General features: G+C 44.4%; 1 protein-coding gene across 1 annotated transcript; it reads right to left on the minus strand.

The window, feature by feature from the left end:
• Positions 1-11,998: 11,998 nt before the first annotated feature.
• On the minus strand, positions 11,999-41,793 carry LOC120844802. The gene is made up of 5 exons (XM_040216759.1): positions 41,677-41,793; positions 30,022-30,179; positions 29,864-29,928; positions 28,002-28,097; positions 11,999-12,132 (listed from the first exon to the last, which is right to left on the minus strand). The coding sequence occupies exons 1-5, from the start codon at positions 41,791-41,793 to the stop codon at positions 11,999-12,001; spliced, it is 570 nt and encodes a 189-aa protein (XP_040072693.1).
• Between the last annotated feature and the right edge of the window lie 30,296 nt (positions 41,794-72,089).

Here is a 72,089-nt window from a genome sequence, read left to right on the forward strand (position 1 = left end):
AACTCATGTAGGGCAACAATGGCCTGGGTTCATCCCTGCCGTACCTCCAGCACAAACCGTTCGTCAAACGTATCTTAACATCCAGAAACTGTAGTGGTTCATCCGTCGGAAATTCTGTTACAAAGGCCTGCTCAGGCGCCGCGTTTCGAATGAAATCCACAAGCATCGCCAAGTCACTGCCTCTCGTCGTACAAACCAAAATGCCATCGATATAGCGTTTCACTAAAGCGTCCCCACCTGACATCGCCGTCAACACCGTTTCGACTTTCAGATCTAAAACCCTTAAGTAATGTTTTTGAGGGCAATGGAAGGAGACATAAATAAAGGGAAGGGGTGGAGTTAGGTTCTTGGGAAGGTCAGGGATAAGTAAGTAGAAAACGACCGTGTTGGTAACAGTAATTAAACGTTTTTTCGAGGTTTATGATTACGTCGGCAACTGTAAAGGGCGGTCGGGAAGGGGGTATATCCGAGTGGTGTCCTTGTGTACGATTCGACGGCGGGGGACAAGGACGCGTTGCGAGGAAGGGGGGGATTAGCAGTGGTGGCAGTGGCGGGTGATAAGTCATCAGCGTGGACGTTCTCATGGACGCTGTGGCGCCTAGCCCGTGTGCATGTATGTGCGTGCGAGGAGGGCTACTGGCGTGGACTGGACGGGAGGAAGTGGCTTGACCTTCGGGACTGTGGATGTCGGTTGGGGCACCGGGGGGGGGGGGGGGGGGGGGGGGGGGGGGGCTCGCTTTTGTAAACGAGTGTCTGACAAATGAACCTTCAGCTGTGTTTGAGACGTTGTGTTGTGTTCGTCCCCTTCTGTGTTCCTGAGTCTCGGGTTTTATTACCAAGAATCATCACCAGCTCGCTTGTTTTTTTTAAATATTATTGCAGTTACCTAGCATCTTGTACACCGCGTAAACAAAGTCCCACTTTTCGAAGGGCTCGCAGCAAACAATTACCGACGTTGACGGTGCCTTTCCCATCCTTAGTTAGATTTTCTATGCTTTGTTTAACCTCGACGTCTTGGTGTGGTGAAAGCCGATACCAGCTTCTTTTCAGGATTTGCATTGCGGTATTGAACAGAAGGCCAGCATGATCCCAAACCAGGAAACCGGACAGGGAAGCTAGCGACATGCGAGATCGCGCAACGGAGTCCTTCCACTGACGTCATGGTACACCAGGGTTGGGCAGAAAAACTCAAAAATTTATTTGGAATTACAAATACTCGGATACAATAAATTAGTAGTTGAAATACTGATACTAAAAGATATATGTAGAAATTATCGAGATACGTATCGGAAATACATTTTAAATTTAGGCAAAAAATCTTTGGAAATACAAATACAGGATTACATTTTAGGGAGGGCAGAACTGCAGGTACAGAAATACTGATAATGCAATACATTTTTTTTTAATTTGTTTGGGAGGCCAACTGAGATGAAGTTTGAAGTGGAAATTTTTGATCCCAACATTACTTTCCTGCAGGCTTGGCTCTTTACCTTGAAGGTAGTAGTTTCGGACGAAGAGGAGTCTTCAATGAACTAAAAAAAAACGTTTTGTCAAGGATTGACGGCAGTCCCTTCCATGACAACCTCTCTGTCTGTCGAGTGATGCTATAAGACCTCGAGCTTCAAATAAATTCTATGTCACCCTAAATCCCATGAAACGTCACCACGCCCCTGTTTTGAAGATAAAACTTTACCCACGCTGCTGTATAAGAGGACAATACGTACTTCCGTTGTAGGTGACCTCGTTGAAGATCTTGCGGGCAGAGTTGTTTGGAATTTTCGAGAATAGTGGACCATCTGAAGCATCCCGGAACACACGTCTTATTGTCTGTTGCGGTTAAAAAAAAAACGATATGGTGGCAGACTTGTTGTGACGGTCCTTCCTGCCGACCCTCCGCCACTGACGCATGGATTAGAGTCCTTAAGTTTCACCTACCATCACACACACAGAGACCTTGTGGTTTGCGACCTGCTATTGCCAACACAGGTGCGAGCACTCCCAGAATCAGCGCGCTCGAGCCCAGTCGCGGGTGTATGAAGCCTGGGTCGGCACAGGGAGGCCACGTCTGGCCTCCTTCCTGAATTTCATATCACCAGAGCAGCGGGTCACGTGCACGTCGACTGATGACGTGCCCTTGAGTAGTGCAATATCACGGGCGTAACCGAAGACGAATTCGAATTTGTGCTGAACTTCACTGCGTGAGTTATACTACCATTTCAAGTCAACCACCGGTCCAGGCTCGTGCTGCGACGGAGTGTGACTCAGCTTTGCCGGCTTTCTGTACTGTGTACTCTAAGGCAAGAGAGACGATTAGCAGCGGGCATTGGATGCCAGCAAACAAAGACTCATAAAATCCTTACCCCGGGACCTCCACTCCTGGCACGCCACTTGGTTCGAGTCCCCGACCACGCAACACTTCTTAGAAGAGAGAAGAAGACGCTTCGAAAAATAGGTTGGAGAATCTGAAGGTACCTTGGTCAGCATAGTAACAATGTCCCAGCATCTCCTTGACCCTAATGCCCTCAGAAGTAAAAAAAAAATGCGTTCGGACTTGTATCTTTTTTTGGAGAGGGGGGAGTATTTTTGAAGAAATTTAAAGAAATACATTTCATCCTGGTTGTATCGCGATGCCCAGAAACATTCCATATGTATTTCGACACAGAAATACAGATACGGAATGTATTTCTGAAAAACTATGACGATGCATTTGTATCGCGATACTTCCCAACCCTGTGGTACACCGAGCCAATCGGGGCGCATCGACCGCAGCGATGCTTGTGTTCAGACTCGGGGCAAGGTATATGTACATGGGTAGCGAAGCTTCGGCCAAAAAGCGGTTCAAAACAAATCGCCAGCGACATCGACCTGGAGGGTCACGTGAAGGATGCGATTGAAGCGCGACTAGGAGAGGTGGGGACAAACATTATTAAAATTAATTAGTTTGTGACTAGAAGTATAATCATCGGTATTTTTAAACAAGCTAAATATAATTATTTGATAATATCAATCATATTTAACGTGCTACAAAATTCAAAACTGTTTTTGTTTTTGCTAATATTATGCATACTTCTTATTAGCGTCCTCTGTACGCCACTTGCAAAAAGGCCAACTTGCAATAGCGATATTTGCAGTTTTTTGTAGACCTCATGGCGCGCGGAAAGGCAGTCTGCTGACGTCCGTCTGCTTGCTTGTGTTTGGGCCTCCACGTGCTCTTCGCTTTTAATTGTTTTAGCGGCAGTTAACACCGTTTCGGGAGTTTTGTTGTTTGCTCGGGCGTGATTAGCCCAGTTACCTACGCGGGAACTCGGCTGTCGTGCGCTTGGATCTTGGACGCTACTGCGCCCAAGGGGCTCAACGTCTTTTGCGATGATGAGCACAGCGCGATACGCAAAGAAACGGTGCTCCGTGGAAATGTGTGAAAGCAACACCCGCACGGCTGGCATCTCGCTGCACCGGTTTCCCCTCGACTCTCGAAGGTGAGACTTCGCTACTGTCAGTGACATGCCTGCTGTGTGATGTATGCCCCTTGTTCGGTCTCCTCTTCACTCTTGTTAATTTTACCTAAAACTATTAGGGTTGTCTGGATGTGCACAAGAAGGCGTAATATGTTATACTAGGAATGTTTTAAGTTCGAAATCACTGAGTTCGCTGCGTTGTGTGCCGTCATTATAAAAGTGCCCACAATATTAAAATTTACCTGTACCGGCCTGGCTCTGAGGAGCCTAGTGTCGTGATCATCGGCGTGGTTATCAGTGGTACAACACAGATATATAATAGCGCATCTGTGCGTAAGACTCGTGTTTTTACTCTTCATGATGTACACAGAGCAGTGATGTCATGCATTTGTTAAGGTCCTTGCACTGATTTGCTTTGGTTTGTGGACATTTTGGCTACATTTTCTTTACGTAAGTATTCATGGCACCCTCATAGCACCATGCCTTATCTGCAGGCGCGAAGCCTGGGTGCGGTTCTGCAACAACTTAAGTCTACAGGGAAAGACTCCATGGCAGCTACGAGACAGGGTAGTTTTCTCCTTACATTTCGAGGAGTCAGCTCTCATGCGCCCTGGACACCTCCTTCACAATGCGTTGCTAAGTGTGCTTCCCACAAAAAGTAAACAGACCAATACACCTTCCGTGCACTTTGTGACTAAGCATGGTTAACCCGCTCTTAGAAAAAGTGTTACCACATGGGGTTGAAATATTGCTTTTGTGGGCTCATAACATTTTTATATTATTTGCAGGGACGACACATGGCGACATTTCCAGCAAAAGCTCTCCAGGTTCAGCAGTTTTGCATGGTGAGCTTTTTCACTGAAACTAACATAAAGTGGCAGCAACTGCCAGCACCACTGCATTAACTCATTGTCTTCATGACTTGAGCATTTTGCAAAAGAACTAGGTGAGATTAGCTGGGAAAAGCTGGTTGAACATGGACAGAGGTACTACTAGAAGTTCATTTCAGCCCCGTTTATAATGACATGTTTTACTTGAGGTGACATAATCAACGTCACAGAGCATATTTTGGCTTGCCGACACCCAGTCTTCCATAATAAAGCTGCCCACGAAAGAAAGTGATTTACATTTTGTGTTAAAATAGGCGAATTCACCATAAATTTGCAGAGGTGAGTGTGACACCCTTATTGAGCTACACATGCTTCGGCAGTTCAGACTCACGGAGCTTCTGTAGTCACCCTGAAGACCAGTCTTCCGAAATGAAACTTTCGTGGGAACAAGGTGATTTTCTTTGTCGTGTGTTAGGATAGACACATAGGAAGGAACTCAACTACTATTCCATGGCCAATTTCACGCTAAATTTGCAAAGAGGATTTCGCCAGCCTCATCGAGCTGCACATACTCCGGCCACTCAGACTGGTGGAGTTCCTGTAGTCACCCTGTTGACCAGTCTTCTGAATTAAACCTGTCAAAAAAGAAGGTGAATATACTTTTTATGGATTCAAATAGGAGAATAAGGGAGGACTGTCTCTTCTCCTTTGCTAAGTTCACATTAATTTTGCAGAGCGGATTTCTGTGGCTTCATTGGACCACACATGCTCATGCACCTTACTAGAGAACAGTCGACTAGGGGCCAATAATAAGTGGTGGCCGAATATTGCTTGTTCTATCTTTTTTATTCCCCTTTCTTTGTGAGCTCGCTTTCTCAAGTGGTAGAAACAGCGCAACTTGACGTAAAACAGGAAACAAGGAGTATACAGACAGGCGCAGTAAAAGTACACGGAGAGGCACTGTTTCTGCCAGCTTAAATGAACGACCAACTCGTCTAACTTTCCACCCTGCTGAACTTGCTTTCTTACTTGCAGTTTTTACAAAAGCTTTTCTTTCGTTCTTTCTTTCTTTTTTTTTTTTTGCGGTTGATCACAGCTGCGCTCTACGTCAAAATGCTGCTCCTGCTCAAGAGTCCAGCGGGGACGTGGTTGACATGGAGATTTTGGTTTCTTCGCCGTCGCCTAGAGGCTCTCTCTCTGGCTGTGCTGCTGGGCCTTCTCACAAATGTGAGTGCTTTCTATGATGCAATTTTTTTTCTTTTACAGTTTTTTTTTTGTGAAGTTATAAAAGATCAGGCCGCAAAAATAAAAAGCCAAGGCTCGAAAAACACCAGGGGATACTAAACTTTATCTTGAGAGCAGATGACGCAAGGGGTCACATAACACCAGACCGACTATCTGGCAGCTACAAATCGAAGTTTGTTCAAAGTTCACCACATTTTTGTTTCACGGTATTGTCATTGTCAAGCACACAAAAAGACAAAAAAAATGTTCCACACGCAAGTGTTAACACCGTCAAATCAAAACAGCTGAACCGGTTTCACTGAATCATAAGTCTTCCCGCAAAACCTCACGTAAGACAGTGTTTTTTAAAGTTATCGAAAAGCTGCCGTGGTCATATGTGTGGGATGCTGAGCCTGTCATGGTCCCTTGTCCTATCTGCCAAACTTTAGTCGCCTGTTGTTGTGCGAGCGCTTCACTGTTACAATGCCATGGGCATAAGTAAGGTATGTTCAAGCTTTAAGAAAATGCATTTCACAGTTTGGATGCCTATTCTGACTTGCATGTTTCTGTGTGCGCCCTTGTCTTTTTGGGCTATCACGTCTCTGGCCAACATGAAGCGCCTAGTCGAACATAAAGATGTACTGTTGCTTTCCTAAACTTGAATTGTATGTGTAGTTTGTCAAACTTACGGTTCTTGTTTAAAGACACTTCAGATCATTGAGGAATGTTCTTGAGCGTGAATAGATTACACATTTAATAAATTGATGGCGAATGCAAGTTTTTCTTGGGGACCTAATCTGGGTCATTTGCCAAATTGCAGCACCCTGCAAAAGCCGCAGCATCGGCAACAAGAAGGTGAACGCCTGAGAGCCAAGGTGCGACAGCTTCAAGAGCGTAACAAGAGGCTGCAAAGAAGGCTGCAACGACAACGTCAGATGAGGACTGTTGCCGAAGTCGTTGAGAGTGTCCGCGTTCATGTGTCTCCTCGTGTTGCCGCACTCGTTGAAGCCCAGCTTAGAATGAGCAATGTGAGCCGGTTTGGCCCGAGATGGTGCAGCCACAACAAAGCCTTGGCTTTAGGCCTCTACTTTCATAGCCCCAAAGGCTATAAGTGTTGCAGGCGACTGCTCAGGCTGCCATCAGTAGGGTCACTGCAGCTATGGCTTCAGCGTGTGCCACTAAAGATTGGATTTTACCCTGGCATTTTCGAGCTGATAAAGAGGCGGGCAGCTTCTTTTCCTCGAGCCGATTGGGCCTGCAGCATAGTCTTTGATGAAATTCACATAAAAAAAGAGCTTTCATACAACCCCTCGTCTGACAGGTTTGAAAGACTTAAAGAACATAGTGGACAGCAAGGCAAAAAACTGGCAAATAAGGCTCTCATGTTCATGGCGAAAGGAGTCGGAACACCGTGGAAGCAGCCGCTTGGCTATTTTTTGCTCACAAAGGCACACCTTCAGATGTACTAAAAGATCTCTTCTTCCAGTGCTACAGCGCCCTTGTGGACGCTGGCCTGAAGCCGGTAGCTGTTGTATGCGATGAACGGTGCCAGAACGTGTCTCTTTTTCTAGCATCGTAACTGCCGAAAAGCCTTACGTAAAGATCAATGGCAAGCCACTTTTTTTTCCCCTTTTCGATGCTCCGCACCTTTTGAAGTGACTAAGAAACATGTTAATTAAATACAACTAAAAAGTTCGTGATTACATAGTGAAAAGTTCCTACATCAAGGGAGCTTATGAAAAGGACCGTAAACTTGAGATCGGTTCTATGCCAAAGCTGAAGGAGAAGCATTTTAATTTGACCTTCTCGTCAAAGATGTCGGTGAAACTAGCAGCTCAAATGTTTAGCAATCACTGCGCAGCTGCAATGTACGCCCTTGTTACTTCTTAGAAATTGCCAGCCAGAGCTGTTCACACAGCGAGATTCGTTGAAAGAATCGACCGTCTCTTTGACAGCCTAAATAGCTCGCAGAAATCTGCAAAGACGTCATATGCCTCTGCAATCTGTAACGGCTCTATCCATGAGGAGTTTCTGAAAGAGTGCATTTTGGTTTCTAAGAGCCTGCAAGTACTCGGATGTGGAAGGCAGCCGCACTGCATTCGTGGCTTCTGCTTAACAGTTAGGTCTCTACTGCTGCTCAGCAATCACCTCGCGGTTAATTGCGGTTTTTACCACCTTTTAAACCGCTATCTGAACCAGGACACCCTTGAAAACACTTTTGCTGTTATACGTTCAAAATCAGGTGCAAACACGAACTCCACTTTCCGTCAATTTCAGGCTGCGTTCAGGCACCTTTTGATTAGCAACCTATTCAAGCTGTCGGAAAAATCAAACTGTGCTGATGACATGTCTCTCCTTGCTACGTTCCCAGCAGGCCTTTTGGCACCTTCTCCTCGTCTTGCCTTAGGAAGCACAGTTTTTCTTACCACGGCAGACGATTCGCCTTCAAACTACCCTTTGGCAATAGGAGAGAACAACATGGTTTATTTTGCTGGGTGGCTGGCATCGAAATTCCTCAAGGTTCATTCCTGTGTAGGAACATCCCAGAAATATGAGTTGAGGACAGAAAACGCGTGTTTTTCCGAGGGAAATCAAGTGCTCTTGTAATTGAGTGTGAAAGGAACTGCCGACTCCCACTTTGGAATCCTCTCAGTTCCTTCTGCTTCTTTCATATTATTTGTTGAAGCTTGTGAGGAAGTCTTCGAGACAAGTATCAACAACCTAATTTCAAAGGAGAACGTAGGGCGGACTCTTTGTGGCCTTTTTAACCAGAAGATTTCAAAGTCTCTGACTGCATGTGACGAAAGTGTTTATGATAATTTGTTTTCTCTGGTTGCCAGAGCCATTCTGCACTGGTTCGCGCGGAAAAAAAATGCTCACTATTTGATACAGTAGCAAAGTGTAAAGCTAGGCAGCAGGTGCGCAGACTACGTATGTGAGACCACCCAGGGTACTTTTTAAAGCAGTGCAGGCATGTTCTATTCGAGCCTTTCATTTTCTTCGGTTTCTTGAGGAGTAATGTGGTCCTCTAATTTATTCACATATATGTGAATAAGTTAGTTTTGCTTCACCAGCTGTGAAGCAAAACTGGCTTATGAAGTGCAGCATACCACAGGGCTCCAAGAGGGTTTACTCCACTTGGCTTCCTTGATCTGCACCAAACAATCGCTGCGTTGCCGTGTAGCAGCACCAGCAGATGCAAGTTAAGATATTTTCAGCATTATGGTACCTTGCCCAAGGAGAGTGTAGAAAAGTGTAGCTTTTCTGTGTATTACAGTGGTGGCCTCAGTTGTCGTCGGAACACTGTGGAACCTCCGAGTTATTAGTGGCTGCCTATCAACTGCCAATGTCCTCACAACGTCCAGCCGATTGTACAATGTCTTATGTTATAACAGTGTGCCTTATGTACCGATCTATTAATTTTCTTCGACCATGACCTTTTGAAAATAGTTGATACCGATTGTATAATTCTAGTGAGTAATCTGAGTGAATGATTGTAAGTGAATAAAACAAATAAAACGCAACTGTTGAAGCGACGTTGGACTTGCATTAGAGTTACTGTTGTGTATTTCATACGCCCAACACACTCCAGCAATTTGATTCACTCTTTTTTGTAACATTACATAATTTGCTTTCAGGTTTCTCACATATTTCCCAGGAATCCTGAAGGAACAAAAAGCAAAACACTGCGGCTGGAGTTTGACCACAGTGCAAAGACACGATGGTTGTGACGAAATGAAACTGCTCTCATAGCAGGTCGGCTAACAAAGTCGGCTGCAGAAAAAAAAACATTTCGAACAAAATATAAGATCAAGGGCAAATAAGGGTGTAAACGATCCAGTATTCCCGTATAGAGTAAACACAAGGTGTAAACACCCCAAGAAAAACCCGAGACTGCAGGTAAAAAGAATGACATATACACTAAAAATTATCAAACAAAGCTCAAACATGGAGCTATGTTTGAGACTTTTTAGTGTATATGTCGTTCATTTACCTGTGATCTCTGGAATTAGTTTTGTTTAATTTTCGCGCCAAACCGCACGCACGCATGACGTCACGTTTTTTTCCGGAAGTGTCGTCATTTCCTGTTGATTTTTTGTTCCACCGGAAGTGTCCCCACGACTCATAGATGGCGCTAAAGCAGCTCCATGGGCCGCCATTTTTTCGACATGTGGGCTTCTATGGAAGCTTCGCTACCCATGTACATATACCTTGCTCGGGGTTAATAGGAGGTAGGGCGTGGCAAAAGCTGCGTCGCCAAAGAGCGTCAATAGATCCGCCACCGAGAAGAACCGCACGACGCAAAAAAAAAAAAAGAAAGATGCTGCAACCCAACAAACAAAAATTGCGATTGATTGAGATTGTAACATAATTTATATGACTGCGGTTTGGAAAATCGAGAAATTCAAATTCTCGAGACTCGATTCTTCCAACTGTTTCCTTGTTTTCAAAGGCTGGTGTGGAGTACCACATCCATGAACACCACACAAAGAGACAACTCCGCTCACACTTTTCTGCAGTTTCCTCGCGCCGGCAGACTTCGAGCTAAGTCAACACGCTAGAGGGCTCGGGATTGCCAGCGAAAAGGGGCACCGCAATCCGGTTGAACTGACCGAGGGAATCGAGTCGTACGACCGGAAATACTGTCAAGTATCTTTATTCACCTGCGTGATCACGACGAGAAAAGGAACACGCAGTTGTGCTGTCATAAGGGACTACATCTGCCATGACTCCGTTCATGCACGCTACACTGTTAGCAAGGTGCACGAGTGGCTAAACGACAATACTCCAGCGTATGCTCCTGTGACCTACGTCAGTGATGGTTGGGCAAGCCACTTTAAGAAGAAATACCAACTACACCAGCTCCAGAAAAACAAGTACACGTCACCGAAGTGGATTTTTGCGCAACTGGACATGGCAAGAGTGCCTGCGATGGAATCGGGGGTCTTCTGAAGCACCAGGCAACGTTGTACTACCTCCGAGGGCTCACCACGTCGGTGATCAAGTTGGCGTCAGAGATGGTTGCACCACTGAACACTAAACTGCCGAACTGCCGTCGAAGCTGACTTCAATGCGTTCGGGGACATGAAAGCGAAGGATTGGAACTCTGTTTCTTTTGTGCGTGGAATTCACTCCTGTTACTTGTGGCAGTGCACGCTCTCCGACTCTTCGCAACCACAGCTGTTTGTAGCAATGGCAGTCGACGCAGAAAATGTATAACTTTGAAAGTAAACTTTCCTATGCCTGCGAAAAGCAGATCAAGGTCGCGAGCTTGCGATGCCACTGAGAGAAAACAAGCAGTAATTGCTTCAGGCAAAACGGGAAATTTTTTTTCTCCTTGAAGTGCCAGGAGAGCGCCGTGACCGAGTTAGGTCAGCATCCAGCATAGAGAATGCACGCGACAAGCGCTGAATGTGCGCACAAAATCTTCATTCATTAAAATCGTTTGAATTGTACCACTTACATCAGTTGCCTCTTATCGCTGTTTATACCTCGTTGTCAGGAACCCAGCCTCCCTAAGAAGGATATGCTCCGAAATTCACTGATCTTAGAAATTGTCAAATCTGTATTTAAATTGTTGACTTGTGCTTTAATATGATGCGTAATATTTTGTGTGAATTTCTATTTTATTAACACGCACACAAGAGTCCGATGCTTTGTTACGACATTTATTATCCTGTACTGTTTACACACCTAATCATTGTATTGCAGCAAGTAAACCCAAATAATTTGCACTCCCTATGATATATTTTATTTTATGACAAACATGTTATTAAATGTGTTAAAGCTGAACACATAAAAATCGACTGTATCAGAACTCAATGCATCAAATGGAAATAAGAAACAGTAAATCTTGTTCGGGTTATTGTTTCCTGTCAACGCTTACTTTTAGAAACATGGTCCTACAATTTTTTTAAACGTTGTGTTCTCTTAGGACCGGTGTGAGTGTGGCTGCATTCACGAAAACAAATTTCCCATCAAGCCTTTCGCATTGATACAGCAATTTGAAAATAATTACAATGCTTTATATTTAAGCTGGGCGAGCAATCTTTCCCGCAATATTTGGCCACCAAAGAGAGAGGCCCAGCGTCGCATGCGCCTCGGGCTCCTGCAAGAACGACGGTCGCCTCCCGCAATGCTTGGATCGAAAAGGGCGTATCATTTCGATTCACACCATTACTAGAGACCTCCGCACTTCCCGTGCCCCGTTGTTCGGCAGCACCATGAATGGTGAGTCACTTTTACGACAGTGTGAAATTCGGGACATTTTAAAGATTTTGGAATTTCTCGCTGGACGCGGGACACGAGCCGTCAATGCGGGACAGTCCCGCGAGTCGCGGGACGGGTGGTCACCCTAGCTGCGAGGGATCATTCAGGAAATTGGTGGTCTTTCATAATGTTAAGCCAGAGAAAAAGAAAGTGGTTTAAATAAAAAGAAGATTCTACGACTTAAATGTTAAAGTTTTCAGAATTTTCATAACACGTTTATTATCTTGTTTTTGGTTCAGGGCAATTGCCGATAGTATATCTGAACCCCGTTGATTTGCAGTGCTGCTGGAATTTGCTCAAGCATATTTCTGGAGGTTTGGGAAAACTTTCTCTTGTCACCATCAAGTTACAGGCTATAAAAAAGTCAGAAAAGTAAATTTAATTGTAGTGGACACACTATTTTCGCCTTATGCTTGTTTCATTATTGATCTGACTAAACAAAGCATCAAACTGATTTTCCCGGCCAACACTCAGATTTCAAGAGTACACAAAATGAGAGCACAACACTGGTGTATTTATAAAAAACGCTATAGCTTAAATGAAGAAGTTTTTGAGGCCATCTGCACACCCCCCCCCCCCTAAAAGTACAGTAAGTAGAACTATTGCGTTTTTAACAGGACGTAAACCTTGCTATATGGCCAGAATTTAATCTTTATGTACGTCTTGTTATCATGTGTGTGAAGCACACGTATTTTCTTTGCTGGTTAATAACACTTTAGCAACGAGTACATCTTCGTCCCTTCGTGTTTGTCTTGTCACTTCGCCTTCGTTGTTTGAGCTAAAACTAAGTATACACAGCTTATCAACGACACTCCAATTGCTTCTGTGTCAATACTGTTACCATCATGCAGCTGAACTAGACGACTAACATTTTGCACGCGGAAATTCATTACGACGAGGAGTGTTGTTTCCGCACACTCCGTCTCATAAAATCTTAATGTACAGTGGTCACCAAGCTAATCCGGAATATGCGAACGGTTTTTTTCTAGTGGGTGCTCTATCTTGACTGCTGAACAACTGCTCTATAACTTAGCGCTCAAGGAGCAGCCCGAGCAGGGGAGGCCGCATGCTGGACCGTCGACACCATAGTAATCTTGCCGGCTAACCAAGTTATGCTGATCGCCACCATTTCGTACGTAGAGGATTAGGTGACCCTCGAAACACTAAGTGATTGGATTATTTATTCAGTAAGCATTTGACACTTCTACTCAATAAGGCGAAATATGTAGCACCTTTGCACAGCTCGTTTGCCTCGCAGGCAAACGTGCAGTATAGTCTCCGGTCCCGAAGCAATTTCTGCCTCGAACGGGGTGCTTCCCCTGCTCGGACTGTTCCATTAATTGAGCGTTGTGTCGAGCAGTAGTTCTTCGGATGCCGCGCGAACAGCACTCCCATGGGATAAGACAAAGTTAACGAGTTCCGAGTAAGTTTAGGGAGCACTGCACGTAATGATTTTATCCCAGAATTTAAGTGTTATCGACCACTCTTGCATTCCTATAGACATTTTCAAACCTTGCCTTCAGCAACTCCATCTTTGTCCAACGTGCTGTGGAAGGTGTTCTTAGCGTGCGAATTTGCTCTTCTCCACGAAATATTATATTAAAATGTGCTTGTGCTAGCTTGTCTATAGAGAATGGAAAGCTAAACCCGCAAACAAAACGGGGTCAAGAAAGATACACACACGACAGGACAGGAGAGGACAGGGGAGAGTAGAGCGCCTGTCCTGTCGTATGTGTATCTTCCTTGTCACCATATTGTTCGCGGTTTTAACCTTTCTTTCGGAAATATTATACGCCGCGCATGCGTCGACAGCCCAGTGACTCCGCATTTTTCGCGTAGTTGACAAGCGCTGGAAAGCTTTATACTTGTTTCTTCATAATCCTGGCGCAGTAGCCACATCGAGCCGAAAGGACCAATCAAACAGCGTCAAAACAACAGCTTTATAATGGTCATCATGTTTCTGCTATAATAACGTAACCAATCTTGTAAAGCGAAGGCTTAATGACATTCGATTTTAGTGTGTGTATTCGTGGTTGTATGTGTTTGTGTCTGACTGCGCGTGTATACGCATAATGTAACGAAATATAGATGCTTAGGAACGTTATTATATTACTTTATGTGAGATAAGTAACGAGTTATCTATAAAACAAACTTGCTACAATATTGTGTAAATAGATTACATCTTAAATTATGTACGGCAACTGTAATCTAGCACTTAATAACTACAATATAATGCATGAACAAATTAGAAGTAATCTATTTTTGAATGGAGTAGTTTCTCAGTTTGATAATAACGCGCTCAAGGGTATCGCGTCCCAAAAAAAACGGTATCATCACCCCTGTGCGCTCCGAACACAAAGCACCCTTTCAGCTTTAGCTGCGCAAGCTAGTATTCAGGAATCAAAAGAGAATGGTCTTGGGTACAAGAAATTGGCAGAGAGCATAAACCAAGACGAGCCGCGTTAAATCCGGAGCTATGGTGGGCTAGAAGGATAGAGCGGTCCCGCGATTCATCCTACCAAGCGTTGCCCAGTATATGTATGGCAAGCACCGGCACCTATGTCTCTAAGGACTAGGAGGGCTGCAGACGCTTACTTGGCCCAGCACACGAGCGGGAGGAAATTTATGAGTGTGGGCACAAGGTCAAGAGTAGCGTGGATTCACAGATGCAGCGCGGTGTGTAGTTGAGGCGCTGCTGTCTTCTCTAGGATAATGCCATGATAATAGTATCACGGCGGCATAAAACGTGGGCGACACCTCCTGGAGAGCAAACCGTAGAGCTGAAGTTTCGACATTGCCTACAAGAGGCCATCACGGGGCACAGATTGGACACAAGCATAACGTCAGCGTTCGGCTATTGAACTCCTGTTCAGTCATTGAGGACACGAGTGCCAGCCGAACGTCGACGCAGCACTCGTGGCTTCTTTTAGATGAAGCCGACATTACAGCACTACGACCTTAGCATTTTAGAGGGTTTGGCGTGGGACCGATGTAGGCAGCCTGTAGAGCGGTCATGAAACTACCCCTTTTAGCAAATGACACCGGAGCTGAGTACTTCTTTCTAGAAAAATACTGGACAAAGTCTCCGCTTCGAGAACCGGAGCTATTACCGATATGCCAAACCCACAGATGACGGTAGCATCTCCGACAAAAACCTGGCGCTTAAAAATCCATTTCTGTTCAGGCGGCGTGCCAGGCATTGCCATTGACCGGTCCTATTTGTCATCGGATGACAGAACATTCTGAGTAGTCGACACTTTTCTCAAATGCGAAAATTCCAACGGCTCCATGTTCTCCTTGCGTCAACTAGAGCCATTTCTTGGATTGGTGTCTCGATCAAAAATATGTCATCTCAGAATATCTGTATTGCATTCACACATCGTAATGTATTTGCCGGAGATATGGAGATGTAAAATGGCTGTAAGGGAAGTTCTGGTGATCGCTCACTTCGTCCAATGCGAAAGAGTGGTCCTACACCTTAGCCGAGAGTGAAATGTATCGTCCGTAGACAAATATAATATTTACGCTCTTACAGGACGTAAATAGTTTGGGTGGCCGTCGTACCGGCCTGCGGTCATGAATAACTACTGAGTGGTGCTCTTTAAAGATCCCAGGATAGCGGTTGTACCACACTGCCTAAATTGCCCAACTACAGCTGAGACACTAGACGCCTATTGGTGCTCACTGACGACTGGCTATATAAGCTTGCACATATCAGAATCACAACCACCAGAGACACGTGCGTATCAAGTGACCTAGGTGTAATTACGGACATATCTGCAGTTCCGCTGCCAGTCCGCGGGCCTGACTATAGATCCCATGGTTATTGTGGGCAGAAGTGAGGGCTGCGTGTCCGAGCTCGTACCTTCGATTGCTCCCTTCGCTGCACGTATTACCAAACGACGTCAGCACCTATCAAAGTTGTGACCTTGCGCTCCTAGCTTTCGCTGCACTCCAAGCTTAAAAAGAACCACAGCACAGCGCACGTGACGCTCAATTTGTTATCAGTCAGGGTATGCTAAATCTGCCAGCAAAGTAGACGAATATGAAGAACACTGGCGAAGAAACGACATTCTTTCTAATATTACTCGTACTAGAATTCCTACCACTGCAGTGCCTCGATCGAATACGATCGGCACTCGAAGCATCGATATTAAAGTCCCACTCTGGCGTCAGTGCAGAAATGCAGCGGCGCTCCTGCCGGCATCGGCCTCACAAGGCAGGTGAAATATTTGAACGCTGACTGATTCGCGTGAGCCGCGCTTTTTTTTATTTGTTGTGTCTCCGATGCCGCCAGAAAGGGGTAAGCAAGCACCTTCGTTCGGAAGAGGGGAATCTGCGGCCGAGTGGGCTAGGCGCACTCGGTCACCGATCCCTCTTCCCAGTGGAGCACGGAGCACGTGGAGCGAAATCTCTCTTTGCAAAGCCCAGGATCCTGGGTTCAAACCCTACCCCTGCCCGTTTCGATCTGGATGATCATCCTACTGGCGCGCGGTCGAGTACCACCACTGCGTGGTGCACGTTAAACACCCCCAGGCTAGGGGTTGTACTGCACTGGCTAAACTGCTCGTCTATAGCGAATGACTCGTCGCATCTTTGAAATGACTGACCAACTACACGCTGTTTAAATATTGTGAGGGTGAAAATATAGGTGTATTTAATGAGAGGATGTATAAATACAATGCTGTGCAACCGTTATCAATGTCCTTCGGGGAACAGACTGCGCGCGCCCAATGCACTTGCGTGAGACTTCTCCTTCGTACTCCATTTTTTCACAACAATATCCCTCCGCCGTCGAAAGGGCGGGTCATCCGGCACTTGTGTTAGAGTTAGTTTTCTTGGCGGTAGTATGGCTTCATACGGGCGATATGATCAATGTCGCTTGATTTGGAGCGAAGATCTTGAGGCGACGAAAGTGGGGCTACCCCATAGTTGGGTGGCGAGAGTTGACGCAGAACACGGAATGGGCCTACAAAGTGCTACATATGTTTCTCACAGAGATCGGGGGCGCGTGAAGGGGTCCACAAAAACCTCGTCTCCAACGTTGTAATATGCCGGGCGATAAAAGTCAACGTGACGCAATTGTTGCTGCTGCTGAGACTGTAAGGTGTGAATGCGGGCGAGTTGACGGGCGTCCTCCGCCCGGCATATTACATCTGCTGTATAAAGCTCAACCGTGTTATCTTCAATATAAGGTAGGATTGTGTCAAGTGGGGTGAGTGGCTCACCGGCATACAAAAGGTAGTAGGGAGAGCAACCGGTAGTAGCCTGACAGGTAGTATTGTAAGCGGAGGTTACGTACGGAAGGACGGTGTCCCAATTAGTGTGATCCTCTGAAACATAGATAGAGATCATGCGTGCTAGAGTGTGATTGAGGTGTTCGGTTAGCCCATTGGTCTGAGGGTGATATGCAGTTGTGACACTGTGAACGGTTAATGTGAGGCCCACGACGCCTTCGAGGAGGTTTAAAATGAACGGGGTGCCTCGATCAGTGATGATCTCCTGGGGAGCTCAGTGACGTAGCAAAATGCTGTGTAGAAAGAAGTTGGCGGCTTCCTCGGCATTGCCGGCTGGAACGCACTTGGTTTCGGCGTATCGCGTCAGGTGGTCGATGGCTAGGATAATCTATTTGTTGTTCATGGTCGATCGAGGCAAGGGGCCGAGAAAGTCTATGCCGACGCGTTGCAATGGCCGATCAGGTGGGACAAGAGGTTGTAAAATTCCCGACAGGTTTCTGGTGCGGGATTTTTTTGTTTGGCATTGGTGAAATGCTCAAACATACTTGCTGATGATGCGGGTCATGGCGGTCCAAAAGTAGTTCCGGTGGATTTTAAAATGAGCATTGGAGAATCCCAAGTGCCCGGCTGAAAGGTCGTCATGATGGGCTTGAATAATTTCCCGCTGTAGTTGTGATGGAGCAACTAGAAGCCAAGTTCGTCCTTGATGGTAGTAGTTACGGCTGTTGAGAATGCCGTGCCGAAGCACGAAGAGTCGGGAGCGCCGTTGAGTCTGTACTGTGGGGTTCTTTAGCGTGCTGTTGAGATATCGAATTATAGGCTGTAAAGATTTGCCGGACGATTGAGCGGCTCCCATGTCGAAAGTGTCCTGGCCTGGTATCTCTTTGGGTTGCAGGAATGGAACTGAGTGTTGAAACCTGTAGTGGACGCCTAGAGAGGCTGTCGGCATCAAGGTGGCGTTTCCCGGATTTGTACAGGACGTTAAAGTCGTAGTTTTGTAACTTGAGTTACCAACGTCCAAGGCGTCCTGAAGGATATTTCAGAGTGATCAACGAACATAAAGCATGGTGGTCAGTAACTATAGAAAAGCGGCTGCCGTAGAGATAAGGACGAAATTTTGAAATGGCCCAAACGACGGCTAAACATCCTCTTTCAGTGAGCACCCTTACCAAATACTTTCGCATTTGGTAAGGGTGCCGCTGGCGTAGGCGATGACCAGCTGGGTGCCATAGATGATTTCGGCCAAAACTGCACCGATTCCATATCCGCTGGCGTCTGTGCGAATCTCGGTATCTGTCCCTGGAACAAAATGGCCGAGTGCCGGTACGGTTGTTAGTGCCATTTTTAGGCCTTCGAAAGCCTTGGTTTGCTCCGTACTCCAGTGGAAACACATGTTGTTGCGAAGTAGCATGTTTAAGGTTCGGCCAGATTAGCGAATCCTGGTATGAATTTGCGGAAGTAGGTGCATAGGCCGAGGAACGAGCGTACGTCTTTTAAGTTCTGGGGCTGTGGCAAGTGGGAGACGGCGGCTGTTTTTTGAGGATCCGGGCGAGCTTCATCTATGCTGATTATACGACCAAGGACTTTAATTTCTTGAGCTCTAAATATACACTTTTTGTAGTAAAGTTGTAAGCCAGCGGATTCAAAGCAATCAAGTACTTGCCGCAGGCGGTGCAAATGCTGTTCAAAATTTGCTGCAAAAACAACGACGTCGTCAAGATAACACAGGCATGTTTTCCACGTGAGGCCCCGGAGTAGTGTATCCATCATGTGCTCAAATTTTGCTGGCGCGTTGCAGAAACCGAACGGCATAACCTTAAACTGGTACAGTCCAACAGGTGCAATAAAGGCGGTTTTCGGTTTGTCTGTGTCAGCCACAGGGATTTGTCAGTATCCGCTACGGAGATCCATGGCGGCGAAAAAAGAAGATCCTTGTAGAGTTTCGAGGGTGTCGTCTATGCGAAGGAGAGGCTAGACATCTTTTTTTGTTAATTTGTTGAGGCGGCGGTAGTCTGCGCAGAAACACGTGGAGCCATCTTTTTTCTTTACAAGAACTACTGGTGAAGACCAAGGACTGTGGAATGGATCGATGACCCCTTTATCTAACATATTTTGGGCGTGGTCGCGGAATGCTGTACGCTCGGCCGAGGAAATTCTGTTCGCACGACTGTGAATAGGTGGGGCTGTTCCAGTGTCCATGTGTTGCTGGACGTGCGAAGTCTGGGAAAGCAGGTGCCGGTTGGAGTCAAAGAGAGTTTGGTAAGTTGTGAGCAGGTTGGTCAACTCTTCATTTTGGGTGACGATCAAGTTAGGGTCCATTATTTTTCCCACATTTCAATGATATCTGTCGAAGGTGGTAATGACGTACATTTGATGTCTTCAGACAGCGTAGCAAAGTTGTGCTCGAAATATTGTGTGGCGACGGTGGCCAAATGGGTACCTCGGTGAAGAACTTGCGCTTGGGCCGAGGGGTTGGTGACAAAAAGAAAAAATTTGCCGTTTTGGGTGCAACTAGGCCTAACGGGACAACGATATTCTTCTTTGTGAAAGCGTTTGGAAGAGGTTCAACGATTCAACTTGGGTCTCAGAGCGATTGACCCGGCACAAGTATAATGGCGAGAGCAGAGTGAGGAGGGACGGTGTAGTAGTAGCCAGTGTGAAGGGGCACTGATAAATGTTGTTGAAAGTCGTTTATAATGCCAGTAGAGCTGAAGTGAAGTTCGCGGCTGACGCAGTCAATGAGAGCATCGGCGGCTGATAAGAAAATTCCATCCGAGAATAAGGTCGTCAACACAACTGGCGAGTACAGTGAACACAATAGTGTGAGAAGTGCCACCAATAGAGATGGGCATGGTGCATCATCCTAGAGGTTGTATGAGGTCACCATTCCCCATTCGCAGGAAATATCCGGGAGCTGGCGGAGTCAGCATCTTGTTTAAGCGGCGGCGAAGGGTATTGGACATGCAGGATCTTGCGGACCCTGCATTGACTAGTGCTGAAATGTTTTTTCGTCGACTGTGACCGTAATAATTGTTGGATAAGGACGAGGAGGATTTCTGACACTTCGTGTCAATGCAGCCTGACCTCTGGCGTCAAGGCAGGCTGCTGCTTTAGTTTCACGACTGCTTTGCGACGGGAGGGCTGTTGAACGGCGAGACGGAGCGCTGACTTCTTGGGTAAGGAGATGGTGATCGGCCACGGCGAGGTCCATAACCAGAGGAGGATCTGAGGGGGCGGTGTCGAAGTTGCGGCTAGCGTTGGTGTCGTCGAAGCGTCTGGGGTTGTTGAGTGGCGACCGACCGCAAGTTTCGGCGTCGATGAGGCGATGACAAAGGTGGATGATGTGATCGGGGTCATGGCAATAAAAGCAAACTGGATGGTGGTCTGACGTTCGCCATACCTCAGTTCTTCGGGGTGGTCCATAGTGTCGGGGTAGTGCTGGTGTCGTATTTTGAGGTAGCATCGGAGCAAGGTACAGAAGGTGCCGGATGGAGTGCGCATCTAAGTTCCTCCTTGAATATTTCTTGTATGTTAGGTGCGGTCGCGTCGGCGGATTGCTTGAACCCATCGGCAGATTGGTGTGAAGTCTACAGAGATGACAAAAACTCACGGAGTTCTTCACGGATGATTCTGCGGATTAATGCCGGGAGGTCGGTGGCAAAAGATGGATTGGAAACTTGTGGGAGACGCGCCATTGGAGCCCTGGAGATTCGTCAAATTTGAAGTTCCTCGTAGTGTATGCACTCAGAGATAAGTTGCTGAATGGTCGGAGGAGACTTGGGGGCAACCACAGAAAATAATTCTAGGAACAAACCCTTGAAGAGGTGGCGGACTTTGGCATCCGCAGGCATTTTCAAGTCGGCACGATTGCACAGGCGAAGAACATCCTCAATGTATGCTGCAGAAGATTCAATAGCGGCTTGGTATCTTCGTGACAGTTTGTCACGGGCTTGTTGTCGGCGGCGTTCGGGTGTGCCAAACAGGAATGCGAATGCGGCTTTAAACTTGTCCCATGAATTGAGCTCCTCTTCATGGTCGTCGAACCATTGAAGAGCGGTTCCCTTCAGGTGAAACACAACGTTGGCCAGTTTCAGTGTGTCGTCCCAATGGTTGTGCTCGCTGACTCGGTCGAAGTTTTATAGCTAGTCGTGGACGTCAACGTCTTGCATACCTGAGAAGTCTTAAGGATGCCGGTGGCGGTACCGTGCCGGCAGGGTGACACAGGGCCCGCTGGTCATTAAGATTTGTGTTACCTGTTTGGGCATCGGGGCGCGTGTCGAGCGGCCGCTGCGGAGTTCCAGGTCAAGGCAAAATGGCACCCGGTGAAGAGGACAGGGATCGTTAAGCTACCTCCACCACGTGTGAGGAAAAATATAGGTGTATTTATTTAGAGGATGTATAAATACGATGCTGTGCGACCGTTATCAGTGTCCTTCGGGAAACAGACTGCGAGCGCCCAATGCACCTGCGTTAGACATCTTCTTAGTCCTCCATTTCTTTCCCAACAATATCCACACAAACCCAATTATTTCTTCTGTTTCGGAGCCGATTATACTGGAGCTATGTTTCGCTCACCCTTAAAGTTGGCTCACACAGCCCCGTCTCCTTAGTTTGTGTATAATTCACCAAAACATTCGTTTCTCGAATGCCGCGTGCCGGGCTATCTCCTTTAATTCGAAACTTTCACGACCTATAGGGGGCGCCCTGGTGCCTATAGAAATAATATCGAAATAGTTGTCATCTGGATAGGCGTCGTAAAACAGCACTACGAGGCTGGGTCGGCGACGGGTAACTAATTATAGTTTTTCTAAGTAAGATCCGTTTTACAGCCGTACTTAATTATTCTACGCCAGGAAAATGTAGGCGAGCACCATTCTTGTAAATCCGATAAACCAGGAGCTAGGGATCGTAATTTTCACACCGCGGTACTACGGTCGGTGAAAGTTGCGATTCTGAAGCACAGATATTTCGGAGACTTTTTTGTAAGCAGTTGTAATGTAACGTAACGTAAGAAAGCGGGACTGTGTAAAACCCGGCTCAGACAGTTGAGTTTGACTGCGTTTGACTGCGTTGCGGCTACGATAAACCAGGACATCCCTCCTGCGTATATCCCGTGCCGAGATGACTGCTTGAATTGGATTCCATGCTTCATACGAAGCACAGATATGTCGGTGACTCGCTTGCGGTTCTCGACGCAACGCAGTCAAACGCAGTCAAACGGAAGTGTCTGAACCGGCCTTAAGCCGGCCTTTCAGCTGAGACTGCAGCAAATGCAACAAGAGCGAGGGCGTGAGGTTGCGGCTCGCAAAGGTTCTTTGCAGAACGAGAGCACGGGCTACAAAAGACACGTCTCAAAGACATTAGTGCGTGCTAGCTCGAGCTTATAGTTTTGGCTGTAGTCGCAGCTTAAGGATGAACCACTGTGGGATGAACGGAGTATAGGGAGCGCGATTGTCAATCAGAGGTACCACCATTGTGTGTGTCAGCAGGCCGTCTGTAGCTCTCTCACTAAGGGAGCTGGAGTATTTTAACAGAAGTTCTCCTAGGCACCAGCAGTGAGAATTCTTTATTCTTTTTTACTTTTTAATTTTTAATATTTATATTTAAATAATTCATAAATTTTTTGGGGTATTTTTGTATTCGGGATTTGAGGTCGTCATATCTTTCCTAGAGCATAGAAAAAGAGGTTGGTCTTTTTGTATTGAAGAAGAAGACAATACAAATAAAATAACTATGAGTCAGCGCCGAGTGAGCGTATATTTTTTGGTGTGTCTGAGTTTGCGAGTGTTCCTATTGTCGTGCGCTGTTACGTTATACGACATGAACTACCAACTCGCCCAGTCAGCAGTCTCATCGCTTAAGGTTGCCAATAGACCTTCCCGCATGTACACATACAAAATCTACCATTATTTAGAAAAAAATAATATCGAGGATTGGAGCATAAGCAACGATTGCACAACAACAAAGTAAGGTTTGGACTGACAACTACACAATAATTAGCAAATCCGAACAGACGGCGCGCTGCAGCAATAATAAAGTTCAAAACCGAGCATTGGACAATGCAAGAAAACAAAAACGGACGGGTGAAGGAATAAATAAAGTGTAAAGTCCGAAAATATCGAAGGACAGGCGTCACTCGAATATGAGTCCAAGGGCCATCGTTAAGCTCTCGGCGGTGGTAGTTCAGCACAAATACGGCGGCTGCGACGATGAAAAAGCCTCAAGCATGTCGTCGCCTGGCTGTCACTTTCCGCGAATCACACAGCAATTACGACCCAGGCAGCACAAAACGTCGTGGAAACGTCGAGAAAAGGTCCCTGATGTCCGCGACATGCCGCGTGACTTCGCTCACGTTTTTTCGATGTTGAGGTGACGTCCTTATATCACGTTCCATTAGAGTCCAATCAGGGACGTTGTGACGACGTTGTATTTCAACTCAAACGTCGTCAACGTTCCCACGACGTCCATGCACGACGTTCGGGCAACGTCCAACGCTCACGTTTCTTTAACGTTGAAGTGAAGTTTATAAATGACGCTCCATTATCGTCCTGTCCGTTACGTGCTGGCGACGTCATGTTTCAACTTCTACGTCGTCATCGTCGCCACGACGTCAAGATAATACGTTTTAGCAGCGTCGAACACTCACGTTTCTTCGACGTGAAACTAAAGTCCATATGGTGACGTTACATTAATGTACCGTCAGTGACGTTTCAGCGACGTCGCGTTCACACTTAACTATCATAAACGTCATACAGGATGTACTGGCAACGTCGACCACTCACGTTTTGTTCAACGTTGAGGACATATTTAAACTGCGTTCCATTTATGTCCTGTCTTTGACACCCTGGTGATGTCATGCCACAACCTTTGGTTTGTGTTTTTTTTTAGCTTTTCCAGCTGAATCTACAGCCGCAGAATCACGTGTAATACGCGTTCACTGTTAAAAGCTAAATTACAGCTGTGGTCAAGGTGATACTGCTCAAGAGCCGCAAGCAAATCTTAATTTTTGAGAGCTTGAGAAATTTCTTTATTTATACATTAATTTATTTATTTCAATATACTATTAATTGCACATGGGATTACGCTAGGGGGGGAATATACAAAAATCAATGTGCACCGAAGGACAATAAATAATATGAAGGCATGTTGGGAATATCATTCCTTCTACATATGCTTGTCATACTTTTGGTTTATTTAAAATATTGTTATGGCTTTAATTTGCGAAGTCAAGCCAATGAAAGTCAAGCCTATGGCGTCTAGAACGAACCGAATTGTACCATTCTTGTTTCCGCGCGCGCGTTGTCGTCTTGCTGGCTTGCTTGCACAGGCACTTCGCCACTTTATCCCCTCTCCAGGTGATTTCAGAGATGCATCATTTCCTAGGAGCATCCATACTGCTCCGCGACCACCTGGCATTGTTTTAAGGTTCGGGAATTTCTCTTCGTGTTTTGTTACATCACAGTTGATCCACAACATCAACTTCCAGCACATCAGCACATTAGCGCTTTCGGTAGATCGGTGCGCAGTCTTGTTACGTGATTGTCAAAACAGATCTTGCATTCTTTGGCACTGATAACTTCCCCAACAAAAATCGCACGCCGGCACACACTATATCGGACCACAATTTCACTGCACACTTGCGCAGTTTTGAACACTACTCCAAAAAATAAAGTGCCCGGCAATGACGAAATCCGGTAGATACTGTCAACAGTTTGTGTAGATTCGCACTCATGATGCCAACCGTTGAATGGCCCAGATGACGGTCCAAAAAATATTCAAGTCCAACCCGCACCTACGTGTCGACAAAGGAAAAAAAAAGTTGGCGTCAACGCGGCGCGAGAGAGAGAGAGGAAAGGCAAGCAGGGGACATCCGAGTGGCATCTCCATAGAGCCCCATGCGATGCGTCGGGAAAATCGGCAAGAAGAGGGCGAGAGAGAAAGGTGTGGGAGATAGTGGCGAAAAACAGCCGACAGGCGTTAGTTCCGGGTGCACGTATTTTCTCAGTCGTTCCCAAAATATTTCAATGAATCCTACGTTGGCCCGGAGAAAACAAGCTTTTTCCGAAAGTCAGTCACTAGGGCCGGCCGTCACGTCTACGGGGTCTACGAGGCAGGCTGCTTGTCGCCGTGATTTTTTCCAGTGTGTGCTGGGATTCGATTTCTCTATAAGGCTGTCCAGACTGAGTCGCTCAAGTCGCCCCTATGAAGAAGTCGGAGATCGCCGAAAACGCCGTCGTGTTCAGTCACGGCTCGCGGACCTTTTTCAAGGCCATGAGGCTTCACACGTTGAATCGTATTACTGCTTGGATCGAGGTGCCTGTGAGGATATGAATGACGCCCCCAGAAAAGAAGGGGCAGTGCAGATAATGGAGCGTCAAGTCCCGTCTTCGATCAAGGCCCTTCAGACGCCTCCGATGATCCCAGTCAAGAACGCCCAGCGGACGGGATCCCACTTCTGAAACCATTCCCATGCACGCAGCGAGAGTACCAGCTAGCTACGTGCAATGGGGCGCGTCAGCGGATTAATCAGAAGCAGAACAAGGTAAGCGGTAAAACATTCGGCGCAGCGTGACATCGTCCCTTGTTCATTTCTATACGTGAATTTGTTTGTTTTATATACATCTGGCTGCCACATCCAGGGACGTCTTTTGGCGGCGATCCATAGTGCATCTCGTGTCTGAAAATGCTAAAATAAACAGTTCGTACCAAACCTGCGTTTTACTTATTTCCTTCGGTTGCATGAGAGCAACTTGCCTCCGCAATAATACTCAAAAAGTTTTTTTTTTTTTTTTGAGGGGGGGGGGGGGTGGACAGAACGTCTTCCCCACGACGCCTAGGGAACGCAATTTGGAATGGTTTCTTGACAATCTATAAACGTCGTTGGTATTCCGAATGTCGCAAACACAGGTATCATAAACGTCGAAGGAGGACGCAACGGCCCACTGACACGTGCATTTGACGTGTCACAAACGTCATGGGGAACGTTTTCACAACCTTCTGTGCACCTTTTCTCGCGGGCATTTAAAGGTTTCATTGACGTCGAAGGAAGGTAACGTCCGGACCTTCGACGTTGTACGACGTCACGTTACAGACGTCTTCGACGTTCTTTTGACGTTTTCTTCACGTTTATGTGCTGCCTGGGGAACGTCATGTCCACTTCCTGGCATGTTCGTCCTTTGCGTCCTCGGAAAGCGGACGGACTCCGTCTGTCCGCTCTCCGAAAACTGTCTTTCTCCCGCGTTCCATTCGCCGCCTCACCGGCGCCGAGGGAACTCCGTTCCCCGGCCTACCCAGAAGAAAAGAAAAATCTGGATTTGTCTCCCGTGCGAGGTCGCAAAACAGGGAGACCCGCGCAGAACGAAAACTGCCGGAGCAGCACCGGCGGGGAGAACAAATATACAAAGAAGAAAAACATTGCCCTGAGTTCAAACACTGACAAGAATGCGGCTGCGTTGGTGACTTCCATTACACATTTAGTCCCAATCATCCCAGGTACGAGAGCGCATCGCCCGAACGGTCTAGTGCTTGCACTGGCCCAGACAGTTTTGTCTGTCGCAAATAGCAAGTTGCCGGCGATCGCGGCCAACCATTCTGGATCTGCAAAGCAGTTTTTTGTGCGTACTTCTTGCAGGATTGCAACGTTGCTTTGAGCTAAAACACTCACGAGAATGCCGCTGCATTGTCGACCGCCATTACAAGCTCAGTCCCCGGCTCGTCTTGGCTTTAGCCGTTCCCCTCGCGTCGGCTTTCAGGGAAGTACGGTAAATGAGAGTGGCTGCCGGTAAAACTTTTAGCAAAGCGGGTCGTCTGCTAAGTGAGAGAGGCTGCCGATGAAACTTACAGCAAAATCTGGTAACTGAGAGTGGCTGCCAGAGAATCTTCCCAAAAAAGGTGGTAAACCATGCCGGTTTCCGATAAAAATGGGCGAATATTTATCTGTTTTCCCCGGATGTCACTGGAAGTTTGTGCTAGAATTTTCAATATGCGTGCTAATACTTTTTACTTGGAGATACATTTCTTGAACGTATATATTTATTTTATTCGTTACACAAATAATTGAGGGGAACAAGGAAACGTGTGTAATCTGTGTAATCATGAAGCTGATCAGCTGCGAATGAGTATTTTTGTACAGTCGAGTACATAATGTGATGGAGGAGTCACCAGGTTTATATCTCTCTCGTGCATGATTCACGACGTCTGTACATGATTTTTATGTACATGTAACAAAATTACGTGGTGCACGGTGCTTGTAAAACTGTTGCTCCTGAAAGAACACCCATTCGATGATGCTAAGGTTGTCTTCACCCTTTATTTAAGGTGTTTACCAACAATCTAAGGATGTTGCGTAACACTGCTAGGGTGCTAACCCTTTCGTAATTGTTTTGTCTGTAATTTTATACAACGGAGAATCAGTCGTCTCCAATGGGCGTCTAGTATCTCAGCTGTGGATGTGAAGTTTAGTCAGTTCCGTACGACCTCTAGACTTGGGTTTTTAACGTGCACCTGCACCATTTAGTAATTATACATGTTCACACGCCGGTACGATGCTCCTCCAGACGGATATGAAGCAGCAGTAGGGATTGTTAAGTCAGTTACGTTAAGTTAGAAGAAGCTAATTGTTTTGCAAAGTTACACGATTTCCCATGCAAAATAAAAGTCGTGTCTGCGTGTCGGCTTCGTTGTTAGTGTGAGATGCATGCACTTTTGGTTTCAAAGGAAGACGTAATTCCACAGCCAAATAATTATACATAATCTCCACTAGCAGTGCTGCTAAACTGAAGCGGTAAACATGGATGTGCAATTATAAACGTTGTTTTTATTTTATTTTTTTGCGAGCAGATAATATTTTTGTGCGCGCTATTCAGTTGCCTGATGGAATGCAGCGTAAACTCAAAACGCTTAGTGTTTTGTTTGTGTGTTTGGTTGTTTTGTTTGTATTGAACTGCAAACATACATATGCGCTCAAGGCAGCTTTTGGCACCCACCTTTAGGGAACGCTGTGTCCGGGTTTCTTGTTATCATACAGGAGTTCATGTCAGAAAACAATATCTCGAGTTTGTATCTTGCGGGAAACCATTGTTCTGTTGAAATGTATAAGAATTATTGTTGTAGACCATACCTCGGCCAGAGTAGAGTATTTTAGAAATGCATGGTTATTGTACACTTTTTGTGTAGCAAGAAATATTATAATAACTTCGCTGTAGAAATCGTTCCTGCATTGGAAGCATACCGACTGCCTGCGGGTTTTTATCTTGAAACACACCCATACGTTCGCGGCTAGTAATAAATCGGAATGCATTGTGGTTTAATATGTTATAGGTGGCACAGCTTTTAACACAGCGAGGTAAGGGGGAAGCCGGCACCTTGCCTACTGGCATATATTTATATGACATACACGGTATAACTACAACCCACTTCTTCCTAAAACGCATCAGCCCAATATCAGAAAAAAACGTGTTAACAAATTGCCTAGTAGAATTAACAGAAAGAGCAGCCTCCAACAAGGATACGCTTATTCTTGAAAAAATGCGTCAAAATTTCGTGCAGTACTTATATATGACAAAGTATGGTGAATGCAGCCTCTCAGCACATTTCCACGGGTGAACATCCCCGGAACCCCCCTTCTATCAAGGGCAAGCAGATAAGATCACCTAGTGTGTGCACTACGGATGTGCACGGCTTGTGCGTAAAACGACAGTTATTTCGCTGATCGTATTTATTCACCGCAAACGTGCGCTCAATCCTGTGGCGGATAGAACATGAACATAAACAGCATGTACAACGTGATGTAAGCTACATATTCCGCCATTTGAATGTTATTTACATGGCGGCTGAAGATCAAACTTATAGTGTTACCCCTTTGCACGACGTGGCTTCATTTGTGTCCTTTGGCAGCTTCAGTCCGAACCGAGACCGCGTGTTCTATAGCAGCCACTGGTTGTGTCCGCCGCTACCGTTAACGCTGAAGTCCCCCATCACAACGAACGGCATCGCGTGGTGTCATACGTGAGTTGGGCTGACACTGATGCGTTGGATTGTAGAAAGGAACCGCGGCCCATGAGCGTCCACATCTCTACAAAGCCTGCGGCAGGAGCTTCCGATGGTGTCTAAAGCGCACCCGCGCACCCCGCCCGCTATCGGCGCTGGCGGTGTTTCCGAGCCAGTTTACACACCCAGTGCGGCTGCGGTGCTATCCCCTGGCGACTATCTGAACTTTTTGCTAGTCCAAACTAGAGGCACTAAATGAGCTGCGCTGAGAGTATTGACACCCTGTTCCCCAACGTGATTGTGGGCGCCGCCATCTTGGTGCGTTGTGCAGTGCAGACACAACTCTCTGTCGGTCAAATTCAGAAATATGACTTCCTCAGCTTTAAATGCGATGTTAAGAAGCTCAGGTGTCATTGTGTTGCTGGGTAGCGCACTGTTTTCACATTTAAGGAGAACAGGAAAGTGTTTGTTTATTTAAGACGAAATTTCAGATAACTGGCAACCATAATTTTAAGCAAGAAGAAGGCTGAAGTGTAGTTACTTTGAAGCGTAGCTTGTTTAGTGCCTCTAATCCAAGCCAGACCAAGGCCAGTTTATGTACCAAGGCACTAGTGCTAACGCATTAATAACGATTGAACTACAAAATGAAAAATTGCTCCAAAATATCAAATAGTTATTCTAACTCGGAGTCGTAGTAACTATAGAACTTTCAATCGTCTACAAATTCAGTGAAAAAGCCGAGCAAAGTCAATTCATCTGAAGAATTCATCTTGCAAAAAATATTCCACAAATTATATTTGTTATGTGACTGATTCCTGGTCATAGAAAACATGCTTTCAGCCAAAAGACCTTAGCTTACCTGGACGATTGGCCATATGAATTGTGTAGTTAATAACTTCTCTTACATAGCGAGGTTGGCTAAATCTGCAAAGAAAACACGTCAAAACACCGATTTTATTGTGATATGCCAACAATATGTTTTTTATGTTATGAGTTATAAAAACATTTAGTACTCACTCCCGACCATCCCTGTACAGAAAAATTAAATCAGATTTTTGGTAAGTTTTATTATCTCTTTTATGAGTCTCATTGTAGAAACGTCGATAACCACAAAGTAAGTTAGTGTAATTTCCAAGTGACTGAAGCATGTACGTTAGGGGTAGTTTCCACATAACCTGCGAATATATTTAAATATTTTAACAAAATGGGAAATCACCTCAATTTCTGCACCTGAAGGAATATAAGAATGATGTAGCACTTTTATAAAATGAGTTTCCAAAATTAAAACAATAAAATAAAAGGGCACCATAGCATTAGTCTTTTTTTGTTCATGTGTCTTACTTTAAATGTTGCCCTCTTAGCGTATACTACGAGTAAGCTTAGAAGTAATGTATAAAGTTTTATATTGGATAAGAAAAAACCTTCGTTTTTGGGTATGTGTAAGAAACGGGTGAAACCTCGTCAAATAAAATATGCCGAAACTCACGAAGCAAAACACAGGGAAATATATAGAGTTTTACCAGCCATTAGAACAAAATAACCGTAATAAATATCTCCCTAATGACATTGTGTACCTTCAGGGAATCGCTATTGCATTGGCAAGAAAAAATATTGTAAATTGGGCGAGCACAACTCATATCACATACAAGCCACCGAAGGAAGCTCATGACAACACCACGAAAAAACACTTCACTTCATTCGCTCTTTTTTTTTTTTTTCTTGATTGTGCACTCGGCGTTCTGATTCTTGCTGCACTCTTGTGCTTTGACGGAGAGGGATTGGAACTAAAGTCCCTTGAAAAAGGCGTTTTTTATAAGTACCGCCATTCGTTGTGGAAATGCTCAAGACACGTGCCACGAGCGGGTGCTCCGCCGCCATTCTATTTAAAGGGCCACTTGTTTCAGTGCACTTACGACATTTGCTTCCAAAAGCCGCTCGAGGCACGGGCCTCTTTCACGGGCGCATTTGATGTTGATTGCAAGACGACCGCAAACACATCGACGGGTTTCGACCGGAGCAGCTAATGCTGGGATGTTTCTGCCTGGTTTGTTGATGGTTTAAAAAACAACAAAGGCAGCTTGTGACAGGACTGTACTGAAACAGCGATTTGTGAGGCCATTGCCTCTTGTTGTCTTCCTCTTTGTATGACCCTTTTTGGTCTGTAAGGCAGCAAGTTGGGGTCTGGTGCCGGCGAAGAGACGTCACTCCCTGCAAAGCTCTGGTATGGTTCGGCAGGCGTTTGTACCGAGGTACGTATTGTAACTTCATCACAGAGGGAAACCATGGAGATATACGACGGCCCTGATTCACCTAACACCCCCCCCCCCCCCCCGCTCCCATTTGCAAGCTGGAGACGACCTTGACTCTGTCGCGATCGTTACTGTAGATAAGACGGCCTGGTGACAGTAAACCAAACAGCGTTGATGGCGAAGTACCATGGGGACGACAGACAGAGGACTGTGGTGGCGAAACGACGGCTGGCGGATATTGCCGGTAAACAACAATTTTGACGGCGGAAACAACCCAACACTGCTGCGAATGCTAAAACCGTGCGGCCAGGTAAAAAAGAAAGTTTTGATAGATCGTTTTCAAAAACCCGTTTGGCTGCAGGCGCGCGCTGCAGCGCATTATTGAAGTGGTAGTGCAAGCACCCGCTACAAAATAGTGTGACCTGAAAACACGATCTACTAAAACACTCAAATTGAGCATATAATGGCACACCTACTGCCGTAAGCAAGCAAATCTCGGAGTGCGGCATTTTCTCCGAGGTGGCGCCCGTGCACGCGTGGAACATTGGCGGCTGATACCCCAACCCTCCAGCCCCCCCTCCCCCCCTTACCCCCTCACTCTCTCTACCACGTAAACCGGAGGAACATGTGCCAAAGCGGCGGAGTGTGCCTAGTTGCCGGCGGGCGCCCACGTTGGACACGCTTGATGAAAGGCCAATCAGGCGCCCCGGATTCGTTGATGGCTTTCCTCCGTCAGGGAGCGACGATGCGCGACCGGTGTACCGGAAGACGGACCCCTGTTTGCTTTAAAAATGTAAAAGTATCCTCTAAGAGCTGGCTGCCGTGCACGAAAAGCTTCTGAGTGCTCACGCTTACGACCTACGTTACAGCACCCACACTCCTCAAGACAACGCCAACCTCCACGCAGGGTACCTCTTTAAGTTTCCCTTGATTCGAAGGCTATGTCGCCCTCTTGTAACTCCCGGAAGTGAGAAGCGGACTGCAATATGCTCTGACACTTTGGGCCGGTTGCACCAACACCACTTAGCGCAATTCTGAGCTTAGCCCGGAACCTATGCTCACTTTCGGTTTCGTTCTGTTGCACCAAAATCGCTTATTCCTAAGCTTAGCACTAATCCACGCCTATCGTGAGCACTCCGCATTGGGCGCTTTAATAAAGGACTTAATTTAATTTTATTTATTTATTTATTTTTGCGAAGATCTAGGCGGTAGGTGGAAGCGGTTTGCAAAGTTTTTAGGCTTGAACAGGTTGAGAGCATCGACAGATTAACCTTCAATTGTGACAAGGATACCACATTTTGTCCTGTGAAGTGTTTATCCACCCTTGTTTTCTAGTTGACTATCCAGTCTGACTGCATGTTAGCGCCAACCAGCGTAGGTACAGCGCTCTGGGGTTCACGTTTTTGTCTTCCCGTTGTTTTTTTTTTTTTTTTGTCAACTTGCTTGTTTGTACGCACTTATTTGCGCACATCTGTAACGTATTGCTACTTGCAAGCTTATTTATTTTCAGTTTCAGCGCATATCCTTTGTTTCCCAATAGGTGGGTTAAATAGCGGTAGTGCATGATTCTGTGCGATCAGCTGAGTGTCGACACTTCTTGCGTTCTCATTATATATATTACGGTGAGCGAGTCATTTAGATAATGAAGCAACCAAAAACGCCATTTCTTTCGTTTTTCAAGCTTTTGGACAATCTTTAGTAAAGTTTCCTTGTCTCGCGAGTAAACTTTTAGCCTGAAAACTGTGTTGATCTAAAATCACGATTTATCTGGTGACCGCACTTTATAGAGGCGACAAGAAATCATAACGACTACGATGCCAGATATGTTCAGCACTGTATTGGGGGCAGGCTGCGGCGGGGGCCACGAAGAGGCGACCGTTGTCGCCGACGCGATGTTGTGAACTAGTACGAAGTGTCGTAGTTTAAAGATTTCCGTTGTCATTTGTTCAAGTAGGTAGACACAAAGTGTACTGTGCCACAGCTCATATGTCATGCCCCTCTAGGTACACATGTTACCACATATTGTACAGTATCACAGAAGCTAATAATCGTTAGGTGATTATATCTGTACTTCGCTACATTTTTTATCATCATCAAAACTGAATATATACTTTTGTTTTTGGGGTGTATTTTTGTTGGCATGCAGCATAGAGTTATTACCATAAACGCTAGAGGCTCAGCTGGCGCTAGTGTGCTGTTGCATTTTGAAGGAGACAGAGAGCAGTCAGAAATTGACTTCCGGTAATGCATTGCTATGGGAAAAAGCGAGTGCATTTTCTCTCTACGCTCGATTATAAGAGCAAATATCACGAATAATTTGTACGTACTAGACACATTGGAACATTTCTCAGTCACGCAGACGAAATAATTGGTCAGTTACCGCATTTTTATTTGAAATTCGCGGCACAAAAAACGGTGTTAAGACCGCTTTGTACGTGTATTTATGTGCACTGTCGGACACTGTTAGCGCGAACACGGCGTCGACGCTGTCGACGCTTTTCAGCATTGGGGATATACGTGCCAAACGCACGAAGGACATGTGGAAAACCAAGAGATACGGCAAGAACTACGCAGTAACACTGGATAAGTAACTCCTTGTGCTTACAGACAATCAAAATCAATATAAAGTCACGTAGTATAGTCTGATTTGCGATAAAAAAAAGTACTGCTTTCTTCTTTCTGCTCATGAATATGTGCGAAGATGATATGTTCTGCGTACAAATCATCACCCGCACGCTCCAAATCTTTGCTAATAGGGGGAAGCCAGAGAACAGGTGCGCGATAAAAACTGCCCAACATAGGAAATAACAAGAAAACACACCTTTCGGAGCCTACGTACTTTATTCTTTACCTTTCGAACGTTTTTTTTAACCACTCGTAAAGATGCACGACGGGGTCATTTTCATATAGTGAGAGGACAGGCATATTAGCAAGATATATAAGCACCAACGGAATGCTGGCGAACTTTGAACACACTCTACATTCCTTTCGATCGTTTTTTTGCCTAGAATCGTCGCTCGTTTCTACATACCTGCCATGGAACAGAGGTTTGGGACTGAAATATAGCGAAGTTTAGCATCGTTCGTTCGTAAAGGAAAAACGCTGTAACTAAAGCAATTACACTTTCCCAATATTAATGAAGGTACATACTATCCGGTACAACCGAAATAACAAAAGTTATTCATGTTATTTTCCGGCGACGAGACAAAATTCAAGCACGTTTTCTATAGGAATACACAGGAAGACTGGAAAAGTAGACTGCATGCTGTCTACTTCAATTTGCAACCGGAAGTCCCGTAGACACTAGCGCCAGCTGAGCCTCTAGCGTTTATTGTTCTAACTCTATGGCATGCAGATATGTTGCGTCAGTTGTGGGGTGAAGTGGCATTAGGAAAACACCTAATATTTTGGTTTTATATCTGCGCTTTACCTATTAATAGAAATATGTATGAGTAAATTATTCTTGGCAAACAATAGGCCCTAGCTCTGTGTGTGTTCATCGAATTTCTAAAAAAAATATTTGAGGTACTAACAAAAACATGAAATGCTTATGAAGGCTGATTGCGGAATGTGAATTATTTATTTTAGAAAATAATATAGGTCTTAAATAACCTAAGCTTAATGTGATGATCATAGTGCTGGTTTTCAAGACTGAGATTTGAGACAGGACAGGTGAAATAATAGAAACAAAAAGTATATACAATGTCTAGGTCAAAGACACAGCTTGTATTGGTTCCCTTAAAGAGAGAACTAACAGACGCTGAGAAAGAGAAAACCTCTACACCTAGGCATTGAAATCAGAATAACATAGTAAAACTAGAAGAAAGAAAAGCACGTCTCCCATAAAATGGCGGAACTTTACCAACATGCGACAACTTTAAGTAACAATACTGACTATTTATAATAAGTGACAAAACACAACCTAATGCAGCTGGCATTTTTAGCTAACTAATCTAGAATCAACTATCCTCAATTTTACTAGCTAACACCACCATAAAGACTGATGTAGTACACAGAAGACCAGAAGATCAAGTTACAAGGTTGCATCAAAAAAACGCATGTAAGCAGTCATGCTGCATATGGAAAGTCTTATCTCTACAATAGAGGCACACTCCATGTAATTTCACAGCTGACTGACTCGACACTCTACGAAGATTAAATAACCCATTTGATTTTGACTTTTATGATCATAATAAAGTGAAAGTTGCTGAGTTTTAAATAATGAAAAAAAATGTATCAGATATGTACTAGATTGTGAGATTACAAAGAGTGTCGCGGTGTAAATGCCTTATGTATTTCTTAGTAAAACTGGCTCATTAAGTAAAGTAAGGAATAAAAAACAATTGACGGAGCTAGAATGCAGACGCTGCGAAGGATCCATGTACTACGAGGGTGATTAAGAACGTAAACACACACCGGTTGTCTTACACCTTCTGCTGGCCGCACTATCTTATCGGCACTTTTCGTACAAGGTTGCTCTCTCTCCAGTCACTGCTGTACAGACTTGACTATCTTACATCTGTTCAGTTGTGACTGAGGTGCCAGAGAGAATGGCTGCCCCGTTCGTAATCTGCACCAGTCGATGAGTCATTGTTTTTGTGATATGAAGGAGGGTCTAGTGCCAATATCAATTAAACAATTTGTGCACAATATAATGGCAATTTTTCGTCGCAAAGAAATGTGTTTGAATAGATATAGAAGTTATATGAAGAATGCACAAGTCTCAGTCATAAAAGAGCCGATGCCCATCACTGTCGACGAGTGATAGTGACGTTTAGCGTGCTCGTGACTCATTTTGTCGGATGGACGAGTGACAGTAGATGATGTGGCAAATCATTTGCAAATCAACGAAGACTTTGCCTATGCAATATTCCATGTCATGCTTGGGCTTCCAAAAGTTTTGATCAAAATAAATTCTACACCCTGAGAGAATAACTTTAATTACCCTCATATTCGATTTGTTTTACTCTTCAGCGTATCGTTGACACATTTCTTGCTGCCACCAGAGAGCAAGGATGCTAGGTTGTGCTTTGTCATTTCTGAAGTGTGTTTTCTCTCCGTGAGCCAGCTTCTTGCTTTAGGACAGTGCTTTTTGGAATCTGTAACCTCCCTATACATACTTGCAACTGCCACAGTGAGAGAAAACCTTAATGTAGGCCTCTTAAATGCCTGTAAAAGCTGCACATACTTGAAGCGTTCTTTCATCTTTGTTCTAGACGGTGTTGAGACACTTTTGCAAGGCATTGGGGGATCTTCAGAGGGCACTGAAATGCTGAGGACTGTCACGATATTGTCATTGTCCCCAGATCGTAGTCAATTATTGTCCTTGGACGGTTCCGTTGCAACAAAGTTTTCTATTAAGTGACCCAACTTTCCCCCAGACAGCACTGATGTGCTTAAAAATTGCACGGGATGGTCCTCGTCCTCAGATTGTAGTCAATCTTTTTTCTAAGACGGTGCTTTTACAACAAAGTTTTCTATTTGGTTGCCAAACTCGCCTCCAGATGGCAATGAAGTGCTAAAAACTACCACGGGATGGTCATTGCCCTTAGATTGCAAACAATTATTGGCCGTAGATGGTGCTATTTCAACAACGTTTTATATTTGGTGACGAAACTTGCCTCCAGACGGCGCAGATGCGCTGAAAAATACCAGAGGATAGTCGTCGTCCTCAGATTGTAGATAATCATTGGTAATAAATGGTGCTTTTACTACAAAGTTTTCTATTTGTGACCCAACTTGCCTCCAGATGGTTCTGACCTGCTCAGAACCACCTCGAGATAGTCCTAGTACTCATATAGCAGACTCATTGGTCTTAGACGGTGATATTACAGCAAAGTTTTATATTTTCTCCCCCAACTTGCCTCCAGACGACTCTGAAGTGTTGAAGACTACGACTGGAGGGTTATCGTCCTTAAATTGTAATTGATATTTGAAATAAATACCGTGGTCGTTAAAATTATCAAAAATCGTTTACACTTTAGAATGTTGTATTCTTGACATATTGGAAATAACCAGATGCTTTAGGAACTGGTTATGTAAATTTTACTGAAAAGACAGACTTAAGGGCAGTGCCATCCTTATTCCAAATGCAACACTGATAATAGGCTCATTCAAGTTCCACAAGTGATATCTTGCTGTGCTTAGGTGTTTTTGATATTTGGTGCAGCTGCAAACAGACGTATGCATTTTTTTATGGACGTGGGTTTGGCTTGATTTATATGGCTTAGCCTAAATTGCCATTTTTCATTATGGAACTTTACTGAATTTGAATGAGTTGAATTTTGTGCAAGGCTGGCTGCTCACGGTAGAAATCAAGCAAAGAAAGCTTAGAAACACACCTAAGTAGGGCTGTGGAAAAATAAATAACGAAGCTGTTCAAGAATATCTGAGACACAAAGCGCCGTGTTGGAGAAAGTGTTGTGGGGTAGTTTATATTTCAACCTCTCAGGTGAGTATGATGACCAAGCAATGTGTTGTAATACCTTCAATACTGTCAACAAAATAACCTGACAAAAAAATCAGAATTGTGTAGTATGCAATAGTGCAAACCCCGAAGGGAAGCTTTGAAAAATTAATTGTTTATATAATCATGTGTAACTTTTATAAACAATGAGATGCAAAAACATTTCTTCCCAATGTTTTTACATATACACTAAACATGTAAATATTTCTTAGTAAAAATATATTTTTGTGAAATGGTAGCTTGAGAGAGCTGGGAATTCACATAAAACGGCCAACAGTGAGGAAGACAAATATGAAGATAAAAACACAACAGGGTGATTTGCCTAAAGGAACGTACTTTACGTATACTTTACGTATAACAGCATCAAGTACTTCATTCCGACCAGTTCAAGCCACATTTTGAAATGGCTGATTGTGGGGATTAGTAAGTTTATTTTCCAAGAGCTTCACTGACTGAGGTACAGGACCCAGCGAGTTCAAATGCGCCTTAAGAATACAGAAGCTCGAATTTTTCCCCCAATGTGGATGTTTTAGCCTACTCCCTGAACCCCAACAGACAAGCTTCCACCTCTCACCCTAGTTGTTATAATTATTAGGACAAAACGCACAACTAGAGAGTGATTGTTCTAGTCTGTGGAGATCATTTGCAGTTAATGAAGTCACGATCATAAAGAGGTTACAGGGAAAACCGTAATTTTTGTGTATTCCTTTGATTATAAACTAACCAAACGAGCTGGGTTTGAGTTATCGTTTTGGAGATCCCAAGCCTGTTCAAACTGCTCTCCGTGGTTTCTGTTTTCAGGAAATTGGGCTACTGGGGCACATATAAACTAGACAAGCAATCTCTGTTTGCAGAGGACTCACATAATAAAAATGGTGAAGGTTGCAAAGCTACCTTTGAGCTCCATGGTGTAAAACTCAAGTCCGTCTGGGGCTGCAGCAGATGCTCAAGGATAGGCAGAGCAGTTTCGCCCCTTGCTGAGAGCAACGAGTACGGTCGACACAAGTCCCCCTTGTCTCGCGACCTGATCTCTCGACGCGATCTCTCGACGCTTTCTCTTCGAAGTTTTTCGTAACACTCTCGCAGCAGCGGTATCGAGCTCGTCACTGCTTTAAATTTCATCGGTCTCATTCATCATTTTTTTATTTTTATACTCATTTGACCTGCCTAATTATACTCGATGATTTCTTTGGCAGTCTCCAGCGGTGTAGCGAGTGGAACGTCATTCTCGCATTCAATAAAATTTTGGGCCTCTGAATTGCTTTTTACCTCGAAATGTGAGCACGAAATCTACGGTCAGTTTCAAAATATTCTGCTCTCATCAAATAGTAAGCACACAATTACATATTTAAAGATATTTTTGTGTTTATTTAAAGCGTCGACTCCCATCTTTGAAAGCTCAGTGTACAAATGATTGCATCTGGATACGTTTTATTTGTTTACTCACCGAAGAAACACAGCGTTTCTTCGGTGAGTTATTCCTCTCCGCCAAACGTAATTGTTCGTCTGAGCATTCCCTAGTTCACTCTGGCTGTCCATACATTCTCTATGCAAATCCAGCGTTCAAGTAGTGGCGCGTCTGTAAACCCGAGTTAATCTTGGTGCAACCGGAATTTGACCCGTGATTGGCCGATCTAGGTGTAGGACGCTAAGCTGACTTAAGAAAGAGCCACTTTGGGTCAATGTAAGCGACGTTGATGCAACCGACCCTTAGTCTCGTCCTTGATGTCAATGACAGACACACCTCTGCTGGTGACCTGCCCCAGCCGCAGTCTTTGTTTTTAAGCTGCATAACGATATTATGTGTGACTCAGGAAAAACAAATGTTGCGCCATGGCGAGAATATTGCTTGGTGCGTAAGAGACTTAAAAATACAGAACACACAATTTTTATGGCAAGTCTACTGCGCGTTCTCCAGCGAACACACACACAAAGAGACATCATTAGGGACTTTTAGCGAGTCGTTCTCGGAGCACACGATTACGAAATTATGAACGGTGCAGCTGGCCCGTTCCACGAAACTCTACGTAAAATTTAGCGAATTTCAGAAAATCGTAAAACTTGCGCAACCGTGTAGACGACGATGATGATATCGTTTGACCTGCAACCTCATCTACTATAGTAAGCATGTGAAACATTCCTCAGCGTGCCAATCCAAGGCGGCTCGTTTTTCCGGCTTTCGACCGATGTAAACAATACGGCCGATGTAATATTTACTGGTAGGATTTTCAAAACCTACAAAGCCAGATACAGTAAAAAGTGTCTGAATGACCGCAAAGTCAGGTAGTGTATCACCGTCATCTTGCACTTGAACGGTCACTCACGTTGAGTGCTGTCGAACCAAATCTTTCGTCTGCTCGCGGTCAGTACGGCAGCTAGTCGGCTTGCGCAAAAATTAGCATGCGTAGTTTCCGACATTCACGATCGCTTACCATTCGGAAAGGTCCAAGGAATTATTTCGTTCAACCTCTCAAATGAAGCTTCTCGGTAACAACTCTAGCGGCCGTAGTGTGGAAAACGAACGAGCAGAGGCTCCCGAAACCCCCAACGACTTGCAGGGACGTAGGCGGTGCGTTCGAAGACGAGCCGTTTGTGAAAACAACTTGCTAAAACTCCTTATTAGTGCACATACGATGGGATCCTTGACAATAGACTCAAATGATAGTGTTCGCTATGACGTATTAATATTGCTAGTAGTGTTTAGCATAAAGAAAAAAGTAATGTCTGTCCGCCAAGTTGATACTGATATGAAGTAGGTGCATGTGAATTTTTGTAAACTTGTAGTTGAAGTACAAAGTGTGTACCAAGCCGCTCAGCATGAGTCCGAATGAATAATTATTTTTAAAGCCCTCCTCCAGCTGCGAAATGTTTTTTGTTCTTTTTTTACAAAATGACACTGTGGTTTATTTCATCGTGCGTCTGGAGGCACTGAAATGTGACTAATACGTTTTACTCCTTGTGCATTAGAAAAAATGGTTATGCCGCCGAAGAAAGGCGTTGGGCTGTGGTGTTCATGATCAAGAGTTTGATTCCGACTGAGCAGCATAGTAGATCTCCTTTGTTACAATTATATACGCCAAATTATGAGTTTGTGATTTATTACGACTAAAACTGCCTTCTTTCGATTTTTACGCATTTTGTGCCATGGGCTGTGTGTCTTTTCTCTAGCCTCAACGTGAGTGTAACGATTTTTCTTCACCCACGCTATCGACACTGTTCGCATAAAATCGCGCCCATTAACACTTTTTGTGTTAAACCTCATCGTTGGGGTGCTAAGGCTGTGGCATATGGACCTTGCTACAATAAGCTTCCTCGCATGCGCACGCCACCAACCCTGGCCTTGCTTCCCACAGTCGCTATTTTCGCAGGGCAAAGTTCCGGTCGACCAAAATATTTGGCAAATGTCTTTGCGCACATTCCTTTTTTGGTTATTCTACTTTGAGTAAACGCTAGTAATGGGCATAAGAGGCAACGAAGGTCAATGCAACGTAACAATGAAAATATACTCTGATGGGCGGAGGCAAGTTGAACTCCCCTTCATTTGCAATAAAACTTTCGTCGAGGTTAGTTGGTACATATCGATTCAAAGGTTAAAAGGCGCGAACATAAGAGGACGAAAAAAAGACACACGTACAGCACCGACAGGCGGAGAGAATATTTGCAGTTCGAGAAGACACACCTACGACACGTACGACAAACAAAACGAGACACATACGACACACGTACGACATGGAGAGAACATTGGAAGTTCAAGGGAAACTCCGCAGACGGCGATCGTTACACCAAAAAGGTCCATTAGTGGCAAAGTATGACGCAACAAGAGTTTCTCTTCGAGGTGAACCTATGAACGTCGTACATGTTTAAAGATGAAAATTCATGTCCGGGAATCCGAGCTACTAAAAAACTTTGTTGATCACACCTCGTTATGATAGGGGTGCATGCATGGTATTTTCTTACCTCGTTGGCATCAGGAAAATCCCCTTTGCTATTTTGAGGTAAACAAGCATGGCTGTGACATAAGAACAGTATTGCCAAGACGAAGGTGGCGATCATTGCCACTCGAGGTATACACATGCATATACACGCAGACACGGTAAATATCTTGGGATAACATTACGTTTTTATAGCTATACACTGATGCAAGTTCGTAATGGAAGAACGCCTTGTCTTTTTTTGTTTGTGAAAAATAACCATCCACCCAGCTGCTAAGGGACAATAGCCATTCTTCAAACATCAGAACATATTATTCTCACACACGATTCATTGAGTGCACCGACCTTTTTTGTGCGAAGTACGCATGAAAGGCCCTGGCTTGCATACGCCGTGAAAATAAAGTTACTGCGTCACAAAAAGGTCAAGAAACCTTCAAGAATAGGAAACGTGCTTGAACCTACGTATTCTTTTTTTAAGTATACACCGGCGAACTTGACGATAGCAAAGCGAAGGTTATTGTCGTTCACATATTGCTTTGTTCGAACGCCGACAGCCGACCGGCAGGAAAAAAAACGTTAGTTTCAGACTCTTCTGCTACAGTGGGCTGTAGACTACTAAAGCATATCACGGAGACATCTTCAGCAATCGGTGACTATAAGTGATATGTGAACATGGGGCCTGGTCTACATTTACAATTTGTACCATCGCAGATTCGAAGTATTTGCGCTCCCTTCATTTCCAATTATTCACATCCTACCACACATGGCTAAGGTGGTCATGGAAATATCTAGAGCGCGCCAGGCGGTATCGTGTTAGTAGGAACGGAGGCGTGCTTTATTTTGTTCGTTTCCTGCACGACTAAATGCCTAATTAACAATGTGCGTTTTTTTTTTTTGCAGTTTCGGAGTTTGACGTCGTTTTCGCGGCAAAAAAAGAGTACTGGAAGACATTGCTCACCGTTAACACTGCAATAACAAAAGCAAATATGCGGCAATCAATGTAAGAGTTTCTCCTGGAGGCATCTTAGCCTTCTGCGCGGCGCAACAGCAGCGTTTATTGCGCCACGCCAAGAGCGATTGCCACCGGATATTTGTTTTGCTTTTTTCGCTGTTCATAACAACTACAAACAAAAACAAAAATACAAAAAAGAACGTTTTACCGTCATTTGGATTCGAACCACCATTTTTCAGCCCAGCACGAACTTCCGAGTCTGGCGCGCTAACCACTGCGCCTATTTTTTTTTTTTTTTTTTGTGATAACTACTAGATTTTTGCACGAGACGTGCTTCCGATTTTAAAGAAATTAGTGTTCAAACCTCTAGTTTTGAAGTCCTTGTAATATGCAGTTTCGATTTTCGGCATTTTATTCACATTTATTTTCAAATATTGGCTTTCCCGAATGATGTAGAGGTGCTTAGAGCGATGAACTGGTATCTCGTTCACCAGACAAAAATGAGCCTCGCTTGGCTGCCACCGTGTTGCACATGGTTGACCGCTAGACACGTGACCATATCATGAGGCTTTTACCCGCAACTGAGCCCATGTTTGTATTGTGACCGCTGTAAAAAACACAATAAACTATTTTTTTTAATATTGTTAGCCCCAGCGATCAGTATCTACCTCCGATAAAAACGCGAAGTACAGCACCACGACCGACGGCATTTAGTAGAGGCATTGCGAAGCTGCCCGAGTGTTTGCCGTAAAATCACATTTTGGACTTAAACGATACATAATTTATCTCGTGGGTACTGTTATTAGAGATCAACAGGCAATAATGTGTGCGCGGTTCTTATCTAAGATCTAGACGTAAAACTATAAGGTCACGTTTCTAGTAGTAAAAAATGTGCAACATGGCGGCGGCCAATTGAGGGGGGGGGGGGGGGGGGAGCTCTTTCAGCTGCCAGTTTATCTCGCTCTAAAACCCTCTACCTCGTTGGCTTTACCGCATATTAGTTGCAAAACGAAGTTTTCCACTCTAATTGATCGCGACGCTTTGGATAATAATATGTATTCGTATTTTATTCAAAACCGGAGACGAAGGCGATGGCTAATCCAATCTAAGCATCGTTCATTAGTTCATGCCTTTGTTCCCAAATTATTTCTTGTGCCCCCTTTCTTCCTGACAAATCGAAAGCAATCTTTGGCTATCATTGTAGCCATAACACTTTCTAATGAAACGTGGATTGTTTGAGGGCATGATATCGTCAGGCCTATCATTCTTTTTATGAATGAAACATATGAATAAATAAAAAAAACACATCGCATTTTTATAGCCACTAGCTATTAAGTCAATTCTGCGGTCCAAGGGTAAACACGGTAAACACCCTATAGTACGCATTTTTTTTTTACTTTATGTGTTTGTTTGCACGCATGGGAGGCAAGTGAAAAAGTATACAGGCAGATCAAACAGAGTGATAGCAAGTCTACAAACGATCGATCAAAGCAAGATAATAAAAACAACCAGTACTGGGGTAGGTCCTGATGTCGGTGGACATGAAATAGTGCTACACTTTTGAGATATGTGTGCAGAAGTTTTATAAAGGAATCGAACACTTTATTTTCATGGCATCGATGCTTCACCCATGAAGAAACTAGACAGCGGCAGTATATGATGACGAAGGTGTTGGCGTCGATGTGCGCAATCGACTTTGTTTCACGACAGAAGTGTTTAAAGTATGATATTGTACTCTGAACTTGTCACAAAGGAGAAATAAGGATAATAGTTAAAGAAAAGTTTTCAGTTACGAAGTGTATTCGAAATTGCAACAACCCATGCCCAAAGAATAATAAGATGATACGTTAGTCAGCTTGATTATTAGAATGTGATCATAAACCATCAAAAAGGCCTACAGACACAAGCTTCGGGTTGTCATTAGTTTTATTTTTGTTTTCATTTGGAGTGATTTTTTCCTGCACTAACATTGCACGCCACTAACACAGGTGTCGGTTATTTTACCCATATGTTTAGACTTTTCAAGCTTTACAGTAAGCAGAATGACAATTTTATGTTTGAAGCAGGAATAGATGAGCTAAAGAGGGGGAAAAAGAGGTAACACAATTAACCCTTGCACTGCTTGTTAAACCTAGCTTTCGCTACTACGTGAGGAGAGCTTGCACAAACGCAGAACGCTTATTGAAAAAGGTTATTTCAGAGGACTTCACATGACGCATAAAATTAGAAAGCGTTTGTTTTTACATGGGCTGCTGATTGTGATAGAAAAAATAAATAAAGGGACTCGGAATCTCACAGGGTTGAACATAAGAAGTAACATAATATTTACCGTAGTAAGGAAAAGAAGTCTGAAATAAAACTGTGTAGATAGATATACAAAGTTCCGTTAGGTGAATCCGCTTTCTGCACGGTGTTACACGTCGTCGTTGGCCTGAAGTTAGTCCTTTCCCGGAAGTGCTTTCAGGCTCGCTTGGCACAGGCGAATGGTTCCCAGCAAGTCTGGTTAACAGCCCCACAGGGCTGGACTCGTCAGTCCGTGCTCTTCCTTGGCTGCCGGGACCACCGCTGTCGAGCCGGGTTCCGTGTCATGCCCGCTATTTTTCCACACCGCATGAACTTATGTCATCTTCCTCTCATCTCGTCGTCATCTCTGTTTCTCGTTATATCCTCATTTTGCACTTGCCTTGCAGTCTTCGTTTTCTAGTTATTCACATCTTCACCACGTTCACTGCATCTTCTTCCTGGCCCTTTGCTTAATGCAACTTACAGTTTTCAGGTGCGTCGTTTTTATCGTACTTGGTTCCTCCCCCCCCCCTCATCACACTCATAAATCTCTGGTCTACCAGTGTTTGAGTGTCTTGCTCTTTCATGTGAAAGACCCATCTGCTTCCATACGATTTGTGCTTTAACGTGGCAGCCAAACCCAGAACCTTCACCGGCATTGGGTTACATTTGTGTCGCAGTGTTGAATGCGACCCTCTGTTAACGACTTCAAGTATAATTGGATATTATTATTATCTGCACGTTAAAAGACCGGTGCCTTGTGTGCAGCGGGTATCCAAGGTATTGATTTGCCCTATCATTCAAATGATTTGTGTCGTCTGTAGATTCTGTTTGCAGGATCGTCAATTGGAGACTCGTCTTCAGAAGTGCATCATCGACCTGGTTGAAAAGAAGCTATTATGTTACCTATCTAGTCGGAAAAAAGAAAGAGACTGATGAGAACTCCCATTCCTTGAGGCACACAGCCACGTTCATCCCACCTGGTGATGTTCCGAGCAGTAGCTCTCCAGCGATCGACAATAAACTACCTAGCTGTAAGAGTTTTGTGTTCCCCTTTTCTATTTCCAAGAATGACAGACAGAGTTGTCACAGCTGTTTTACCAGCTTGGTATGCGTTCATGGTGCACAGGTCAGACCGGCCTGTTGCAGGAATTTCTCAGGACAAAAGTTTCAGCACGCCAGACAAACACCCCACGGGGCAAAAACCGCTGGTCTCGAGGGTAAGGACCCGGCCGGTGCCGGGAACGTCTTGAGGAACCGATCTCGGCATGCCAAGCCAACGCTCCACTGATCGAAAACAACCGGTCTCAGACTCCAGGATGTGCCGGAAACTCATCGGCGTTCCTGGTAACTTTCCGGGGTCTCCTGGAACTTGATGGGACACCGTTGTCAGAGTGCCACGACATGGCACTTGCAGCCCGATTCCGGGACCCCGTTAAGTACGCTGTACAGTCCCGATTCTGGAATTCCGGACAGGCCATTTTCGCCCCGTGGGACGGTGATGGTTGTGGCCCGAAGACACTATACTGGCAAAGTGAGGTCACCGCGGCCCCAACCTGGTCTGTTCTGCCACTTGTGTTGTTAACTCTCCGGCGTGGTTGTGTTGGAACGCCATCGCTTCGCACGCATTTAATCCAAGTTACGTTTCCGCGGGCGGTGGGCAGTGATTTTTAATGATTTGACAACACCGACGACGGACACCCTTCTACGCAAATAACAACAGCTACAACATCAACAACGAACGTCATATCGAGTGGTGACAACAGCCCATAACAGCTGTCGCTGTGAAACCGGTGTCATAAATGCGGTATCAGTGCTTGAAGTGGAAGTCCAGCGGTGACGGTGCTCAGGCTGATGGTGGAAATATAGAGCCTATTCTTAAGCGTGAAGGAGGCATTTAATTACTCGTTTTATTATTGTAAACCGATTCCCAAGTCCTCTTAGTTCAAGTAGTGACACATGTCCGAAAGCTTGAGTCGTAACAACTTTTAGAATTTCCGAAGACGTACTTCATCTGTTCAAAAATAATTTACGGATAGGTACAATTAAAAAATGCGTGTCTAATTTTATTGGAAAATGTATTGGTATGCTACCTTGCGTGTAATTAGTATTTAAAATATGTTTGATAGTTTTCGGGAAATCCTTTCTTGCAAGGTTACAATGTGTTGAATCAAAGCGAATGTTATTACTTGACAAAACTAATAGGCGTATTTTTTTACAGCTAAATAAATAAAGTATACAAAAAAGTAAGATTTAAAAAAAATTTAATTTATGTGGAATGGGTTTTAAAACAGAGTGTATTTATCAGCCCATCCCATTTATTTATTGTTTGCTACATAATAAAATATTGTTGTCAGAAAACCTTTTGTGGATTTCGCACAGAATGTTTTTTTTAATATGTTTATTCTCATATTAGCAGTGTGAAGCGAAATATTTTTGATCATGTAAAAATATGCAGCATACTTCGAGAATACAGTGTTCCCGGACTATTGTACAGATAGCGTAAATTTTAAAAGTGCAATTTTAAGGGGTGTACACTTTTTGGTGTTAAGAACTATGCAAGGATTATTTTTTTTGCAAAGATAGCTTATTATAACAAGACATGAGTGCTTTTGTGAATGAAAAAATACGTAAAAATGGTTTTTGTATTGTACAAGCTTCTTTGTGAGTTCAATAACCGTCATCTTTTCATCTCTTTTGAGTATGATGCTTGTCTACGTGCGGGAATCTGAGGATGATGTTTTTTCTTAGAATATTTTTTTGTGTATTACTAAACGGGTGCAGTCCGTAATATGCGGTATTCCAATTCTTGTTCATGGATGAGCAGAAACGACGTTTTTCATATATATATCTAGAGAACACATCTGGATTGTGGCGGTTTTCTTGGAAGTTCCATGATTGTGCACACAGATGAAAAATAATGTGGCTTTCCTTCCTTCAAAGGTATATGGACGGGCTCCGTAGGATCATTGCCAACATACTCTGGGCAACCTAGCCAGGGTTAACGCATTATTTTTGAGGGTTCAGCTACACGGTAAAATCGAAGACACAAGCCGCGATTCGTAAGAAATAACGAAGGGGAAGTGAAAGCGGCCGTTGAAACGGACACCAAAGGCAATCGCCCTGTGTCGTGGTAGCAATATTTTGTTTTATTTATTTATGAATAGTGCATTTCCTAGGTAGAAAGCAGATGGTATGAAAAAGCAGCAATCCAAAGGTACTCTCTAAGACTGTGAGTGCGTCAAGAAAAATCGAAAAAAAACGAAGGGTTTTCGTATTCATGCAAAAAATATATTCCTTACCAAAAGTTACCACTACGTAAAATCCGAACAATAAAGCTTTTTACAAAAGATATCACACACGTAAGCAAAATTTAACAAAGCACACGTGTTTGGGTGAGAGAAAAACATGAGACATGGAAACAATGGAACACGTGTGCAAAAGCACTTACACGTAGTTTTATTGAATTAAAAATGTTGGTGGATTACGGTAGATTTCCAATTTAGTTTGTAGTTTGCATCTTGTAAAGCTAGAGTGGTTCAAAGCTAACCTCTGCAATTATTTTCGGCGAAGGCCCCGCAGTTTTGATGTAAGAATTGGAATTGAAAAAAAATCCGACTGTTGTAAAGTAGACTTATAAACTTTTTTATAACATGAACTCAAGATAAAACTTCATAGCAATCTGCGTCTATGCTGAAACGGAAGAAAGGTGACCTGCTTATAGAATGTTTGGAAGACGCCTTGTGTTGTTTCCAGAGTGTTTGATTTAAATTCCAACAATTCATTTTAGAAAATCCGTTAAGGGTATGATAACACGGTTTTTGCAGGTAGGTTATACGCACAGAGAGACATATGAGGGGCTAATCGTCACGATAAGTTAAACATTTAACTAAAATGGGTAAATTCACTTTCGAATTAATGAAATTTGCAGTGAAAAAAAAATATTAAAAACTTGTAGGGCGTCATTAAAAAGCACACTTTTAGCCATTTTTAAAAAGATTTAAAATTGGTAAGCGCAAAATAGCTTAAATATTCCATTCGTGCGAAAGCCCGAAATTGCGAATGAAAAGATTATCCTCCAATTTTTTTTTTTTTTGACCACCAGATTTGCGCCTGCCGCATGAATGAGCAAACCGCTTGGGTACATTTCCTCACCGGCAGTCTTGCGCGCGACTTTAACACTAGTATTGCAGTTAACAGAATACCGCGCTTCACGCGCTCTCTAAGGCTTTATCAAATTTAGTTTTCGTGTTTTTTTCAGAACGCTTAGGAAGCTTGTCATTGGAATCATGTCCATCTTCACGCATTAGAATGTTAACTACCACTTTTGAGGTAATTAGGAGAATTATTGTCGTAGTTGATGCTGTGCGGCTTGGTCAACCGCCAACTTTTACAGTTCTAGTCCAGTGTTCTGCGCTGACTACGATGGTCGCCATAAAAATAATATATATTGCAATGAACATTTTCGCACTGTGAAGGACCTGGTCATGGATCTTCTTAGATCAGCTCTGCAACCCCGCCCCCTTTCGAGCAGCATTCCAGCAGTGAGAGATACCAACATGTTGTGCCAGAGTTTCTTCGCACGTCTAAGTGAGAGACTTGCTTCGTTCCGCACTTAAAGAAAAAACGAAGGAGAAAGGTAGGAACGGAGCATTTTCGTACCTTCTACTGACGCGCCCTCAAGCGGACACAAGAGAAAGGTAGCAAAGATGCGTTTTTCTCCTTCTCCAGCAAACGGGAGAAAGCTTCCGCCCTATTTCGTTTTTGAGCACGTCACACATGTTGTTTAATAAACGTTGTTGAGTTGATTGAGGTGCAGCGGCAGCGAAGGCCGCCTGTAATGGCGCGTTCACACTGGAGGCGGATCCGCGAACGCGAAGTGGATCCGCGCGTTCTCGACCGCAAAGCGGCTAGGATCAAAAGGTTGGAGCGCGTTTTTGGCAACCGCTTCGGAGCCGATTTCTTTCAACCGCTTTCACGAACCGCAAAGCGACAACCAATCACAACGCGACGCTGACGTGACGTCAGTGACTTTCAAAACAAGATGGGGCCTGTCGCTGGTGAGGCGTCCAAGGCGCTGTAGTCCTAGCGTTACAGCAGACAAATCAACAGAAAAACGTTATGTTCATGTCCGTCACTTGAATCCGCAGCGAAAAGAATTAACTCGTAATCCTAACGGGCTTCGCACCGGTAATTGGGTTGAGGTAAGAGTTAATTGTTTATTATTCCGGGTGCCATAGCCCCGGAGCTCGCTGCTTTGCTTGTCTCTGCCCGTAGAACTTCGGAACCCGCCCCTGATTGACCGGAATGTCAGCCTTTGGACCCACTAAGTAGTCGCGTGAACTATTGAAAGCCTCAGACACCGTGCATGACCACCACGAAGACCGATAGAGATGTCGTGAGCCTGATTGCATGGCCAACGCACCATCGCGGAGTGGGCAGGGTACCTGCGCTATCTCTACCTGTAACGTTTATTACCAAGAAAAAAAAATAATGGGAACATACTCAAGGAATAAAGTGTACTTACCAGACGATGTAGAGGCAATGTATACGGCTTTCATTTTAACTTAATGTCAAACAAACACTAGGCTCGATGGACGTCCAGTGACAGCAGGAGAGTCCGCCATCCAACGAGGTCACGACCGGCTAGCACCGAACACATTCCCCCGCCACCACGGTCAACCCCACCACTCTTATCTCCGAATATGATAAGAGGGAATAACAAGGGGGGAAAACTGGCCCTCTATCCCGAAAACAAGGTCAGCCTATTCTTGCGAGAAGGATCCTTTTCGAAGAAAAGGTCTGGTACATCCTCTTGTGAGTCAGCAAGGCGCGCCAATACTTCGTTTCAGCTTCGGCCCGAGCGCAGCCGATGTTATGAGCCAAAGGGCCAATCAAACAGCCCAAAACGCGCAGCGTCATGGCGTGCTCTCTGTGCCTGATAGGACTAGCCGGTGGAGGAGCACGCACAGAGACACGGCGAATATTGCTTGGTCCTATCAGCTACAGAGAGCACGCCATGACGTTGTGATTGTTTCGCTGTTTGATTGGCCATTCGGCTCATCACATCGGCCGCGCTCGGACCGAAGCTGAAACGAAGTATAGCTAGGCTTTGCTTGTGGGCTTAGTCGAGGGCATCGCCGGCAAGTTTCGCGGGTCCGTGTCTCTTCTTTCGCTGCCTGAACTCGTGATGCGTGCGAACATCCAGAAGAAAAATCTTCACAGTGCCAAAATAGCAAAATTTTGGCTTTGGATCGTGGATTAAAGTGAATTTTGGATTGTAAGACAGGGTCACCAAACACAAGTCTCAAAAGATCACGCGCGATCGCCGAGAAACCGCCAACTGCCTCTCGCCAACCCCCAACCGCCTCTCGGTGTGTCTGGACCGGGTCTCTCGCAAACCGCATCCGGAACCGCTTCGCGAACGCGGATCCGCTTCCAGTGTGAATGCGCCATAATAGACTACTTCCATAAAGTCCTGCATGCAACACGGCGCGTGTTTCACTCTGGGAACTAGTTGGCCCGGGAGGAGAGTGTCATGGTTTCGGTTTCGATCGACACGTCGACAAGAGGTCACACACAGAGCGTGGACTATTAACGTCCGTTATCTCATGCTTTTTGATCCCGAGAGCGTCATTTTTGGTCTCTAAGCTAACCTAAATGGCCACACCTCGAAGCTTTAGCATAAGCCTGAGACGTATAGCTTGTCTTAAAGGGCAACTCCACTCCATTTTTACAATTTTTGGGTTATGATCTGTTTAGCGGAAGCCGGCGGCCCTGAATCACGAGATATAGTTTGTTTTTCGGTAGTGTGTATAGTTTTGTAGATATCGCGAATCCAAGTATCGTTCCGGCGGCACCGCGAAAACGAAACTACCGGTTGAAGCAGCTTGGCAACACTGATACTAGTGGCGCTTCTGAGCCGACGCACCGACAAGGTCGGCCCAGTCGCGCGTGGAGTTTCAAAACAGAAGGTTAGATGGACATTTTCTTTTTTTACCGCTTCACTTTGTTAATATGCACCAAATGTAGTAAGTTTTAGTGTGTATTTATAAATTTGCCGGCCGAAAAGCGAATCCGACTGCTATAAATATGACGCGGTCGGTGCCGGCGCAGTGTGACTATTTGTTTCTTGCTCGCGAACCGAGAAACGAAATAATAGGAGATAGATGGACAGATCTATCCACAAGTGGTCTAAGTTGTTAGAGCCAAGGTGCTTTTATGTGCACGCTAGTTAGATCAGCCGCGACCTGCTGCGTCCGGCCGATCGTGCTGGAGCAGCCGGCGGACGGTACGCGAACAGCGACGGCACCGCATCGTTCTTCAAAGACGCAAGTTTCGTGGAGAAACCGGCAACAGTCAGCAGCCGCAGATCCCGTCTGTAGGTGTCTGACGTAAAGTGCTGGGAGCAGAGCTTCGCGTTGGAGCTTGGAGTCAACGGTCTTCCGAAGTCTATCCGGCGAACGGCACCGACCCACACCTTGTGCCTCTTCCGGTCTCTTGGGAACTGGTGGAACCGCAGCTCCGGGTTGCGCACCGGGTTGTTGGTGCAACCCACAGCACTACAAATCCTGCTCGACATTGCCCAACGCGAGTCCGGCGAGTCTCTCCGGCTCCACGACGCGCGCGTGAGCGAGCGGCACCGCTTCGCTCTCTTTCGCGCTGTCGCGGAAGCAATGCTGGAGTTAAATGAACTGCCTGGACGCTAATAAAAATAGGAGAACACAGGATAATGTGGTAAACACCTCGTGCCGTCAGCAGAATCGCAGAATGCCACGGGAAACGAAGCGTTCGCGGCGTCCGTACGAGAGCGCAGGACTAGACCTACGTCATTGCCCAGTGTTGCTTCACTAGCTCACCCGATGCCAGCGTTGCTCACCCGCTTTCGGGCCGCTAACCAAGCCGGGAGAACATTTTTAATATTGGTTTTAATCGGTAACGCGGCGTCGGTTTGACGTGATATTTTATGTATGACCGTATTTTGACCTCCTAAAGCGATGTTAGTCATTTCGATAGGGTCGACTTTTTGAATAGAGTTGCCCTTTAACACATGATTGATGTATTTTTATACGTGAGCCTTTGTGTTAGCGTTTCCATGTATGTGGACGAGCCAGTGCTGGGTATTTCGACGCCGCGACGCTCGGGGATCTTGCTTGAGTACGAATCAACAAGCTGTAGGCACCAATAAGTATGCATACATCGAGCTGGAGCCTTTACATTAATATTGTTGATCAGGAAGTTTGTTTCGTGCGTCTATAGACGAAATATAACTTTTTGCGATTACTGTTTATCTTAATACGCCTGAGCACGCGAGGTAAAACTCGGAGGAGCAATTGAAAAGCTCCATTTGAACACACTTCTTATCTATTACCTGCACTGCCCCGCAGCACTGCACGAAGTGAAGTTTCCACCCGTTTGCATTCCACTAATATTTTTTTTATTTATTTCTCTTCAGAAAAGGTGAGGAGGGGAGGTAGAGAAAAAAGCTGCCATTGCAGCTTGACAAGGCTTCTACCTCCCTTTACAGTAAAGCGCAAAACAGGACATCTGCAAATGCACATGTAGAACCAAATTCATGATAAACATTTGTACCAGATTTAACACGATTGAAAAAAGAATACTAGTTACATAAAAAAAAATACATTTTCACATTATGTTCCTCATTCAAAAACGATATCACTCTCCACCAGGAGTTCTTTAACATTTCTCTTGAAAATTGGGAAGGAACACTGAAAGTTTACCTTTTCTTCAATTTTGTTTAGCAAGGAAAAAACTTGATAATCCAAATGTTGCTTGCCGTAATTGGTTCTTACTTTGTTTTTTTCCAGATTTTTGTTCTCAGTGTTCTCTAACACTGAGAACACTGAATGTTAGAGAACAAGATTTTTGTTCTCTAACATTCTTCGGGATTAGGTATAGCTTCTTTTTTTGGATAAGCTGAAATAATTTAAAGTAATATATTTTGTTAGCCTTTAGCAGAGTGAATTTTTTAAACAGTGGATCCGTACGCAAGTCTCGCCAATTACTCTGAAAATTGTCGATCAAGTGAAGAATTCGTTTTTGAAGGACTATTAGTTTATTATAGCTCGTCATAGTTGTGGTACCCCATACCAATGCACCGTATGATATATTTGAGTAACATAAAGAATATTACCGCGTATGCGCATAAAGTTATCCTGCAATCATATAGGCACATTCGCGCATACAAACCGTTTTAAGCAAGCAAAAGTCGAGCACTTGTGTGAAGAATGTCGCACCGTTCGCCGGAAGTGCGCCGGGCGGGCATGAACCCATATGCGATGCGCCAAACGAACGAAATTATTCAAAGTGCATTTGACGGTTGCTAATGGCTATAATATTTGTTATGTGTTTATTTTCTTCCTGACTGAGTATGCCGAGATAATTTCAGACACACCGTTCAGGCACATATCTTGGGCGTCAGGAAAAGCTCGTCCAAAAAGGCTTACCGAGGAGTATAGGGACGCTTTTTAGGGCCTCCGTCGTAGCAAGCCGATCTCAGTGTTTGCGAAAACTTAATCTTCTATCAGCATAAAATTTTAGTGTGAGATATGTGATGAAACGAGGAAGACGTCAGAGTAACTTTTGTGCAGTAGTGAGGTCGAATTTATTGCGTTTCCTTAAAAGTTCATGCGCCAATAATGGGCTCAACTTTGATAATCCTGTGAAGATGCGGCTTGCTTTTCGCCCAGTAAAGTAATAAGAAGCGGACGTTTGGCAAACAAAATTCGTATAGGGCTCAGGGCGACCAAATTTCAGTTGTAGTTCACTGGTACTAGACGGGATTACTGACATCGAGCTCAAAGATGCACTTGTGGGGTGAGGTTACTAAGCCACGTCTTAAAACGTTTGCATACGCACGCACAATATCCGGTGTTTCGGGAACCAAGGAAAGTGCCCCGGTCTTTGTTTTGTATTGCTCGAGAATGAGTGCATTGTACATTCGTAAGAAGTCAGATAATCAAAAACGCAATCGGCGCGTTCGGTCGCGGCGTGATAAGAACAACAAAACCTCATACACCAGACCAACGGAAAGATCAGCTTCAAATACACCATTCACGAATTGCGAAGCAAAGATCTTAAGTTATGCGTCTCAGACAAAGAGGGAGGTTTTGTTGTTCTTGGTTCAGATGCATATGGAGAAAAGGCCCATCAAGCTATCATCAAGAATTTTATAAATGTTGACGAACAACGAACCAAAGCAGCAAAAAGACACATCTTAGACCTCTTTGAAAAAAATCAACAAACCAGCCTTTGCACCAAGATCAAAGCCGCAAAAAATGACAAGCTTATGGTGTTTTTCTCCGCCAAGACTCACAAAGAAGGGGTACCTTTCCGGGACATAGTGTCGGAAAAAACAACGTGGCAAGCATGTGTTTCAAGGTATTTGGCCGAACATCTTTCCACAATACACCATGCGGATCCATTCCACATACCAAGCTCTGAGCGAGTGATATCATATCTAGAGGAACAAGGAAACAACATTGTCTCGGGGTTTTCCTTGGACATACAGGACATGTATAACTCCATCCCTCAAGCAAGGCTTCTACAGGTCCTCCGAAGTTCCATCGAAAACCAAGGGCTCGCGCAGTTCCAAAATGCAGCAGGTGTTAGCCTAGACACCTTCTTGGAAGTTTTAAGATATTATTTGTCCGCAACGGTAGTACCCCATCAAAATCGGCCTGATGTCAAGAAGAGTGGAGTGTGCATTGGTTCAAAAGTGGCCCCATAATTGTGCGACATCTTTCTCGCCGCATGTGGGGTAGCCATACAGCAAGTTTTAAAAGACCCGCGAGTTGCCACTATTTTCAGGTATGTTGACGATTTTCTTATTTTATGTACAACTGGAGTTGACGAAACAGCAGACGGATGCCTCCACACCACCCTCAGGCATTTCCAGACAAGCTGCTTGGGGCTCACATTCACCTACGAGCCCCCTGTTTATAATTCCATACGGTTTCTTGATTTGGCCTTGAACTTCCAAACAGAACATTTGTGTTGGAGACATGAAGTGCGATCGGGGAAAGGGTTCCTTCTCTTTAAATCCGAACATTCCAAAATTGTAAAACAAGGGGTCGCTACTGCAGCTCTTTCAGCCAGCCTCAGAAAGACCTGCCCCCATCAGATGGTAAAAAGTTTTGAAACCCAAATGTCCAGGCTTCAAGAGGTCGGATATCCGAAACCCTTCCTGGCCTCGATTTGTGAAAAGATTTGCCGCAACATAAAAAGAACTTGTCAACGCACCGACCTTGATCCACCGAAGCCGATCTCCCGTTCATCTTTTGCGGTAGTCCCATACATACATGGGGTAACTCACAGGTTAAAAAAAATCGCAAGCAGACACGGCGTAAATATCGTATGCTCGGCACCCAACAAGGCACACGCAATGTGCAGGAAGGTCAATCTAGCCCAGGTGAACAATACGGGCAGGTGTACCACCAAACACAAGACAGATTACGTTCCATGCGACAAGGGAGTCGTATACAACATACCATTGTCATGTGGACGTAGCTACATCGGACAAACGGGACGTTGTATAAATGACCGAGCGCGAGAACATGCCGCAAACTTAAGAAACCTGGCTGCACCTGGACATCTAGCAGCTCATTGTAGAGAATGCATGTGTGAGGCTAAGGTCGAAACGGTAAGCATCCTAGCTCACCACAAAGACCGGTTCGCCCGAGAACTACTTGAGGCCTTAGCCATAGAACAACAAGAAGACAACTGCGTCAGTTCACCATCCATTGCCCTACAAACAAGTGAAAAGAAGTTCCTGCGAGACGCAAATGCCCATGAAGATAGAGGAAGATCAAGAAAAAAGAAAAAGAAGAAGACGTGAAAAGGACAGCCACCAGACCAGTAGAAGACGAAACCGAGGGTTAATAAATAGTTGGTAGTCCAGCGATCGGATGCCTTTTCTCCTTTCTCTCCTCACCCTTTTCTGTAAGTTCAGCTGGTTTCCACAATCTAAGTATGTGGAAAAACAACAACAACAACAAAGTTGCAGACGGCCCTCAAATGTCCAGGCATAGCGTAGCAGACGAACCTGTGGTCGTAAGCGACAAAGCAAAGGAAAGAAAGTAAAAACTAAGCCAAACAAGGCAAAGCAAAATACGCGATAGTTCGAACGTCAAGTAAGCGCAAGAAAGAAAAAAGCAAGCAAAAAACATAAACGCAGGAGGAAGAACGACCGCGGCGGCGTAGCGTCGCCTTAGACATAAAAATAAAGTAGACTTTGAAAAATGGATGGAGGTGCACGACCGTCCATCGGCTGTTCTTTTTTGTAACTAGGTTTTTATTAGTTTCAGTAATAGCGTCAGATTTGCATGTGCACAATCGTCGTTTTCCAGAGCATAGTGACAGCGCAGTAAGGTACGTCATTCGAAATTGCCTTTGGCTTCTTTATCCGGAGACGATCGGGACATAGCCAGCTCGCTATTCGACGAAACGGTTTTAAGCAATACAATCATGAGAAATTGAAATTGCAACAACAAAAATAACTGATCGATATGCACAATAAAGTTGAATCGTAGCAATGTTCTAAAACATTTTTTACATATCCCTTTTCAAAGAAACAGGGCGAAGGTACAATCGTGTCTTGCCTGGCAGACATAAGTTCTGAGTCTTCTGGGGGAATGTTTTCTTCGGCAGAGCGCAATAATTGCACCCTACAAGCTGTAACATCTTTCCCTCGCGAAGAAAATGTCCTTGACTCATGAGGTGGAACCTACTTTCTAACATTCAAAGCAGCGAATAATCGTGACAATTGTTTTTCATCGCTCACCTCGCACGGAGATAGGCAAAACCAATGCATTGTGAAGAATTTGTCTGCTAGCAGAGACTCCGAGCTCGCCAGGGGAGCTACGGTCACTTTTCGCCCGTGATCCGCGGGATTTGCCAGTATTGGCTTACATGGTATTTGCTTTGTATTTCTCAGACTTGTACACGTTACTGAAAAATAGTAAGGAATTACAATTACAATTACACAAGGCTAAATTGTAATTTATTACAATTACAATTACCCTCCCATAAAAGTAACTGACCGTTACTCCAAAAAGTAATCCGTTACTTTCGTGGCGTTACTTTTAACGTTATTGTCCTCAAATAGGAAATAAAGGCAAGAGGGTCATTCAAGTTCTTATCGTTGCAACCTGTTCCATTTAATGACCTTGAGTATTTTGAGCAACACTGGCTCTCGAAAGTCTCGTCAGACATTTTGCGTTATTTCTTACTCAATATGTCGACTGCTACGCTGAACACCATTTGAACTGAGGCGCTGGATGAGAGTGCAATGTTGTTCCTCACGAATGCTTCATGCTCTGCATTGAGCTTTTTCAGCGAAGCAATGGAAGTACTATTTACCTCGAATATAGAGCAAATCTTCGTCGTTGCAGCCGTTGCCTGCTATTCGAGAGACTTAGTAGATCGTTCCGATACCCGCGATAACGGTACCCGATAACGATATGATGCATGCGCAAAGACGGCGGCGAAGTATCAGATGTCGTTATCGGAGTCATCAGACCGATCTACTAAAATTCTCCATTGTCTAAATCGCGAAGCTGCGGATGTCATCATACATCTAGCCAAGAGTAGAATATGAATTGATTTATGTCCATCTTACTATACCGACATTTATTGCCAGACATTTCAAAACATAGTTGTAACATTAAGGTGATAATTAAATAATAAATAAGGTGTGGCTCGATATTCTTGTTCCTTTGGGTCTGAACAGTTCGAGCCTCGGTTGAGACGTTGGTGAATAAAAAAAAAGTTTCCAGTATACAAATATAAGTAATAAAAGAAAAATAAGGACACTCATATCAACAATCAATTAGAACTTCGGTTAAAACAAGGAAATGTAAACGCACGTTTGCCGTTTGTACCTTTCTTGGGGCCGTTCAAAAACGCACGGCGCACGAACCGACTGCAGTTTACTCCGGTGCTCTCCAGATAGACGTCCGCTGATGCCGCGGGCAGCGAAGGGCGGAGCACTAAGTAAGCCGCGCTCCGCGCTATGGCCCCACTCACGAGTTTCACTCTCTCCCCAAGCCCAGAATATCAAGTCTACGTCAGCCACCATTATGTTTTATTTGTAAAAATATCTGCTTGAGATAAGATGCGTCCTGCTGGGGCAAAACAGGAAGAAGAAAGGAAGACTATTACCATTTTCCAAGTGCTCGCAAAACGCTGACTCACAAAAAGGGTGACTGAGATGCAGACAACCTGGCTAGAATTCACAAATAAAGTGGTCCAACCATAGAAGTTGGACTACACCAAAGTAGCTTTTAAAACAGGGTCTAATAATGTGAAAGATGCAGAAAAAAAAACATCCTGTTTTCTAAGACAAGATGTTAAGTGTGCAGCAACGAACGAGGGTGCTTGTGGCAATAACACCTTCACATATTATCACATCTCTTTTAGTGGATTTTAGGGTAGACGGAGCGTTGTCTCGTGTTGTGACATTATGAAAATGGTCGTTGTCACTATAACCGAGAAAGACATTGTTAATTCTTTTCTGTGCACTTACTGCCTCGAGCTTCTCGAAGAGGCACACAATCACTTGGTGTCCTTCTCTCCCTGTCTTCGGTCGCAAAGAAAAAAACAAAGGGACTAAAAAAAGCGGATATAACTTGCCCCCCCCCCCTTTTTTTTTGTAGAAATGTTTTTTTTTTTTTTTTAACATCGTTGTTAGGGTCTAAAAAAAATCAGGGGCTTGGTGTTGCAAAAACAGGCTTTGCGGAAGTGAAGAGTGCCAAGCCTCCCTTTGGGCGCTGGTCAATTCGCGTGACAGTGTCACTGCCCTCGACTTTACCAAAAAAAGAAAAAAACTAATATAGAAAGGGGGCAAGAGGGGGGGGGGGGGGCGGTTCTAAAAAAAAAGTAACGGATTACAAGGAATCCGTTACGTAAAAAATGTAAGGGAATTACTTTAAAAATATTCTGGAAAATATGTAATTATTCCGTTACTAAATTACTGATAAATGTAAGGGATTACAAGTAATTTCGTTACTTGTAACGGATTACGTACAAGTCTGGTATTTCTTTAAGCAGGGCAACTTTTGACACTACAAACCATTGCAGCAAAAACAGCGTGACACGTGATTATAAGCTCGACGTACCATGGCGTCCAACTACAAGGTCACATGGCTTGCAGCTTCTGCCGTGGTTAACTTTAAACTGAGATAGTTTGGGATAATGCTTCCGGTCTTTAGTGTTGCCCGGCACAGTTAACAATTTGGTGATACTGTGCTGCATTGAGAATTCGGCGCATCCATGACAGTGTCACCTTATGAATGCATGCTCTCCGTTCTGCACAGAAGTGAAATGCGCATTACTTCCGAATGCAGCTGCTTCTGGAATTTTATTTTATAAAGCACCTTATGACTGCAAGCTCTCACCGATCTTGTTCTGCGGTCTGCGGAAGCCCATTGCAGGGAGACACTCCGAGAGCCCCACCAAAGTTTCCTGCCCGTGGTCGTTCTAAATTTTTCTGTTGTAGGTATGGAACCTTTCTGTGCTTCCCTTAATGGTACTCGGGCGTTTTCTTTTCATTTTCGCCGATTTGCCTCAAAATTGGTTAAGCACACGAACAGACACTGTAAAACTGTATCCGACACATTTCGTCAAGATAACTTTTCTTTGTCGAAGTTACAGATTTTTTTTATGAAGGTTGGTCTTCCTTGTTTTTATTTACAAATTTATTTGAATCTCCATGGGCAACACTAAAACGTTATGCCATAGGCGAGGACGAGTTCACTGCTCAAACTTGTTCTCAACTGATTGCAAAAAATTTAATCGTGAGAAATTGATGCGTGAAACCTTCCTTCCAGCACTTGCTTTCCAGCATGAAAAGAATTATACGTAGGACATGCTCTGTTTTTTAGACTGCTTGCTCATTCTGCATGTATGCCTGCCATACATGTCGTGCTACGGGAGCGAAGGCAAATTCGATTGTACTTTTGCCATTTTTTTAGCAGTTGTCTTATTAGTTCTTGTAAATTTAGAGATTTTCCTAAAAAGCAAGCCTGGAACAATATTTAGTTTGATTAGGTAGCTGGAAATAATGATTGAGTACCCTTTAGTCAGTAAAATAGATACTGTGTGCCACGGTTAGTGCCAAGTCGAGATCGGCGCTGTCTTGACATTTTGCTTAGAGTAGTACTGATTTTTATTGGTTAATCGCATTGTGCGCCAACTAAAATGTTTCTATGCAGACACCTGCCCTCTGCTGGCACACTAATACTCTCATGCTCAGTGAGTGTATGAACTGGTAATGTGTCCCCACTCGACACTCGTTGACCATGAGGGTAGAAAAATCTTTCCATTGCAGTATTATTTTTTTATAGTTTTTACAGTTGAATGTGAATATTCGACAGAAATCTCTCAGGTTGACGCAAAAGAGGGTTAAACCAACGCGTTTAATCATTTGCCTTAATTAGGTACCCATAATTTCAAGGCCTACATGGCCTTGTCCTCAAGGGAGACTATGGCTGTGGCAGAGAAGGAGCAGTATTTTGTTTTTTCTTGTAAGTACAAGTACAAAGTATAAAGATAATAAGATCTCATTGCTGATCACTCCATAATATGCTATTCCTTGTAATGTATTTCTGCCAAGTACTTGATTGTTATTTGTTTTTATTTTCAACTACTTGGGTGCCTCAAGCTCTGGAGATCCTAGTGGCCACAAGCTTGGACTCAATCTTTTTGTGTGGTCTGGCCAGGACCATGTCAGGTAATCCCAGCAACAAGAGCATCGCAGCATCTCCCTGCCAGTGACTTTTGATTAGCGTCGGGACAGGGCAGTCCTCGTGCCACCAGGTGTTAGGTATGCCACTCGAAATAAGCACAGCAAAAGCACTACTAATCCTAAAATGCAAAAGGCATATTCAAAGCTTGCGTTGGATGGAGTTCCAATTACAAAAAAGAGTCTGCAGACATGATTAACATGTGAACCATGTGAAGCCCGCAGATGTAAGTTTGACGGTGTCACACAAATAACTTCCCGCAAATGGCATCGCTCCTGCTATACCCTAACAAATTGTTAAAATAATCATTGTGTTACGTTGGTGTCATCAATCTTATGTACTTATCGCGCCCAGCAGTCGGGAGATGTGAAGTATAAAAAAACAGGAGCTTGCACATTGTCAGCTCTGCAAAGATATATAGTGAACAGAGCTTAGCACGCTCAACTTAAGGAAGCAATTCAGTGCATGCCTACTTTTAAGGTTCACAGATGTGTAATTGCTCTTCATAATAAAGTGAAAACTGCTTGAGTTTTGGCACGCTACAGGCTTTCTATTAGTGTTAAAAAGTGTTATTGTTTTTAAATAGCTCGCATCAAGTATTTTCTTGAAATACATAGGTTCATGGAAATTATTATGTGGTTGTTTGTAGACTGTCATGGTGAGACCAATCTTTAATGTCAAGTGTTCCACTTATTCAGAGTTGGTTGAGCCTGTAAATATTGTGGGTCGCAAATTAATTTTTTATGCTATGCAATAGGCACAGTCATTCCTAATAGGTAGCTCTGCCTAGGGGAACTTTATACATTTACTACGGCAAGATGGTTTCGCAAAACTCAGTATTTCTTTTATTGAACTCCTGCCCTAACCTTGTTTTTAGAAAGTTTTTATATTCTTTACGATGCTGAGATAAGATTCTGGAAATAGTTTTTCTAGAACTACTCTAGATATTTCCAGTTCATCAACTTTCTCGCAGAGCATTCGAGAGATCCAGACCCTGTATATTACGAGGGAACTCACCAAATGACGCGGCTGACAGTTTGTTTAAATCTACAAGGAACAGTCGGCACTGTAACAGTAATAATGACACGCCACTTACTTATTTAATGTTCATTGTCACAAATCAAACTGCTTTTTCCGTTTACACTCATTTTCGGTAGACTCATTCACCGAAATCCCTACCTAGACTGCAGCGCGTGGTTCTCCGAAGTAATTTGCATGAATATAAATGCAACAGGCTTCTTTGAGTGTGCATCTAACACATATTCTTTATATTGAATGTGCCAACTGTATTAATGGCATTGTCCAGAATTCTATCCGCATTCTCCCTGATAATTTTTATTTTGGCGTATGAGACTTCGGCAGTACTTTTCTTCACATCTGTGCTTGTTGAGCCGTACTCAAGCCCACACATTTTGTCTTTCACTATTACATCAGTATATAGAGGCGTTGATGCCGAGTGAGAATTCAAGCTACCGAATCTGTCATGTGAGTTAAGAACCAATAAATAGCTCTAGAAACGAAATCTTGTTAAAGAGGGCTGTATGTGTATCAAAATAGCACCCATGTCATGCTAAGAAATTGCAAACTTTTTTAGGTATGCAATGCTGACAGTGCTGCGCCATTTTTTGATATGTCAAAAACAATCAGTGACATACTATGTTCTTTATGGATATTTAAACTTTCAAATTCAAAGCCTAAAAGTTTTATTCAAGAACGTTCCTCAATACAAATGTGTTTAGAGATCAGAGGCACCCATTCATGCAAGACTATGTGGCAAACATTTATTTTCATGTGCATTATGGTTTTCAAGGTCCAGTCAGCACTGATTAATTGCATTCATGCTGAAACTGGAAAAGGTTCTCTGGGTATGAATAAAGAGATAAACATTTCTTGAAATCAACATATGTGAGAGCGGGAAAAATGAATGATATTAAAGCGGTATCTTAAATTCTATTTTTTTTGTCCTATCTCTAATTATCACTTTATTTCATGTGATGCATTTAGTTTTTTAGGGCACAGCTCTTAGGTGTCTGTTTTGCGGCGTCGTCATCGACACAACTGCCCCGCACAACTTGGCAGGAAATTGAATTAATGTAGAGGTCATTTGACAGATCTAGCGGATAAACTGTATTTGTTTCTGGCTGACATGACACAGTTATGTGACGTCATTTTCGCCGCTACATTTAGCGGGAAAAATGAATTGGTGTTGAGATCACGTGACATCAATGCACCTGCTAAATTTAGTTAGAAAATCTTCCTGTTAAACTTAGGGAAATTTTCCGGTAAATGGGAGGGAGCAGAATAGGAGGAGGGAAAGGGGAGGAGTGACATACCGTCCCATCCTCCTCCTCAAGAGCTTCGCTCTAGTTTCGCATTACAGAAAATTGTAAACGTCTTTCGTTTTTCATCTCAGGGTTATTCAATTTTTATATTGCAGGTGCGCTTGCAGCACAAATCTGGGTTGTGCTGATCCTCTACGCACAAGTTAGGAATTTCTGAGCGGCAGGAGTGGTAGTGTTGTCTGACAACTCAAGGGACACCATTGTTCAGTATTGAGTTTTTAATTATCATCTTTTGAGCAAAGTTCAGCTCTACTGCATGCAATTCTTCTAGAAATAAATACTTGCTACCAAGAATACCACGTCACTACATTTCGCCCCTGCTATTAGTGCTCCTCGAGGACCTCGGACAAGAGCTTATTTGTGTGCAAACATCATGCTTCTTTAAACCAAGCGCTGATGTAGAGACTGCTTTACAGATTTGTTGAAAAAACGCCGTTAAAGCTACACTTACGCCGTCTGTGCACGTGAGTTATATGGCCAGAGGGGCATGGTATAAAGGGCTAATTGTAATGATGAGTCGGCTTATTAAATGCAAGACTTCTTTCAGAAAACTAGATGGAGGTTGATTCTAGTGTACTTTTATACCGTGAGTCTGAATATCACGTTCATTTTCTCCAAATATATAACTAAACGTGAGAAAACACAAACAACATCCGACCAGTAGTGACGTCGTAAGGGGATTTTTCAGCCGCCAAGCATGTGTCACTTGACGGCCGCGCGTCCAATCGCAAGTTTGTAGGTGTATTCTCCCGCACTGACACCGGCCGTGACGTCCTTTTTCTCCTTTTTAAAAATAGCGTGTGCGTGCATGCATAGCTTTGATTGGCGCTGAAGAGGCGTAAGCAGAGATTTCGAATGCTCCTTTTTTGACGTCACTCGCCAGGAAAGAGTGCCTCTAGTGGTACTTTAAAAATGATTCTATGCAGCCTCGATTCACCAAATTATCAAATAATTTTGATATTTGAGATTCTGGAGGTCAAATGAAGAAGATTTAAATCTGTTTCCCCAAATACAAAACCACTCTAGCTTCCCTTTAAGTACAATATGTTTCTTAAATTTTTAAGAAGTGAAAATAGACCCATATTTCCAATTAGAAAGTTGCTAAGCATCATATAAAAACACTAAATCAACCCTTTCCGTGGATATATGAAGAGGACAGCATTTTACGGAGTTCTAAAAAAAAAAGGTTTAATTTAATAGGACGCGTTTTTAGACTTCGGTTTATTATCAGAGCGCATCTCTACACCTGCGATACTGCTGACCAGTGGCTGCAGTGCGAAGCCACCTCCTCGCCTCCCTCGTAGGATGGAGGGAAGCAGGGCGTGTGTGTGCTGCGCGACTAAACCCCTGGGGAACAGGACCGTGGGCGCAGAGATGCGCTCCGATAGGAAACTGAAACCTAGAAACGGATCCAAATAAAGCGTTTTTACAGAACGCCTAAAATGCTACCCCTGCGTTATATCCTTTTAAGAGAGTTCATTTAGTGGTTTTCGCTGACTCTCAGCAAGTTTCTAATTGAAACCATGTGTTCATTTTCAGTAAATAAAAAGTTAATTAACAAATAGTATTTAATTATCTGACTGATCGTTACGATTCGGCCCCTATACTACGTACCTCTGGCCGTACAACTAACCTACACAAACCACAGAAGTGTAGCTTTCACAACCTTTTTAAACACATGTCTAAAGCTTAAAAATATCGCCCGGTGTAACAGTGAAAAGGCGATACCAGAATGGTGGAGCCATATGGATCCACCAAGCCGGTATCGCAATTTCGGTGGTATAGTATGCCCCATATTACGTCATGCTTGTATGGTTCCGTACGCCTGCATGATCCCGTGCGCCTATGGTTCCGTCATATTCCGCCCCGCTGGTAATGGATGCCCCAAATTAGGTCATGATTGTATAGTTCCGTACGCCTGCAATGGTCCCGTACGCCTACGGTTCCGTCATATTCCACTCTGGTGGTATAGGATGTCCCATAATACGACACGCTTGTATGGTTCCGTCTGTTTGCGTGGTTTCGTGCGCCTACTGTTCCGCATATCCACCCTGCTGGTATAGGATGTCCCATAATACGCTTGTATGGTTCCGTCCTGCTCCGCCTTAATCCACTATGCAGGAGCCGCCCTTTCGCAGGTATAGCACGTCCCATATTACGGTTACGCTTGTATGAGGCTTTTCCGTCATCTTTCCGTAATCGATATTTTCCAACACGGAAGGACAAGAGGAAGAGTACACAGGACATAAATGAGGCGGTGGCGAACTCTTTCATTCGAAAAGGACACTCTGCTCGATTATATTGTGCTATAAAGCTTATATAAACGCCGTATGAATTGCCTTCACAATAAGTGTACGTACACTCTTTTAGTGTGTCCATTTTATTCCGACATGATGGTACGCCAAAAAATGTCGAGCTGAAGCATTTGTTGGAAGAGGGTGATACTCAGTGCTGGTCGAATCTTTCTCTGCCGAGTGTCATGTCAGCATCAGGTTCCGATTGTCTACTAACCCCGAGAAGTTTGCGTGGCGCCCCTTACGGCGAACGGGGGTGACGTCACCCCGAGGACAGAATTTTTCCCTGACTCTCCCCACTCGCCTTGTGGAGGCTGTGTAGACGTCAGCCGTCGGCGCTCTCGTTTCTACTTATTTTCTATGCGCATTTTTTACGAAGTAGAAATTTTCTTATGTGCGTTTATTGAGGCATGGCCTGCAGCTGCAGGCGAAGCTTCATTCAACATTTAAGGCATTTTCGACAAGGTAGGCAGTGCGTGAATTACAGCTGGTACATGAAAATGAAGAAATTTTGCCACATTTGCAGGAGCATCACGAGATTTAAATCTCACACAATTAATGCTTCAGACGATCTTAATCAATTGACAAGATATGTATATTATTTTTAGAGCGCAGCTCTTAGGGGCCCGTTTGCGGCCTGAGCGGCGTCACTGTCGGCGTAACCGCGCGGTGCATTATGGGAAATGTCCCATAATGCACCGCGCGAGGCCCCCTGGGGTCATGTGACCTGGGGGGTCACGTGACATCGGGGGTCACGTGACCTTGGGGGAATGGGGGGCCATGTGACCCCCCCCCCTCGAGGTCGCGCCACCCCCTCCCCGAGGTCACGTGACCCACTCTCTCCAAGGTCACGTAACCCCCCCCCCTCCAGGAGGAGATTCAAGAATGAAGGAAGGAGGAGGATAAGGAGGTCAGGAGGAGGGAGGAGGGGTATACCTTCCCCTCACTACCCTTCCATCCTCCTCCTCAAGAGCTGTGCTCGAATTCGACGTTACGGGGAGTTGTAAACAGCTGTCACTTTTATTTGTATCACTGCTTATAAACAAAATTGCCGAAGCAGAACAGTTGCAGGCTGCTCGAGTAACATGTTAAATATAGTGTAGGCCATGGAGACAGAATCACAAATGAGACAGCCTACATGCATTGGCAAAATAAAAAAAGAAGAAACACAGGCATATACCATTTATTTATTCATATATGCTTAGATATCCCGCATTTGACCTTTGCTTGATTCGGATAGACTTTCATGGCGGTATTTGAGGACTTGTTTATAAAATTCCTGAAGTAAAGTAAAATAAATATAAGAGAGGGTGTCTGGATTCTTCTTAGTCCCCTCTCATCAATCTACGTTTTAGATGCTCTAAAATTGAGATTCTAGCTAAATCTAATTGTCTTGAAGATAAAATACCAGAAGATTTTCTCGCAAAAACTGCCACTTTCTACAAGTTCCACATTTTCTGCTGCTCGTGCCGCATATTGCACTAAACAGCCGTTCGAATGCTTGATGTCGCTCCTGTTCTATTCTGTTGACAGAGTCCAGCTGTAGGGAGTTTGGAGGCAGAAGCTTGTTGGGGGGCGGGGGGGGGGGGGGGGGACAATCAGGGTCTCTTTTACCTGGGAATGACAACTCAAACTAAACGGTGTATTTTTTATCACATAAGGCTGGAATAACAAAAGAATGACAGGAAAAGTATAAACATATTAAATTGCGCACATATATTTCTATGCATATTTTCGGCAGTTCAATAAGTCTCATACAGGTTACGGGAGCAATTCGGCTGTTTTTCCTGCTGTGATACAAACATATTTCCAGTAATTGTGAAGGTTTTCAAAAACAAGACATGCCTGCATACATGTACGAATTATACCATTAATTCACGAACATGCTACATTTATGTGAAACAACCGCATTCTAGAGTGGCACTCGCAAAGTTGGGGTCCCGAGCTAATTTGCCGATCGCCCAAAGGCCTTTAATATAAGTGTCATTTGAAGTGCGCGCAAAGTGGGGTGAAATATTATCCTAACTCCTGAAAATGCAAGGAAAAGAATTTCAACGCCAGAAACACTTAGGCCGCCACCTCACTGACAACTCGCACGATCACGTGGACGGACGGAGAGGTTGATTGGCGGAATTGCCTTCGTTGATAGCTTTCGGTACCTTTAACCTAATTTTAAATATAAAAATGAGAAACACGCTTAGAAAAGGTACGGAAGGACGTTGCTATTGTTTTACCCAGCGTCTTGTACACCGGGTAAACGAAGTCCCTATCCTCGAAGTGCTCGCGGCACACAACGGCCGAAGTACGGAGCCTTTCCCATCCTTATTTCAATTGTCCACGCTTTCTTTAACCTCGACGTCTTTGGGTAGTGAAAGCTGATACCAGCTTCATTTCAGGATTTCCATTGTGGTACTGAACCGCAGGTCAACATGATCCAAAACAAGAAAACCTGGCAGGAAAGTGAGCTTGACGCGAGATCGCGCAGCAGAGTCCTTCCCCTGATGCCATGGTACACCTCAGCCAATCCGGGCGCTGGAACCACAGCGACGCTTGTGTTCGCTCTCGGGGCTAGTACGAGGTAGGGCGCGGCAGAACCTGCGTCGCCAGTGAGTGCCAATAGATCCGCTACCGCGGGAAACCGCGCAACGTAAGAAAAAAGAACAGATATTGGAAAAAAAACATGATTGTGATTGACTGAGTTTGTTTGTAAGTCAAGTTTTATGACAGCGGCTTGGAAAATCGAAAATCCAATTTCTCAAGACTCGATTCTTCCAACAGTTTTCTTGTTTTCAAAAGCCGGTGTGGGCTACCACATGCATGAACACCACACAAAGAGACGCCTCCGCTCACACTTTTTTGATTATTGCGCCGGGAGTCTGCGGCTTAAGTCAACACGCGAGAGGGCACGAGATTGCCAGCTAAAAAAGGACACTGCAAACCGGTGAACCTGCCCAAGGGAATCCAGTCGTACCACTGGAAAAAGTGCTAAGTCTCCATATCTACTTGCGTGGTCACGACGAGAAAAGGAACCCGCAGTTGTGCCGTCACAAGCGACTACATGTGCCACGACTCCGCCGACGCATGCTACGCTGTTACCAAGGTGCACGAACGGCCGAAGGACAAGATTGTATGCTCATTTGACCTACGTCAGGGATAGTGCAGCAAGACATTTTAAGAACGAATACCATCTACACTAGCTCCAGGGCAACACGTACACTTCAGCGAAATTGATTTTTTTGCTCATCTGGGCATGGCAAGAGTGCTTGCGACGGAATCGGGGGTCTTAACGAGCGCCAGGCAACGTTCTATAAGCTCAGACGACCCACCACGTTGAGGATCAAGTCGGCGGCAGAGATGGTTGCCGTATGAACGACTAAGCTGCCGAACTTGAAAATAATCCAGCTTCCGAAAGCTGATGGCAAAGCCTTCAGGGGCATGAAAGCAAAGGAGTGGGACTTTGTTTCCGTTCTGCGTGGAATTCAGTCCTGTCCCTTGTGGCAGTATACGCGGTGCTGCACTTCGGAACTACAGCTGTTTTTAGCAAGAACGGTAGACGCAGAAAATATATATTTTTGAAAGTAAAGTTTCCTATGGCTGCGAAAAGCAAATCAAGGTGGCGAGCTTGCAATGCCACCGAGAAGAAAGGATCAGTGATCGCTATAGGCAAAACGGGAAAAAAAAAATTTTTTTTTCTTAAAAGTGCCAGGAGAGCGCCGTGACCAACTCAGATCAGAGTCCAAGAGAAAGAACGCACGAGACAAGCGCCGCATGTGCGCACAGGATCTTGATTCATTAAACTCGTTTCAATTGCACCCCTTCGAACATCTGTTGTTTCTTATGACTATTTAAAGCTGGTCGTCAGCAGCCCGGCCTCGCTGCGAAGGATAGGCTCCAAAATTCACTGAACCGATAAATCGATAAATCTGTATTTAAATTGTTGACTTGTGCTGTATTTATCATCTGTAATCATTTTGTATGAATTCGTCATTCGTGTTTTTCAAAAACGCCTGTCAAAGTGAGTTCTGTTCGCAGACTTCCTACATTTTTCGACGCTTTCTTACCCTTGTTTGAAATGGGCACCGTCCTATCTTTTTGTAGTTCCGTTACGGCAATTCTGTATGTTTAGCGCTCTCTACATTCAAAAATTCAAACAGATTGCAAAAGTTTTTAAAGGACTTGATAGGACAGATTATAAGCCTTGATCTGGGAGAACTATAAAAAAATAAAGATGTCCTTCATTTTAAACTGATATTTCAATTAGTGCAAAATCAGTAACCTATCTACACTTTAATGTATTTTATTAGAAGGGTTGTCGTGTTCACCTACATTAACAATTTATCACAATATTGAACGAACACGTTTAAATTATGTTAGAAAGTTAAGTTTTCTGTCTTTTAAGACCCGGATCCATAAAGCTCTGAACTACTTGGCAATAGATAATACTCTTTTAGTTCCTTTTATTTTATGTACAGTGTCTGCAAAAAAATATTAAACCTAGGGCAACAACAGTTTTCCTTTTATAAATATCCAAACGGACGGTTTCACGCAAGTCCCAAGAACGTGCGCGTACGCCGGCGGTGACTTTGTGATTTTTGTTCCTAAAGATAAATTTTATTCGGCGCAAAAAAGTCCAAATATGTTTTTTTTTTTTTTGGTTCCACAACAAGTAAAACATATATTTTGGTAAAAATAAAAATGGCCATTGGACACGGTCGTTCGATCCTATCTGAAAACGCCCAATAGAAACAACCTTAGTCAATCAAAATCTTCTTTTTTTAATTTGTGCAGTATCTTTAATTTATTCGCGTTGTGCGGCACTCCGCGGCGGCGGATCAATTGGCGGCCCCACGCGGTGCAGGTTTTGTCGCGCCCTACCTCCTATATAACGTAACCGTCAAGGCGATCTGTTTGCAAAGTCACTCCGGTTGCTTCCTTTACGCCGCGTACACGGATACGTTGCACGCCGGCTGTTGAAACAGGCACCGCGACGCGTGTGACAGGGTGGCGCCTCTCGATCGTTCCGCCCCATCCGCAATTTTGAGTCGGTTGTGCGAAAATGTATTGGGAATTTTTCCTTCAGAACTACCGTCCACCCTTGAGCTTTTAGTTTGTCTTTCCCCGTAGCATTTTTACGTTTTGGAAGAAATTCGGAGTCGCCAAGAATTGGAATGTGCACACCCCATTCATGGCAACCGCCTTATGGTACGTTTACACTTGCGGATCCGCCAGCGAATCCGCCGAGCTTTTGCCGCTGGGGCGAAATGCTGGGCGGAAAACGCGGTGGCGAGCCGTTTAGGTCCGGGATCTATTTCTGTCGCCGAATGAGGCGTTTCGCTGACCGGATGTGACATTCTTGCGCAGCGCGACGTTGCGTACGTCATGAGTACGCGTTCTTCCGGGTGCTGCACCACCCGGGATTGGCCGGGAGACAGTCGAGGTTGGAACTCTCGCACCTCCTCGTCATATGTGACGGGATGTCGCGAGAACAGCTGCCGCAGCCGGCGCCACCGCCGCCGCTCGAAGGAAATAGATGTAAACGCAACCCGCTCGTCGCCGCCGCCGCCGGGAGCGGATCCGCTCCCGCGGCAGCGGATTTCTTCTCAGGTGTAAACGTACCATTACTGTCAATTCGGCCAGATTTCTCGCGTTATAACTTCAGAGTCACACACATACTGCATCACGTGTTTGCATGTTTTGTTAGTACATATTATAAACGGGTTTCTTCGACGGGCCAATCTGTCGACGACTGGGTTAACCAGAGGGGTCCATTCCACCATTTCTGACTTTTGAGTAGAAAGGTAGCT

Source organism: Ixodes scapularis, unplaced genomic scaffold, assembly GCF_016920785.2.
Source record: "Ixodes scapularis isolate PalLabHiFi unplaced genomic scaffold, ASM1692078v2 ptg001200l_1__unscaffolded, whole genome shotgun sequence".
Lineage (NCBI taxonomy): Eukaryota > Metazoa > Arthropoda > Arachnida > Ixodida > Ixodidae > Ixodes > Ixodes scapularis.

What these genes read in the sequence shown, in the direction of transcription:
- LOC120844802 (XM_040216759.1), bottom strand. Translation starts at nt 41,793, where the DNA reads ATGTGTATACCTCGAGTGGCAATGATCGCCACCTTCGTCTTGGCAATA. An exon ending in TCATATGGCCAATCGTCCAG is followed by an intron (nt 28,098 to 29,863) that starts GTAAGCTAAGGT and finishes ACATTTCAACAG; the next exon opens with AACAATGGTTTCCCGCAAGA. An exon ending in GGACACAGCGTTCCCTAAAG is followed by an intron (nt 12,133 to 28,001) that starts GTGGGTGCCAAA and finishes ACTTTTTTATAG; the next exon opens with CCTGTAACTTGATGGTGACA.